General features: G+C 49.7%; 4 protein-coding genes across 10 annotated transcripts in view; 3 read left to right on the forward strand and 1 right to left on the reverse strand.

The window, feature by feature from the left end:
* ppp1r21 (protein phosphatase 1, regulatory subunit 21) overlaps nucleotides 1-3,269 on the forward strand; it is a 13,737-nt gene extending 10,468 nt beyond the window's left edge. For all 6 annotated transcript variants that reach the window (XM_066696685.1, XM_066696682.1, XM_066696686.1 and 3 more), the window contains 3 exons: nucleotides 99-197; nucleotides 1,299-1,427; nucleotides 1,758-3,269. In XM_066696685.1, coding sequence (XP_066552782.1) covers nucleotides 99-197; nucleotides 1,299-1,427; nucleotides 1,758-1,787 — 258 coding nt within the window. In that variant the 3' untranslated portion in view covers nucleotides 1,788-3,269. The remainder of the gene's footprint in view (nucleotides 1-98; nucleotides 198-1,298; nucleotides 1,428-1,757) is intronic.
* Nucleotides 3,270-7,093: 3,824 nt separating this feature from the next.
* On the forward strand, nucleotides 7,094-15,355 carry ston1 (stonin 1). Its single transcript, XM_066696550.1, has 4 exons — nucleotides 7,094-7,267; nucleotides 12,143-13,983; nucleotides 14,248-14,450; nucleotides 14,602-15,355. The coding sequence occupies exons 2-4, from the start codon at nucleotides 12,198-12,200 to the stop codon at nucleotides 14,674-14,676; spliced, it is 2,064 nt and encodes a 687-aa protein (XP_066552647.1). The 5' UTR covers nucleotides 7,094-7,267; nucleotides 12,143-12,197; the 3' UTR covers nucleotides 14,677-15,355.
* Nucleotides 15,356-24,393: 9,038 nt separating this feature from the next.
* gtf2a1l (general transcription factor IIA, 1-like) lies at nucleotides 24,394-44,898 on the forward strand. The gene is made up of 9 exons (XM_066696551.1): nucleotides 24,394-24,508; nucleotides 37,810-37,911; nucleotides 38,311-38,434; nucleotides 38,690-38,742; nucleotides 39,065-39,158; nucleotides 39,348-39,883; nucleotides 39,980-40,222; nucleotides 43,669-43,758; nucleotides 44,223-44,898. Exons 1-9 carry the CDS (start codon nucleotides 24,452-24,454, stop codon nucleotides 44,328-44,330), a joined length of 1,407 nt encoding a protein of 468 aa, XP_066552648.1. The 5' UTR covers nucleotides 24,394-24,451; the 3' UTR covers nucleotides 44,331-44,898.
* Nucleotides 44,899-44,955: 57 nt separating this feature from the next.
* Nucleotides 44,956-59,603, reverse strand: LOC136718804 (lutropin-choriogonadotropic hormone receptor). Of its 2 annotated transcripts, XM_066696548.1 has the most exons (11): nucleotides 58,406-59,602; nucleotides 54,374-54,445; nucleotides 52,080-52,154; nucleotides 51,783-51,857; nucleotides 51,524-51,598; nucleotides 51,286-51,363; nucleotides 50,722-50,790; nucleotides 49,474-49,548; nucleotides 48,817-49,005; nucleotides 47,810-47,881; nucleotides 44,956-47,028 (listed from the first exon to the last, which is right to left on the reverse strand). In XM_066696548.1, the coding sequence occupies exons 1-11, from the start codon at nucleotides 58,597-58,599 to the stop codon at nucleotides 45,837-45,839; spliced, it is 2,166 nt and encodes a 721-aa protein (XP_066552645.1). In that variant the 5' UTR covers nucleotides 58,600-59,602; the 3' UTR covers nucleotides 44,956-45,836. The 2 variants fall into 2 exon arrangements, with proteins under 2 accessions (XP_066552645.1, XP_066552646.1); XM_066696549.1 differs by lacking the exon at nucleotides 51,783-51,857 and having other exon boundaries at nucleotides 58,406-59,603.
* Nucleotides 59,604-66,481: the final 6,878 nt, after the last annotated feature.

Consider the following 66,481-nt stretch of genomic DNA (forward strand, 5'->3'; position numbering starts at 1 on the left):
GCTTTCGGCCCCGTTGCCGCGCAGAGCTGGCGGCCTGTTTGTGCGCCGGTGTCGCTTCCTGGTTGCGTGTGTTCTCACGGCGCGGTTCCCCCCCGCAGTGCCGAGCGCTGGCTAAACGACTGGCTCTGGCGGAGAAGTCCCGGGAGACGCTGACGGAGGAGCTGAAGGCGGCCGCCCAGAACATCAGCCGCCTGCAGGTATGTGCGGCTCGTTGTTGTTGTAGTAGTAGAGTAGTAATGTAACACTTCAGTCGTGGCACCAGTTCATAAGGAACGCGTGTCTGGACCCCACAGCAATGTCTGCACTCCTGCTGTTGCGTATGGAGCATCGTAATTCATACATTAATTCGTAAATTAATACATCAAATAAATCAATTAATTTATTTATTGCACTGTTTGCCAAGTGATCTTTCAATTTCAGTTGGTAAACAAACTTTTCTAATGCTTGTCAATTACCCGAGGGGGCGGGGTTTGCCCTTCATGAGGCACCAATCTCACGCAGGGGGCGGGGCGATCGCTGCTGCTGGGGAGGGACGGCTAGTTTTGAGAATATTTCACAGTCCATTTTGACCTGTGATAAGTGCTTTAAAAAAATCTTTACATACGTAATAATGCATCCACTGTGTGGAATCGAACCCACAACCTCTGGTTCATAGCAGTGTTTCTTAACCACTGCTCCAGCACATACACTGTACAGTGCCCTAATTAGGTGTAGTCCATATGACTGAATTATTGGAATTCATTTAAAATAATGTATAAATTGAGAAAAGGATGTGTGTATGGGGTTACAGCACTCTGTTACTTATGCTCATTGGACATTCATAATACAGCACTTAGGACACTTTTAAGTCCTTGTCACGGGTCAAAACGGACTGTGAAATATTGTCAACACTACTCGTCCCTCCCCAGCAGCACAGCAGCTCCACTACACAATCACACCGCCATCGATCGACCCCCCCCATAAATGAATAAATGATTTAAATGATTTTATGTATTAATTCATTTATGAATTGACAAATTAATTTATGAATTAAAGATTTAATTTTGACCCTTACAATGCTCCACAGTTGAGCACATGTTTTAGGCCTGACCCCCAACCTCCTTACACGTGCGATTGACAGCCGAACTGCTCCTGTGAGATTCGCGCGTCGCGTCATTAAGCATCATTGTGGAGCTCAGGCGTGGGGATCGGACCTCCATGGCTCCCTCCCTCAGGCTGTGTGGCTCAGGGCACCGAGACACGCCGGGGTGGGGCGGGGCGGGGCGGGGCATCCTGGTGACCTGCAATCTGACCCGCAGGACGAGCTGACCACCACCAAGCGGAGCTACGAGGACCAGCTGAGCATGATGAGCGACCACCTGTGCAGCATGAACGAGACGCTGAGCCGCCAGAGGGAGGAGATCGACACCCTAAAGATGGGCAGCAAGGTGGGCCGGGCGGGGGGGCGAGGCGCTGTACCCAGAATGCACCAGTAAGACGGCTGTATCGATGGGTGGGAACAATGATGGGATGTATTGTCGCCCTGGATGTGGAATATCACAATAAGGGCAGTGATGTTCGGCATGGCGGGGACTGGACCCGTTTCCAACCGAGCAGCTGTGTGGCTCGGAGGGGCAGGCTCTGTACGGGGGGGCTCTGGGCCGGGCCGGCGCTCTGTCCTCGGGTGGAGAGCGTTCCTTTCCTGGGGGTTGTTGTCCTGTGATTGTGCTGTGTGTGTCGATGGAGTCGTATTCTCTCACGCCCGGTTTCTGTCTCAGGGGAACGCCAAGAAGAACAAGAGTCGCTAGAGGCCGGCTGCCCGCCCCGTGTGCGGAGAGGAGAGGAGGGGGGGGGTGGCCAGGCTGCACGGGGGGCCGGGGGGCTGACTCCTCCGCTGCCCTCACCGCTGGACTGAGACGGGGCGGCCGGGGCACCGGGAGCCCCCAGCCCCCCAGCCTGCGACACTGCCCCTCGCCATCGCTGAGTGTGAAGAGCCTCCCGCCGCAGAAGAAGCCGCTGTCCTGTGTGCCGGGGGCGAGGGGGGGAGGGGCTTCAGTGGGAGACCTGGTCCGAGGAGGCGGGGGCTGAGCTGACGAGCTGAACTGAGCAGAGCCCCCCCGAGCTGAGGACGGGGAGGAGGCTGTAGCGTGTAAATAAATAAATAAATAAATAATCAGACTAAAAATGCAGCCCCTCACCAACGCACCGATTCACCGCCAGTCCTGCGCCTGTTTCAGTCCATGCGTCTACCAGGCCTCACCGCAGGAGGTTGTCGTTTGTTCCCGTGTGTTTCCCGGGTGGGGCCTCACGCCACTTTTTAGATTAGACTAGTATAACAATGATTTGCCGGGGACAACACTGACGGGATTATAAACTACATTTAAAAACATATTTACCGTAACTTTAACACGCGCGTCAATCGTGATTTTGCCGGCGACGATTTTCCCAGGACTCGGATCGCCCATGTTTAGTCCAGCCATGTCTTTCTAAGCCGTGATTGGCTGGCTGTGCCCTACGGTGTCAAACCCCCGGCAGCTTCCTGGTCCCGGCCGGACAAAACCCCAACACAGATCGGTCTGCCGTCTCCCGGATCTTATTCCGAGTCGGGTTCGCTCTTCGGTTCGGGAGCGGAAGGCAGCGGTCATTCACCCGTTTCTCTGTCAGCGCACACGCGTGTAAGAGAGAGCTGCTTCCGGCGTGTCGTCCCTGTCTCGCACGTCCTCTCCTGCGATTCCCCTTGTCCCGCCCCGGTCCGGTCCGGTCCGGTCCCATGTGCCCTGAGCGGAGACCGGATCAGAACTGCACTAGAGCCCACAATTCCTCTTCCCCATAGCCGTGTGTCCGTGTCTGTGATCCGTGTACCAACTGACCGACATGCTTCTCGTGGGGATCGGCGCCGGATTGACCGTGTTGTGAGAGACTCCACAGACGCAGGAGTGGTGTTTAATCGGACTGGGCACTTTTTTATTATTATTACACTTTTTAATTGCTAATGTGAAACTGAGGGGTGGGGGGGTGTCTGAATGTCCTGTTCTTCTCTTACTGACGTGGTGTTTAGTGTCGTCTGAATGTGTTTGTCAACAAACGGGACAAATGGAAGTGTATGTGAATATAACCTATAAACCCAGCGCTGTGAGTCGTGGAGATGGCCGTGTCTCCAGCGAGAGGCCGGACGTCCGATCCTGCAGTCATAGCGAGTCCCGAGTCTGTCTGGAGTGTCAGATTCACCGGATCAGAGTGCAGGCCTGAGACGTTTGCATTAATGGTATCAATAAAATGGTCAAAAACTGCTCCGTTGTTTGTGTGTCTCTTCAGCGCAGCGTTGTGGCGTTTGTGTTTCTGAACCATGTTCTTAAAGACAACGTTATTATGAACAGTGTCCAATCGAGAGGAGGCCATTGGCCCCATCGTGCTCGTTTGATGTCCATTAATAACTAAGTGATCAAGGATCCTATCCAGTGAAACAGTGCAGTAAAATGCATGAATCACATTTTATCACGCATGAAGTTTTAGGATTGTAATGCTAAAGTACATTTAAAACCCCCATTCAAATCACAACCCACCCCCAGTTCTCCATTGCCCTGCGTTACACACAAGAAGTAGAAGTTTGTTCATGTGGCTGCATTAACCCTTCATACTGTTTTGTGTTTTGTTTGCACTTGCACTCAATCATTGCCAATGCACATTTTGTCAACGTATATTTACTTAATATCTACTGCTTTTACATTTTGTAAAATAACTAAAATATACATTGTGTGGCACTGCAGTGGTATCAATCTACCGTGATTATGAGTGTGCACAAATGTACTCTATAATCAAAGGCATAATTTATTTATTTTGGAGAATTTACAGCTTTCTTTTGTCAACTTTATGAAGTTTTTAAAGTGTCAGTGTTAAATATGAATGCTTGCGGCCATTTCTCCATTTCATACAGGAGATACCGGTGAACAAAGTGCTTTCCCGTGTGCTGAACGGACACGTCCATTGCTGACACAGTGAATCACAGCAGGACAGACTCACAGTTTGTCATCTTCCTGCCGGTCCACAGTGCCACCGCAGCATAAAGTCATCATAACATTAACATCTCGTCCCTGAAGGGCAGATTATCGCAGTTGTGCGCGGATCTGCGCAGCTCCGCCAATGGGAGCGGAGGATTCTGCAGTTCTGCGCATAACGGCGATAATCTGCGCACAAGAACCCGACCTAAACCATGAACATTCAGACAATAACGTGGTGCTGCTCAGTGACTTGGGGGCGGCGCCGTCACTGACAAATACACTGACTGTTTTTCTAAAGTGCCAATCAGGTGAGACAACTGATGGGCTGCAAAAAAACGCACATAGCTGCTCACTTTGCGTGCCCAGCTATACAGCTCTGCGTGCCACAGGTTCACCATCCCTGACCTAGACCCGAATCTGTGCCAGCTTCACAGTGAACATCTTCTGCAAAATGAAGGTTTCCTAACGAGAGGAGGCCATTCGCCCCATCGTGCTCGTTTGGTGTCCATTAATAACTAAGTGATCAAGGATCCTATCCAGTCTGTTTTTGAATGTTCCCAAATTGTCTCTTCAGCCACATCGCTGGGGAGTTTGTTCAGATTGTGACGCCTCTCTGTGTGAAGAAGTGTCTCCTGTTTTCTGTCTCGAATGCCTTGAAGCCCAATTTCCATTTGTGTCCCCGGGTGCGTGTGTCCCTGCAGATCTGGAAATGCAGATAACAGAACTGTTTCCAGTGGTTGTGTTATAACTCCTGAGGTCGTCTCTCGCTCTCCACTGGAAAAACGTATTTTGGGACAAAGAACGGAAGCAGAAAAAACCCATGCTTCTCAGTTCTGCTTTTTTTTTTCTTTCTTGGTAACAGCTGGAAAAAGCTGTTCTGCTGCAGAGTATTAATAGACTCTGACCGGGTCTGGACACTGAATCAGCTGGTACTGAGAGAGCCCGGCAATGACTAACACATCGACGCAGCCGCTCAGCGTTGTGTTGCTGCAGCGGGAGGCCCTTCAGCCCGGGGGGGTGGTTCTCTTTAAAATAGTGCTGATGATGAGTTCGTATTTATTTATAGTGAATTACTGGCACAGGCGTTTTGGGTTGTTTTTTGTTATTTCGTCCCGGGGCAGTGTGGGGTCAGTCCGATCTCCCGGAGCCATTTATTATTGTTAGTGAGGGACAGCTGCAGCGTTGGCCTTCAGGGCCGGCTCTCCCCCACAGCTGGGAATCGGGGGGGGATCGCAGCTCCTACGCCGAGCTCGAAGGATATCCTTGGCAGGCAGCGCTGTTTTTTTTTTTAGGTTTCCTCCGCATGTGTCTTAAGTGGGGAGCCGTGGGTATCTCGAGAGGAAGCCCAGTAGCCCACGAGCAGAAGCACAGCAGGAGGGTATTTATGCAGGTTAGGGTCGGGCTTAATTAAAGCGGAGAGAAAAGGCCGAGAGTGATGGAGCCGTTCCTGTCCGCCTTTCAGAGTGACTCCCTTCTCTGGGAGGGCAGACGAGACGCTCACAAGACGAGTTTCTGTTTCGTTAGCTTGATCATCCTCGGCCCATTCCTCGAGAAGACGGGCCCCTCGATGTGGGTCTGCTGGTGACGGTCTCCGCTGGGGGGGCAGTTTGGGTCCTGTGGTCCGCGCTGGATGGGTTCCTATCTGGATCTGGGCAGCAGAGCACAACGGGCCGTTTTGTTTTACAGATCAACATCGACTCCCCCTGAAACCCCAAGAGCCGCCTGTGTGGCTCCTGATTGGCTCCCTGGTTAAACAATAGGCCCATAAATAACCCTGTCTTGTTTGCTTGCTAAGGTGCAATTAAGCAAAAACTCTTAAAGCTTTTGGAGGAGAGAAACGACAACAAGCTGCCCACCCCCATGAGCAGCGCCGTTCTGTGTCCGTCTGATTCATATTTGTGGTCTTACTTGGCCTTGTCTGTGCTCCTGGACTCCGATGGCACGGGTTTGGGTGGCATCTCCGTCCTCGCTCCCCTTCTGAGGTCTGTCCTGCGTCTCCGTCCCCGTAACCCCCACCCACCCCCCTCGAAGCGCCTCGTCTGCAGCGGCTGCGCTCCCTCCGGGGGTGTGACAGGCCGCGGCTCGGTGGCGTTTCGCTGCTCTCGCTCTCGGGTAATGACTGCTTCCCCCGCCGCGCTGCAATTACTGTGCACGTCTCCCTGCGAGGGAAGAGCAGAACAGCCTGCACAGACAACAGGCCACGACACAACAGCGCCCACGCCGCTCCGCCCGCCGGGGGAGAGCTGAGGGCTGCAGGAGAAGCGCCTCTGGGTTCGAAGCCCAGCAGAGTCACTGCTCCCTAACCCCTGAGTGAAGGTACCCCTTTGCACTAGTATGAAGATTCAGTTTAAGTGGGTTCCCATGTGCATCACTTTGGATTAGTTAAATAACATGCTAAGTTCAAGGCCACACACCAGTGACAGTGAGTGGGCTGAGTCTGGTAGCTGCTTATTAAGGGTTGTTTATTTGTTTATGGCTTTTCTTTTTGCTTTTGGACACAGATCTTTTTTATGGGGGGGAAAACAATAACCTTTTAATATAGCCTGAAAATATGATGCCTACAGAAGTTAGAGGTAGTTAAAGAATGATAATGTTTGATTATAGGGCTGTACACTTCATATATACCCCTCTCCCCTCCCCAACAAGACCACATCACTGCGCAGACCACAGCTGCCCGTCAAACACGTCTGATCTGTAGTGTGTAGTGTGTAGTGTGTAGTGTGTAGTGTGTAGTGTGTAGTGTGATCCTCTGGGTGGGACCCACATCACAGCTCAGGACACGGAGACCTTGGCGCACCAACCCAGACCCAGGAGGCGCCACAAGAAGACAGTGTTCAGTAAATAACTGATAAAATAGACGAACACATGTATTCTTGCTGGGCTGTATTGGATGGATGTATTTATGAATGTTAAATATGTATGTTTTGAATGATGCTGATCGCCTGCCTTTCCTTTTCTAACTAAGTGAATATATACAACTTTTTTAAACCCGAGTTTGACACAAATCAAATCAAGACGAGCAAAACACACACGAGTCTTTGAGACAGGCAGGAGGCAGGAGGCAGGCCGGGGGCGGGCCGGGGGGCTGCCGTGTCATCAGCGGGGAGGGAGGCTGTTCCGCTCAGTGCACTGCGCCCCGCCGCCTCCAGCACAGTCTCCTCTCCGGTGGCGCAGCTCGTCTCTTACCGCGGAGCCGCTTCTCTGCCATTTTGGCAGATTCGTCAGAGCAGCCGGGATGGCCGTGTCCGGCGTGTGCTGAGTCCACCGAGCCGGTCCGGCCCACAGACGCGGTAAGAGCGCCGTTATTCGTGTCCAAAGCTGCCCAGGCGCTGGTCTCGCGTCTCCGGTTACTTTGTCGCAACTTTTGTTTGGGGGGGGTCTCTCTTCTCTACCAGGCGCCGAAGAGACACTTTTTCTTTCTTCTTGGCGTCAGTAACAGTCTTTCCAGATGTTGCAGATGTTGACACAGCCCTGGTCGTGCCGGGGTGTCGCTCCGGTATGATCGGCATGTTGGCGCTCAGTAAAGAGGCTGGATGTTTTACAGTATTGCGAGCGGCAGGGATTGGATTTCAGCAGAAAACAAAAGCCAAAGATGAACCGGAGGAGGACTTTTTGCGTTAGTTTAGAGGTATGTTGGTCGCAGCCATTTAAATGAACTGGGCTATGAAAGGATGAAAAGAAGAGACTGGCCGCGGTAAACAGACAACAGAGACACCGCTGTGTCGGTTTATGGAAGGACCCGCATCCTGCCCGCATCCTGCCCGCATCCTGCCCGCATCCTGCCCGCTGCGAGTCCCTGTCAGTCGGGCTTCAGGCCAGCGCCGCCCCGGGGTCGTGACGATCCGCACCCCCAACCTCATTCAGCCCCCGTTTCTAGACAACATGCCACAACAAACCCCTGTGCCACTCCACACTGCGCCACTGCACCCGCCTTCACACATGCCATGCCAGCTTATGTAAAGGGGGCAGCTGGAAGTATTTGAATTTTTATGACTACAAATTACAGCCTAAATATAATATTTAACATCATACTTATAATTATCATAAAAACAGTCATTCTAAGCCATAACAAGCTATTTACCTTGAGACATAAACTGAGAATAAAAACCTGAGTGCTGTCTGTTCCCAAGAGGACCAGTGTGGCAAACAACTGGACACCGGAGAGGCAGACCGACCTGGGGGCACATTCTTGCTCCAGTCTGGCTCCTGCCTGAGTGTCCAGCCCTGTCCACTGCCCCCGCCTGCCTGCCCCTCCCCGGCCAGCCTCTCGCTCAGCCCGTGAGCCCAGGCTTCGTGTGCCACGGGCCGACTGGACGCTCTGGACACTGTCCTGTCCTGGAGCTGCTCAGACAGAGGTGCCAGGGTCATGATCTGCGTGCCATAGAGATCTGTTTCTCATCCAGGCAGGAGGGCACCTGTATGTTTTCCTGGTTAAACTCATTGAACCCCCCAAAGATTAAGGGGGTTTGTCTTTATTTCATTGTTTTAATGACCGTGTCTGTCTGCCCATACTGATTAATACAAGAACCGCTACACAGGGAAACTGTTTTTAGAAGAAGAAGGGGAACAAATGAGAGGAAATTGTGCTCGATCTATTTCTGAGTGAGCATCCCATGATGGAAAAGGATGGTGGTGACTGAATCTCTGCCCCCCTGGTGCTGTGCCACTGTGGGCAGCGACAGAGACGGACGCCAGCTCCTTCAGACCGCCCTCCGCGGACCAGAGCGCTCCGTCAGGGATCACACCAACGGTCTCCACCACTGCCCTCGTTAAAGGCTGGCAGTGTTGCCCTGAAGCCTTCACTAGGGTCAGTCTGGCAGCCATTGAGAAATGATCTGCTTGTTGATACAAACTTCAGGACTCGGGACAAACTGTTTCTGTTTGGTTTCTGAGTCACATGCAGGACATTGCCAGTAGTAATAGGTTGCCCCTTGTGGCGTCCGTGTTGAGATATATACACCATTTCTACACCTTTATAGGTAAAATAGGACGGGGATTTGCAAGCCTTTAAGACAACAGCATTACTGCTCAAATGCTGGCAATGATCTTTACTACAGTGCCGTCACCAGGGGCACGGTAACCCTCGTTTAATCATTGTGTTTATCTGCAAACGAGCACCTGAAGTATGAAATGAAGCCACTGCACTGACGATGCATATTAATAATACGCGTGGACCGCAGCATTACGCTAATTGGGAAGTTTTAGTGAAGCGGCCGCTCAGGAGAACGAGAGCCAGTTTCCTTCTGCGGGTTTCCAGAGGTGGTCGTGCAGCTTCGACACAATAACTCGGGTCAGGGCAGGGCTGGCGCTGAGTGGCTGTCATGTGGAGGCCGGACACAGCCTTGATTCGCTGGGATGAATATGCTTAATTTGATCAGGATAATTGGTTAGTGGCTGCATTATTCTCCACAAGGGACTTCGAATATTGGAGTGATGTTGCCGTTGAAAGCTGCCTTGTGTGCCGACTAATTGAAAGCTTTTCCTCTCAGGCCCGGTCAGGCTTCTGTTTCAATGTTTGAACACCCAGAATGGGGGCGACTTCCCTCAGGTGTTATTTTGACGTCGTGGTAGATGGTGGCGTCGGTGTTTGTTTGTTTCTGTATCGGCTCTGTTTTATGGGATCGAGCGAGTCATTTCTTGGGGGACAGATGTGCTTTAAAGCTAAGTTTCTCATCTGCATGCATGGATGACTTCTGATGCCAGATTCAGTTTTTCTTTTTGTTTTATTCCTGCCACAGTGGCAGATGGGGATGAACGACACACACACACACACAGATCAACAGATTAGGGTCGGTTCTGTCCCGGCACCATGGAGTGAGAGAAAGAGTTCTTCCATCCGCACACGCTTATGTCATTTCCTACCTCCTCGCTCATCTGGAAAGGCCACGATGATCGGATGGAGGCGTGAGGTCGCTGTCAGCTTCCCTGACTCGGAATTGTGATCTAGAACGAATGTCCCTCTTTGCCGAGACTGGAAGCAGCAACACCTCTCTGTGCGTCTCCCAGGCAGAGAGGTGGTGCTGCTTGCTGATGCAGCAGACCGGGCCGAGTGGGATTTCAGACCCCGCATTGTGTGCTTTCTCAGACCCTGCTTTCTCACAGCCCGGCTGCGTGTGGACCTGCGTTTCAATGCTGGTTCTTGGCACTCACACGCGCAGCATTATTAAAGGGGGATTAGGTCCCACAATGTGCCCGGACGCCACAATTATCATCACTTTGGCTCCAGTGATTGTCCTCCAGCATTCCAGCGTCAACGCAGTGCCCAGTTAGTGCCCAGAATTCTGGACGAGTCTGCTTTGTGTAACCCCAGCGCCCCTCTCCACCACAAGAAGCACATCCCTGAAAACGTCTGCTAAGAAAAGCGCCCGTGGATATGCCGGTTCGGGAGCGAGGCATTTCCCAGATGTCAAGCGGTGGTGTCTGATGACGGTGATTATAACCGTAGCGCTCTCACACGGCGCTGCGTTCGGCACACGGCTTAACGTCCCAAAGTATCTTTACACGGACCAGGATGTTAATTTGAACAGCGTTTCTGTGCAGAAGGCTGACCCGACCTCTGGCATGTTGTTGATGTCTGCGTTGCTTCGAACTCATCCTGCAGACGTGGGCTTTCCACAGCAGCAGCGTGGAAGGGAGCCATTTAGTTAATTGATTACAGAGTCCTGTCCCCTCCCCCTTTGTCTGCACTGGAACTGTTTCCCAAATTTCGTGGATCAAATATGTTGTTCTGACTGCAAACGTGCCATTAACAATCTGATTGCCTTCCCATGGTTCTGCTTGTTTAAGCATATTTTAGTTAAAGCGTTCGAAATCACCGTGCCATATAAAAGAGCCCCACAGGGTAGCGGAGCCGCGGCTCTGGCAGGCTGTGGGAATCGCGGCCTCTTACGCAATATGTTCCCTGTTTCACTTAATCCCTATTGATGGCTTTTGATAACAAAAAGAGCTAAACAAAGACACAACCAAGCCAGGGATATGTGCTCAGTTTATATTAAAGCGGATATTACTCTCAGAAGGAGCGGTTTTTAAGAGGGTTGAGAGAGGGAGGAAGGGAGGGAGGGAGAAGGATTTTGCACCCGTCTCCTGTTCGGTTCTCCTGATGCTGTTCCTGAGCCGTTACTCAGCAGTCGTTACTCAAGTCTGAGTCTATTTTTAAAAGCCTTTTCAGCTCGGAAGTAGGTTAGAATTCTTTTAAAATGCAATAGGCTAGACCTGCGATGCAATGTTTCTGCGTGCGTGTGTGTGAGCGGGGGCGGGGGGCAGGGCTCACATAAAGTAACTTTCTATGTTTCTCCAGCTGTTTCTACTTGAAGGATTTGGAAGCTGCTGCTCAGAATCCACAGTTTCATAATTAAAACCCTGTCATTTAAAACCCACAGCCAAGCAGACGTATTCTGTCATTAAGAGCCCGCGAGGAGCTGTTTCTGAGGGCTGGGCTGGGAGGCAGAGGGTTAAATCGGGGTTTAAATCACACACGTGAGGGTAGAAGACACCGGCACGCTGATGTTTTAAAACCCCAGTCGAATAAACGGGGGATGGCTTCCTTTAAAGATAGCGTGTCACAGGCGCGTGTGATCACTGTGTAGAAGAGCAGGCCTGGGGGGCCGTGTTGTCCTGTGTTCAATTCAGTGTTATTGCTCCAACTGAACTAAACTTCAGGGTGATTGATTGATGTGCATCAGTGCTGACAGCGCGGTGCTGTCACTATTGAATGCTCTGTGCTCTTCACACAGCATGAGCCCAGTGCGTCTTCCTCACTACACTGTCTTCTGCAGCGCTCACCGAACGTAACGCACTTCATTGACATGGCACCTTCACAATAGAAAAAAAGGTTGTGTAGTCTGTACAATGTCTGTGTCTGTGTATATGTATCAATGTGATTTTATAGATACAGTATATATTAGTTACTGCTTTACTTAATTGATTTGGCCAGAGAAAATGTTTGCACTTTCACAATAATTCAGAATATGCAGAATGAGGTTTTGTCCTCATGAAGGAACCTGTAGCAGTGTCTTTGCTCAGGGATGTTGTACAAGTCACATTTTAACCCTACCTACCATAAAAACACACGCCTAGAAGCACACGCTACGCCGTGCACAATGAAACAGTGTTTGTGTAGCCGGGCGCTCTTGTAGATAATGATGTGTGTTTTGCTTCCTCCGCAGTATTCCCCCCAGCAGAGCCTGCAGCGCAGAGCCAGCGAGACGCCCCACGGGCTCCATGGACCACCCCGACTGGGTGACGTTTGAGGACGACAGCGCTGCCTGCCGGCCGCCCGATGCCACCGCCAGCGCCGGCGTCCCCAAACCCAACGTGCTGAAGCTGACGCTGCCGGCCATGCACGACCTCCCCGGCAGCTCCCTGCTGTGCGGCAGCCCCCTCACCTCGCCCCTGCTGTTCTCCAACGGGGGCCCGTGTGTCCCCAGCAACACCCCGCTGTGCACGCCGGTCCGGGAGCCCCCCGGCTTCTTCTGGAGCTTCTCCTCGTCCTCTGGCACCCCCCTGCCCTCCCCGGCGCAGGATGGCAGCCGGCCAGGACTCCAGACCCCGCAGCCCACCGGTCCCCAGTGCCTGTTCTCCTCCGTCGGACCCAGTCCGTTCCCTGCCTTCCAGGACAACAGCGGCCACTCCAACCCCTTCTGGAGCGACGGCCGCAGGTCGGGCAGCTCCTCCTCTGACTCCGATTCCGGCGTGCCGCGCTTCTCCATCAGGAAGGATGGGCCCGAGCCGCCCGGAGACCCGATCCAGCGCTCCTACACCTACCTCTGCCAGAAGCTGGAGAGCCTGCGGGCCGAGGAGGACGAGGAGCCGGGCGGCACTGCCCCCGTGCAGCGGAGCCAGGAGAGCGGGGGGCCGTCCTTCATCCCCAGGGGGCTGTTCCGCAGCCAGAGTAGGGACGGCTGGCACCTGATGCTCCGGATCCCTGAGAAGAAGAACCGCATGTCGTCCCGCCAGTGGGGCCCCATCTACCTGCGTCTGCGGCCGGGCGGGGTGCTGCAGATGTTCTACGAGAGAGGCCTGGAGTCGCCCTTCAAAGAGCTGCAGCTGCACCCGTACTGCCGCCTGTCGCCGCCCAAGCTGGAGAGCTGCAGTGAGCTCGGCAAGATCCACACGGTGAAGATCGAGCATGCGGCGTACGCCGAGCGGAGGCGCTACCACCCCAAGGCGGAGGTGGTCCACGAGGTGCAGGAGCTGGAGCAGCTGCTGAAGTTCGGCACCACGGACCACGCCGACTTCTCGGACCTGCTGGCCACGGTGGAGGAGGAGCTGCTGCGGCTGCCCCCCCACTCACAACAGAGGAGGCACTACGAGGAGCAGGAGCTGCAGCTGCACATCCAGGACAGCTTCTGGGCCCGGCTGGGCACGGACGGGACGCTGCTGGAGCGGGCCGCCCTGACCCAGGTCTACTGCCTGGCCTTCGTCAACAGCCCGGCCGAGTGCTTCCTCGCCCTGAACGACCTGCAGCTGCTCCGCCGGGACCCCAGCTACGGCCCGGAGGAGGGAGAGGCCTGGATGGAGATCGGCGACTGCTTCTTCCACAAGAGCGTCAACGAGGACGAGTTCCGGCGGTCGCGGCTCGTCCGGTTCACTCCGCCCGACGCCTGCAGAGTGGAGCTCATGCGCTTCAAGACTCTGTCCGTCGCGGCGGAGCTGCCCTTCTCGGTGAAGGCGGTGGTGACGGTGCAGGGGGCCTACGTCGAGCTGCAGGTCTTCCTCAGCATGTCACCCGCCTTCGCAGTCTGCGGCCCCCCGGACCCGGGGCAGGTGTGCGACAACGTCGTCCTGCAGGTGTCGGTTCCGGGAGACTGGGTCAAGGTGTCGCGCACCGTGGCTCTGCTCAGGCAGAAGTCCCTGAAGGCCCGGATGAACAGGAACGCGTGCCTGGGCTCCGTCGGCGCGGCGGACACCGAGCCGGTGATGCAGGTGACCGTGGGCGCCGTCAAGTACGAGAGCGCCTTCGGGGCCATCGTGTGGAGAGTGGAGCGGCTGCCGACCAAAAACACAGGTAGGATAGACTTTTTATAAGCACTGTGTGTGTGTGTGTATATAATATAATATGATATTATTGATCTTCAGGGGATCATTTAGTTCTCAACCCTGCTGATCGATCGAGCCGTGATCAATGCTTCCTATGTCTGCTGTTATCTTGAGATTGATTCCGGCGCTGTGTTCACAGTGCGCCTCTTGGGGGATGGACACTGCAGGCGGGGGTGTCTGACCAGTGTCTCTCGTGGGGGACTGTCGCTCAGCGTGTCTCCTCTCCCCACAGCCCCAGACCAGCCGCACTGCCTGTCCTGTAAGCTGGAGCTGGGCTCAGACCAGGAGATCCCGGACGACTGGCGCCCCTTCGTGACTGTGGAGTTCGACGTGGCCGAGGCGGCCGTCTCCGGGACCCGGGTGAAGTCTCTGGGAACCGAGAGCGATATTCAGCCCCAGAAGCACATCGTCTCCAAGGCACACTACCACTGCCAGGTAAGGCACGAATCACAGACCCAGCGAGTCGGCGCAGAGAGCCGCACTGGCGCTTGTGTGATCGAAGTTGTAGACTCGAGTCCTTAGTCGCTACCTCGTTCATTAACCCCCCGCCCTGTGCACTAACCCGTCTGCCCTGAACGTCCCGCAGGTGCAGATCGAGAAGAAGTGGATCCAGAGTTACGAGGGCGACTCGAGGAGACGGGCCGACTGTCTGACCCAGTGATGCTCTGGGAGGGAGGAGTTTTCTTTACTGGATGACAAGTAAATCTACCTGCTTTACCAGCCGACTCCTTTAGCCGTTCCGCCCATCAATATGCACAGCCTTCTCATCTGAAACACCGAGTAAAGGCGGTGACCCCGCGCTTGTTGCAAACCGCAGCGCTGCATTTCCAGACCGGACAAATGAAAGGACGACGATCGCGCCGGTGCGAGGGCCGCAGCCCCCGTGTCTCGCTCTAACTGTGCCGTACCACTGTTTTCTGTGTTGTACAGAATTGCAAAGACTCAGCCCTGGTGTTCCCCGGAAGAAGCCAGGATGTCTGCTTCAGTCACCACGGACGCTGTGGCTGCTGGGGCACCTAAACTGTTTCGTGTTTTTGGCAGCTTCTGACACAGCTGCAGCTTAATACCCCGGCATCTGGCCTCGTCCCTCATCGAGTCTTTTCATCAAATGTGATGTAGACTGGCCAGCCTCTGAAAATGGACATCTGGACACTTGCTGCCCGTCGTCGTGTCCGCCTGCCACACAACGCAGCACTGCGCAGAAACAGGACAAATGAGACACAACAGCCATTGTAACCGGTGTAGAAAGATGCTTTCTGTAACAGGGCTGTTAAGATAGTGATGCAGAATAAGTGCTTTTTTGTTTTTTAAAGTCAATCAATAAACTAAACAAAAATCCACATACTATCAAGACTGGTAATGGTTTTCCAGGAATAAGACGACTGGAACGATATTCCAACACTGGCTTTGAATTGCAGCGTTATACTCATCATCTGTTTCTCCAGTCACAGTTTCATAGTTTAAATAGTACATTTAAATTTGAGATTTTGTTCATCAGTTGCTGCTCTTCGTACACTGATTACTGATGTGCAGAGCGAATAGTGTGATCCCACCTGAAGTACGCAATAAAACCCAACACCTGGAGGCAATAGACACATTCTGCCCTCGGTGTCGGCTCTACAAAGATTGCCAGATGAAGGAAACCATTTGCATCTGGAAATGAATTAAAATAAAACTTGCTTTGTTTCATTATCTGCAAACTTGCTAAGTCCCTGTTGAAATGCCTTTCTCGTGGCTCAAATCTGTCAGTGACATCAAAAGAGTAATGTGCTTCAGATGACTTTCAGACTCTTGCAGCTCATGTCTACCCCAGCAGCGGCTCTTGGGCAGTCTGTGGGTGGCTGGGAGGGGAATAGGTTGAATCGGGTTAGAAGAACTGTTTCAAAGTTTCATTTTGAAAAGCGAGTGAGTGTTGTAAGTCTAGAGCTCACACTGCTCGGTCTGTGATTGGCCGTTACTCAATTGGCGCTGTCTGGCCCAGGAGCGGCGTCTCGGAGCCGGGCCAGGTGACTGTCCGGACCCCACGGCAGCCAAGCTCGGAGGAACCGTTGCGGTGAGCAGAGCAGAACCCATCCTCTCTGCGCCTGGACCCACAGGGCTGCCTCCTCTCTGTGCTCCTGATCCTGCAGTGTGCTGAACAGTGATGATTCAAAGATTATCTATAATAATAATAAACTAGACTTTAAAGGATCTGAAGATGCTTTGCATGTGTCCTTGTTTTTTGCATGCTATATAGAGATATATATTATAGTTAGGGTCGTGTTCAGGTTAATCTCAGAGGTAGTTTGCAACTGAAGCAGCAGTAGCAGAGTTTAGGTGAGGCAGCAGTTTGCGAGAGGAATATGCAAATATGAGCCCGACGAGGAAAAGACAAAGGGCTGCTTTCACGGACACAGATTAGTAACTAGACTGTTATTTTACATAGAAAGTGCGGTAGATGCGGCTTACAAATGTCATAAGGGATTGTGTGATAAATATGAGGCTGTGACACATTTGTCCCCTACAAGAGTAGATTCTAATGTGTAATGTGGTAAAAATAAAGCAAGGTGTTGTTTACCATGGTAAGAATATGGTTAGAAATTGTAAAGTGTGGTGTGGTGTACCATGGTAAACATTTGGTAAAAGCATGGTAAAATCATGCTAACAACATGGTTAAAGCTGGTTAAAATTATGGCTAAAACGTGGTAAAAACATGGTAGCATTGTAAACAAATAAATAATAAAAAATGGTGACAGTATGGTACAAAACTATGGATTAGATTGATAATAATAATACTGTTGTCTGAGTGAGCGGTGTGTTGTGTGTTGTGTTGTGTTGGCAGTGTGTAAGTGTGTCTGAGTGAGCGGTGTGTTGTGTTGTGTTGGCAGTGTGTAAGTGTGTCTGAGTGAGCGGTGTGTTGTGTTGTGTTGGGAGTGTGTACGTGTGTCTGAGTGAGCGGTGTGTTGTGTTGTGTTGTGTTGGGAGTGTGTAAGTGTGTCTGAGTGAGCGGTGTGTTGTGTGGTGTGTTGGGAGTTTGTACATGTCTGAGTGAGCGGTGTGTGGTGTGCTGTGGTGTGTTGTGTTGGGAGTGTGTACGTGTGTGTGTGAGTTAGTGGTGTGTGGTGTGTTGTGTTGGGAGTGTGTACGTGTGTGTGTGAGTTAGTGGTGTGTGGTGTGTTGTGTTGGGAGTGTGTAAGTGTGTCTGAGTGAGCGGTGTGGTGTGTTGTGTTGTGTTGTGTTGGCAGTGTGTGTGTCTGAGTGAGTGGTGTGTGGTGTGGTGTGTGTTGGGAGTGTGTACGTGTGAGTGGTGTGTGGTGTGTTGTGTTGTGTTGTGTTGGGAGTGTGTACGTGTGAGTGGTGTGTGGTGTGGTGTGGTGTGTGTTGGGAGTGTGTACGTGTGAGTGGTGTGTGGTGTGGTGTGTGTTGGGAGTGTGTACGTGTGTGTGTGTGTGAGCGGTGTGTGGTGTGGTGTTGTGTGTTGGGAGTGTGTACGTGTGAGTGGTGTGTGGTGTGGTGTGGTGTGTGTTGGGAGTGTGTACGTGTGAGTGGTGTGTGGTGTGGTGTGGTGTGTGTTGGGAGTGTGTACGTGTGAGTGGTGTGTGGTGTGGTGTGGTGTGTGTTGGGAGTGTGTACGTGTGAGTGGTGTGTGGTGTGGTGTGTTGTGTTGTGTTGGGAGTGTGTACGTGTGAGTGGTGTGTGGTGTGGTGTGGTGTGTGTTGGGAGTGTGTACGTGTGAGTGGTGTGTGGTGTGTTGTGTTGTGTTGTGTTGGGAGTGTGTACGTGCACACGTGTGTGAAGCGCCTCTCGCTGCTCTCGCCCGCTCAGCCCAAGCTGTACCGCTCCATCATCGAGGATGTGATCGAGGGGGTGAGGGAGCTGTTTGTGGATGAAGGTGTGGAGGAGCAGGTGCTGCAGGAGCTGAAGCAGGTGAGCGGCGGACCTGCGGTGTCTTCACAGCACGGCCGCACCGTCCCCGTCCCCGTGATCGTTGCAGTTGTTTCAGAATGGATGCCATCTGTTCAGAGTTGAATCCTATAAAAAAGACTGGAGAATGATGCGTGTCAGTCAGTCCTGCTTTAATCCTGCAACACTATCAGCCACAATCAATGTCAGGATGACACTTGAGGCCCTCTGTACACTGGACTGATACACGCGTGTCTCGGGCTTCTGTGGCCGGCAGGGTGCTCCAGCGCGCTGTGTGTACAGGGAGTATATTCTCTCTCCTGCTTGTATGGTGGCAGTAATAGTAAATAATCACTATAATTGACAATATGCTGTTAACACGCTGCCACGGATGCCGAGCCCAACGCCCTGTGTTTCTCGTAGATGTGGGAGTCCAAGGTCATGCAGTCCAAAGCCGTGGAGGGTTTTGCCAAAGACGCCGTAAACCCGTCCAACTTTGTGTTGCAGCTCCCGGCCAGCTACGCCCAGAACCTGCAGAAACCCACCGGTGCGGCTCTGTTGCTCAGGTTGTTGTCTGTCTCGTGTCCCTGCTGGAGAACACGCCCCGAGACGTGCTCTGTTGGCACAACTCGCCACTATTGCTAAAACACAATTCTCACAATTAGTGTGAGAGCTGGAGTGATGTCGCTAAACCCTCAGCTGGCGGGATTGTGTGCGTGTGTGTATGCGCGCACCGTTTAATTGTCCTGCTCACCTCTCAGGGGTGCAGAAGTGTCCAATCAAAGGAAGCGTGTCCTTTGGTTGTTTCCCATGAGCCATTTGTTCACATTTGTTAGGTCTTCAATTAGTTACTACTAATTCTGAGTTCTTTGTGTGCGTTTATTCATCAGAACAGCTCCGGATCGGCGGCCACTCTGTCCCTCCCCCCCGGCATGTCCTACCCCGTGCAGATCCCGGCCGGAGTCACGCTGCAGACGTCCTCGGGTGAGAGAGGCCGCGTGTGTCGGCTCTGTGCTCCTCGGAGAACTCGCTCCTTTCTGGTAGTGTAAGAACGTCTCTTGGGTCCAGAGCTTTGATTCCCAGGTTGATTCACCCCCACGATGGCACGAGACACCTGCGTCTGCCTGTCTGCCAAAGAGTCCTGTCTCACCCGTGGTTCTCTCCGGTCTACAGGGCACCTGTACAAGGTCAACGTCCCGGTCATGGTGACTCGGGCTCCGGGCGGGGCCAGCAGGCCATCCAACGGCTGATCGAGCAGCGGGAGGCAGCGTTGCTGGGGGCCGGACCCAGGGGGCCTCGTGCTGCAGCCCCTGATGCCGCAGAGGAAGCAAAGTTAAAACACATACTTATCCATGAAAAAAAACTAAAAAAAAACGTATACGTCTTTACCGTAACTTTACAAAAGTCCAGTATTGCTACAGTCAGATGAAATGTGTTAAAGGTTTCACAGTCAGTTCAGGGGGAATGGCTGTGTTCTGTACATTAATACATATATGTTGTTTTTTATAGTAAATGTCCAGGTTATTCTGTGTATTTTAACCATATATTAAAATACACAGCACAGATGAGTTTCTAAAATGGATTTATCAAGGTTTTTACAGCAATTCGTTATTTCTGTCACTTATTTTCTCACACAAACAAAAGTACAAATAAGCTGCAAAATGAACAAAAGTGTCTCGCTCTTCAGATCAGATTGTACCTCTATCTGTGCATGTCAACTGTTCTTGTATTTTATTCCTTTTAAGAAACAAATGACAGAAATGACTTGGTGTAACTCTTGATGAATATACCCGATATTGTGTTCAGATGACTGTTACATTAACAGTAACTGTCTGCATATCCATCAGTGCATCTGTGCAAATATGTCAGCCTTGTTGAAGTTTCATTATTTTCACTACTCCGTGGACATTGATCAATATTTTGTTTTAATTTAAATTAGAAATATTGAAGTGTGTATATGTATGTGTGTGTATATTAATAATAATGTCTTGGTTGTATTTTTATGTCGTTTCTACACGGGTAAAGGGAATTGTGCGTCTGTGAACGGAGCGGCAAAACATGATTGGGGCGGAGAGGAGGTTTTTAGCTACTCAGAAAAGTCATGGAGGCGAGCGGAACAAAATTGAGCACGTATGTCTTTCTGCAGGGATTATTGTTACTGAGTGTGTATCTGTTCTTTCGTGATTTATGTTTCTCCAAGCCCAGTACGCAGGAATGACCGACCCCAGGACTTCCGGGGGCTTAAGGCATCCCCTACCAGCGCTATGGGTCCAGCAACAGAGAAGGGAATGGACCAGGCAGCCCGACCCGTTTCTGCACTCTCAAGAGACAGAGGGCCAGGAGCGACGCTCTCGAGGCGCACTGACCCCTTCAGCGAGGGCGGACCAGTGTCTACGCCCCTAGGGCGCCCTGGAGTCGGCCCGGGCCATGAGGAGCCCTGTACTGACAGCGAGGGCATGGGGACAGGCCCTTTAGGAATGAAGGAATCAATAAAATAATTGAACATTATATTGGTGGTGGACTTCTTGCCTCAGTGTTTTCTCTCCAGACCTCACTGGGAGATTAAAGGTGGGGCAGCGACGCGCTTCTCAACCTAGACGGCCCTCTGTAGTCGGAGTGGAGCGACACACCGGCTCCCCTCAGCCACGGGCCGCCCTGACCTCAGCTCTGCATGGATCCCCGGCTGTCTGAGCCCTTTTGGACGACGGACCCCCTGTGGAAGCGACCCGGACTGGCTGACTCTTCTCCAACCGGACTCTTCCTCATTGAATAACAGTCTCTCGTGAAAGTGAAGATGAAGAGTTTGGTTTTATTTTTATACATTTTATACATATTTTGTCTCTCATTTCAAAATGTGATTGAAAAATTACTGTTTGACTAAAAGATTGTTTGACTTTTATTAGTTTGGAAAAACATTTGGGAGAATTTAATATGCATTCCACTGCCACACACAGAGGTTTTATTTTCTAGTGTACTGTATTTGTGGAATAGGGAACTTTGAAATAATACGTCTGTGTGGACTAAGTGTGGACAGTCAATGTACCTTTTACAGTGTGTTGCTCTGTTAACTATTAAATAACATGCAACCTTAAATTAACGAAAATAGAAATCAGACCACAGGTGCCAATGTTGTTTAATGGGACTTAAAATGTACTTTATTCAACATTGAAAGCCCATCTGAGGAAGGTTTGGACCAAAATATATTTACAGCACATGAATGGATCATACACTAAAACAAATCACTGTTAATTTACAGTAAAAAGACTGGCAGCCGAGCTGACAGACATTTCACTGTAAAATTAGGTGCAGTACCTTAATCTTTTCTATAGTCTCATTAGGTGTATTTACAGCAATTCACATTCAAAGTTTACTGGGTTTTACTGTAAAATAACGGTGTTATTCAATACTTTCCACTGTTTTCTACTGTGATTCTACAAAGTAGTACCTTTAATTTAAAGTGAAATCCATGTACAATAGTTGTATTCATGCTAAATGCATGTTTAACACTTATTTTACAGCACAAACACAGTCAAGTTTGAAATAAAACCATCCATCCAATCCACATAACATTCAGTTTGTCATTTGTTATTCCACATGCTTTTGTTTTTGGTTTGCTTTTTTCAGTTATTGGTAATGTCTGTCCAATGTTCAATGCTTTAAACAAATAGAGAAAACCGATTTACCCCTTATACATACATTTCAATTAATATATCTCTGCTTAACAGCAACCCAGATTAAAACTACCTGTGATTACTAACATTTGTAGGGACCAATCCGATCCAGTATGTATATTGCTTATATAATATGCAGCATGTACTTTAACAATCCATCCATCCATCCACACATAAAATATGAACACACAACTAACACCAATTAATATGGAACCAAAACGGTTTATTTTTCTTGAGAAAGGGAAACTCACTGAAGAGCCTTCTTTTAAAGCCATGCTTTACACAACAATATCACACGTTTGGTCAGATGCAAGGGACTGCAACACAAGCTTCTGATCAAAAACCATTCATCCACATTTGGGACAATATATTTAAACTTGTATAAAATAAATACAGTTTTTGAAAAAGATGAGCACATGACAGTTTGTCGCTCTCCACTAGCCAGCACTGAAACAGCAGCTGTGTAGAAATACAACTCAGAGCGGGACTGGTTGACTTCTGCAGTTTCAATTCTGAAAGGTCACCACTGCCAACACAGTCCTTACACGGCCCCTGAGCCGCTGTGACTCTTCCTGACTGGGCTTGTGCGTTGTCTTCCTCTCTCCACTCACAGTCTGCAGGGCTCTTGGGCTCACAGCACACTGCTCCTTTGACTTCAGTCTACAAGTCTGATTACTGCAGGCAAAACCAGTTTAGTCCTCCCTGTAATAACTTCACAAAACTCACCAACTCTAGATGTTAACCGGACTTCAAATGGAAGTATTTTAAGAATTTACACTGTCATAACTAACACAGACAATTATTTCTGATCAAAACACAGTTTATTGGTTTCTAGAAGATCACTTCTCATCCTCAAATGAAATCAAGACATTTTTAGTGTTAACAGTATAAAACTATTACAATTAAAATGCCAACAAATGGCGAAATATATGTTAAATAGCTGTTTTGGACACTTAGCTCTGTATGACGAGCAGTGCTGATGCCAGCTGTGCAGGGTACTGGATGTTGCAGATGTAGTAGGATCAATGAGTGAGATCTTCCTGGAATGTACTAATGGCTTCCTTCACAACAATCTTGTCAACGTTGAGCATGAAGCGTGTCGCTGTCAACAGAGAGGCTCCTGAGATGATGAGAGTAAGAATAATGAATATTCTCAATGAACAGGCATGCTAATTTCTAAAGGAACATCTTGAACAGCAGAAGTATGTATATGACACCTCAGATAATCCAGCATTTTAAATAACTCTCCACAAAACGTGGTGCAAGGTGAGACTGGACTGGCAGGTATTTCATCTCATACACAAGTGTTACTGGCCTCAAGAAACATCAGCCCATCATCTTCGTGGAAGTATGCAAGGATAGGTAAGATTGTCCCTGGAACTTCTGGCAACTTGCTTTTCACTGCTCTTTCAGCATTTTCCAGTAGTGCATTGACTTCAATTACCTTTTTATTGTCTCCATCACCAATACTTCTCATGCAGGCAAAGAGCTCTCTTCCCTTCAGACGACAACGTCTCTGTCAGAGTGTCTTCCAAATGTATCCCCGCAAGTGCCTCGAAATGAGTGAGCACACCCGTCGTCTCCAATAGAAAGGGCCATTCTCTCTTAAGGGTGTCAGCTGGCATGCATGGGAAGACATCCCTTCTCTGGGAATAATGGGCACAACAGTCCCTCATAGCGCTTGAACAGGAGGAGCTTCATGAGTCTCTTTCTGTCAGTGAGATGAGTGAACACCAGGAGTCAAAGCCTCACCTTTAAAATGTAAGAAATAGGCCAAATATCAATACACAAAATATACATATCTGTGCATATGGAGGATTACTACAATTTACAGGGGGATACATGAATAATTATCTTGGCTATAAACCACAACAAAAAACACTGTGACTGACTGATTAATGGGTCAATTTAGACATCACACAACCCAACATGCAAAACAGACAGGGAAAGGGTTCGGCAAGGGCAGGTTGTCTTACAAGCATACTGTACTTATTCTTTCCCTTCAATGTAGGTCAAATCACCTGTAGGATGAATGCTGAAATATAAAATTCCACTTAGAAAGCACCAAACTAAATTGTCAAATTACAGGAGACTAAAGGGGGCAGACTTACATGGCACAGTAAAGCACAGTTTTCTTGCCTGAACTGGTTTACGAACCGTCACATCTTCAGCAGTATCTACACCCGAGGTCATGCTGGTGTTCACAACTGAATTTAATTCTGCATTTCTCAGGTTTGGCAACACTGTCTGGATACAACTCGGCAGCGCATGAGTGTCTTCCCTGACATTGTCCATGCCTCTTCACAGAAGAAAGAAAACGCCCAGATTGAGAAGTTGTTCACAGCTAATTATGAAACTACTATGGCTTAATCTATTCAATGTAACCACTTAACCAGGCTGTCAACCTGGGGGGCTTAAACTGAAACTGTGGAGGATGGCACCACATATTGTGCTTGCAATGTCATATAGAACAGACAGATGTCTTAAGCACAATTGTGGCACATTTTCTGGCAACACAGCTAATTGTCTTTCCAATGCGCTTCACTGGAGTGTCTCCACTGTCAGAGGACCAGCCGGTTCTGAGGACGGGTCCAATACTGTTTTAGAACTGGTTCTGTGGTTTCTAGGAATCAGACAATGGCAGCACTGTAGAAATATCAGTAATAAAAAAGACCAGTCTCTGAGTTCTCCGTGCAGACTCATCATGGCATATAAAACAGACACGATGGCGGTGACCCGGCAGGTGAGGGTCACCGGGGTCAGGTTCTCCGCGGCTGTAAAGCGCCGGGGTCACTGGGGGTCAGGGGTCAGGTTCTCCGCGGCTGTAAAGCGCCGGGGTCACTGGGTGTCAGGGGTCAGGGGTCAGGGTCTCCGCGGCTGTAAATGTGGGACAGGAAGCGCGCCGCGGCTCTCGCCATGCTGTCCAACGCCAACCCGGTGGTAAGAGAAGGGCTTCCTGTGCTGGCAGCGGCTCTGCAGCAGTATTGCGTGTTTGTGTGCTGTTGTTATTATTATTATTATTATTATTATGCCATGCCAGTCACGCAGGGCACTTCCTATATATAGTGCCCCGCACTGAGGCGTGACGTCACCGGGATGAAGGCGCATTGCGCACGTCTTTAATGAGCGCATCCGGGTACAACCGGAACTGCACGACTGTAGCATGACTGTCATGACATAGATCACACACACGCGTGTCTTCACTGTGTGTACATGTCTGAGTGAGCTGTGGGTTGTGAGTGTGTACATGTGCGTGAGTGAACGGTGTGTTGTGTTGGGAGTGTGTACGTGTGTGTGTTGGGAGTGTGTACGTGTGTGTGAGTGAGTGGTGTGTTCTGTTGGGAGTGTGTACGTGTGTGTGAGTGAGTGGTGTGTTGTGTTGGGAGTGTGTACGTGTGTGTGTTGGGAGTGTGTACGTGTGTGTGAGTGAGTGGTGTGTTCTGTTGGGAGTGTGTACGTGTGTGTGTTGGGAGTGTGTACGTGTGTGTGAGTGAGTGGTGTGTTCTGTTGGGAGTGTGTACGTGTGTGTGTTGGGAGTGTGTACGTGTGTGTGAGTGAGTGGTGTGTTGTGTTGGGAGTGTGTACGTGTGTGTGAGTGAGTGGTGTGTTCTGTTGGGAGTGTGTATGTGTGTGTGTTGGGAGTGTGTACGTGTGTGTGTTGGGAGTGTGTACGTGTGTGTGAGTGAGTGGTGTGTTCTGTTGGGAGTGTGTACGTGTGTGTGTTGGGAGTGTGTACGTGTGTGTGAGTGAGTGGTGTGTTCTGTTGGGAGTGTGTACGTGTGTGTGAGTGAGTGGTGTGTTCTGTTGGGAGTGTGTACGTGTGTGTGTTGGGAGTGTGTACGTGTGTGTGAGTGAGTGGTGTGTTCTGTTGGGAGTGTGTACGTGTGTGTGAGTGAGTGGTGTGTTGTGTTGGGAGTGTGTACGTGTGTGTGAGTGAGTGGTGTGTTCTGTTGGGAGTGTGTATGTGTGTGTGTTGGGAGTGTGTACGTGTGTGTGTTGGGAGTGTGTACGTGTGTGTGAGTGAGTGGTGTGTTCTGTTGGGAGTGTGTACGTGTGTGTGTTGGGAGTGTGTACGTGTGTGTGAGTGAGTGGTGTGTTCTGTTGGGAGTGTGTACGTGTGTGTGAGTGAGTGGTGTGTTCTGTTGGGAGTGTGTACGTGTGTGTGTTGGGAGTGTGTACGTGTGTGTGAGTGAGTGGTGTGTTCTGTTGGGAGTGTGTACGTGTGTGTGAGTGAGTGGTGTGTTCTGTTGGGAGTGTACGTGTGTGTGTTGGGAGTGTGTACGTGTGTGTGAGTGAGTGGTGTGTTCTGTTGGGAGTGTGTACGTGTGTGTGAGTGAGTGGTGTGTTCTGTTGGGAGTGTGTACGTGTGTGTGAGTGAGTGGTGTGTTCTGTTGGGAGTGTGTACGTGTGTGTGTTGGGAGTGTGTACGTGTGTGTGAGTGAGTGGTGTGTTCTGTTGGGAGTGTGTACGTGTGTGTGTTGGGAGTGTGTACGTGTGTGTGAGTGAGTGGTGTGTTCTGTTGGGAGTGTGTACGTGTGTGTGAGTGAGTGAGTAAGTAAGTGAGTGAGTGAGTGGTGTGTTGTGTTGGGAGTGTGTACATGTGCGTGAGTGAACGGTGTGTTGTGTTGGGAGTGTGTACGTGTGTGTGTGAGTGAGTGGTGTGTTGTGTTGGGAGTGTGTACGTGTGTGTGTTGGGAGTGTGTACGTGTGTGTGAGTGAGTGGTGTGTTCTGTTGGGAGTGTGTACGTGTGTGTGTTGGGAGTGTGTACGTGTGTGTGAGTGAGTGGTGTGTTCTGTTGGGAGTGTGTACGTGTGTGTGAGTGAGTGAGTAAGTAAGTGAGTGAGTGAGTGGTGTGTTGTGTTGGGAGTGTGTACATGTGCGTGAGTGAACGGTGTGTTGTGTTGGGAGTGTGTACGTGTGTGTGTGAGTGAGTGGTGTGTTGTGTTGGGAGTGTGTACGTGTGTGTGTTGGGAGTGTGTACGTGTGTGTGAGTGAGTGGTGTGTTCTGTTGGGAGTGTGTACGTGTGTGTGTTGGGAGTGTGTACGTGTGTGTGAGTGAGTGGTGTGTTCTGTTGGGAGTGTGTACGTGTGTGTGTTGGGAGTGTGTACGTGTGTGTGAGTGAGTGGTGTGTTCTGTTGGGAGTGTGTACGTGTGTGTGTTGGGAGTGTGTACGTGTGTGTGAGTGAGTGAGTAAGTGAGTGAGTGTGTACGTGTGTTGTGTTGGGAGTGTGTACGTGTGTGTGTTGGGAGTGTGTACGTGTGTGTGAGTGAGTGGTGTGTTCTGTTGGGAGTGTGTACGTGTGTGTGAGTGAGTGGTGTGTTCTGTTGGGAGTGTGTACGTGTGTGTGTTGGGAGTGTGTACGTGTGTGTGAGTGAGTGGTGTGTTCTGTTGGGAGTGTGTACGTGTGTGTGAGTGGTGTGTTCTGTTGGGAGTGTGTACGTGTGTGTGTTGGGAGTGTGTACGTGTGTGTGAGTGAGTGGTGTGTTCTGTTGGGAGTGTGTACGTGTGTGTGTTGGGAGTGTGTATGTGTGTGTGAGTGAGTGGTGTGTTCTTTTGGGAGTGTGTACGTGTGTGTGTTGGGAGTGTGTACGTGTGTGTGAGTGAGTGAGTGAGTAAGTAAGTGAGTGAGTGAGTGGTGTGTTGTGTTGGGAGTGTGTACGTGTGTGTGTTGGGAGTGTGTACGTGTGTGTGAGTGAGTGGTGTGTTCTGTTGGGAGTGTGTACATGTGTGTGAGTGAGTGGTGTGTTCTGTTGGGAGTGTGTACGTGTGTGTGTTGGGAGTGTGTACGTGTGTGTGAGTGAGTGGTGTGTTCTGTTGGGAGTGTGTACGTGTGTGTGTTGGGAGTGTGTACGTGTGTGTGAGTGAGTGGTGTGTTCTGTTGGGAGTGTGTACGTGTGTGTGAGTGAGTGAGTAAGTAAGTGAGTGAGTGAGTGGTGTGTTGTGTTGGGAGTGTGTACATGTGCGTGAGTGAACGGTGTGTTGTGTTGGGAGTGTGTACGTGTGTGTGTGAGTGAGTGGTGTGTTGTGTTGGGAGTGTGTACGTGTGTGTGTTGGGAGTGTGTACGTGTGTGTGTTGGGAGTGTGTACGTGTGAGTGAGTGGTGTGTTCTGTTGGGAGTGTGTACGTGTGTGTGTTGGGAGTGTGTACGTGTGTGTGAGTGAGTGGTGTGTTCTGTTGGGAGTGTGTACGTGTGTGTGTTGGGAGTGTGTACGTGTGTGTGAGTGAGTGGTGTGTTCTGTTGGGAGTGTGTACGTGTGTGTGTTGGGAGTGTGTACGTGTGTGTGAGTGAGTGGTGTGTTCTGTTGGGAGTGTGTACGTGTGTGTGTTGGGAGTGTGTACGTGTGTGTGAGTGAGTGGTGTGTTCTGTTGGGAGTGTGTACGTGTGTGTGTTGGGAGTGTGTACGTGTGTGTGAGTGAGTGGTGTGTTCTGTTGGGAGTGTGTACGTGTGTGTGTTGGGAGTGTGTACGTGTGTGTGTTGGGAGTGTGTACGTGTGTGTGAGTGAGTGGTGTGTTCTGTTGGGAGTGTGTACGTGTGTGTGTTGGGAGTGTGTACGTGTGTGTGAGTGAGTGGTGTGTTCTGTTGGGAGTGTGTACGTGTGTGTGTTGGGAGTGTGTACGTGTGTGTGTTGGGAGTGTGTACGTGTGTGTGAGTGAGTGAGTGGTGTGTTGTGTTGGGAGTGTGTACGTGTGTGTGTGAGTGAGTGGTGTGTTGTGTTGGGAGTGTGTACGTGTGTGTGTGAGTGAGTGGTGTGTTGTGTTGGGAGTGTGTACATGTGTGTGAGTGAGTGGTGTGTTCTGTTGGGAGTGTGTACGTGTGTGTGTTGGGAGTGTGTACGTGTGTGTGAGTGAGTGAGTGGTGTGTTGTGTTGGGAGTGTGTACGTGTGTGTGTGAGTGAGTGGTGTGTTGTGTTGGGAGTGTGTACGTGTGTGTGTGAGTGAGTGGTGTGTTGTGTTGGGAGTGTGTACATGTGTGTGAGTGAGTGGTGTGTTCTGTTGGGAGTGTGTACGTGTGTGTGTTGGGAGTGTGTACGTGTGTGTGAGTGAGTGAGTGAGTAAGTGAGTGAGTGGTGTGTTGTGTTGTGTTGGGAGTGTGTACATGTGTGTGAGTGAGTGTTGTGTTCTGTTGGGAGTGTGTACGTGTGTGTGTTGGGAGTGTGTACGTGTGTGTGAGTGAGTGGTGTGTTCTGTTGGGAGTATGTACGTGTGTGTGTTGGGAGTGTGTACGTGTGTGTGAGTGAGTGGTGTGTTCTGTTGGGAGTGTGTACGTGTGTGTGTTGGGAGTGTGTACGTGTGTGTGAGTGAGTGGTGTGTTCTGTTGGGAGTGTGTACGTGTGTGTGTTGGGAGTGTGTACGTGTGTGTGAGTGAGTGAGTGGTGTGTTGTGTTGGGAGTGTGTACGTGTGTGTGAGTGAGTGGTGTGTTGTGTTATGAGTGTGTACGTGTGTGTGTGAGTGAGTGGTGTGTTGTGTTGGGAGTGTGTACGTGTGTGTGTTGGGAGTGTGTACGTGTGTGTGAGTGAGTGGTGTGTTCTGTTGGGAGTGTGTACGTGTGTGTGAGTGAGTGGTGTGTTCTGTTGGGAGTGTGTACGTGTGTGTGTTGGGAGTGTGTACGTGTGTGTGAGTGAGTGGTGTGTTGTGTTGGGAGTGTGTACGTGTGTGTGAGTGAGTGGTGTGTTCTGTTGGGAGTGTGTATGTGTGTGTGTTGGGAGTGTGTACGTGTGTGTGTTGGGAGTGTGTACGTGTGTGTGAGTGAGTGGTGTGTTCTGTTGGGAGTGTGTACGTGTGTGTGTTGGGAGTGTGTACGTGTGTGTGAGTGAGTGGTGTGTTCTGTTGGGAGTGTGTACGTGTGTGTGAGTGAGTGGTGTGTTCTGTTGGGAGTGTGTACGTGTGTGTGTTGGGAGTGTGTACGTGTGTGTGAGTGAGTGGTGTGTTCTGTTGGGAGTGTGTACGTGTGTGTGAGTGAGTGGTGTGTTCTGTTGGGAGTGTACGTGTGTGTGTTGGGAGTGTGTACGTGTGTGTGAGTGAGTGGTGTGTTCTGTTGGGAGTGTGTACGTGTGTGTGTTGGGAGTGTGTACGTGTGTGTGAGTGAGTGGTGTGTTCTGTTGGGAGTGTGTACGTGTGTGTGAGTGAGTGGTGTGTTCTGTTGGGAGTGTGTACGTGTGTGTGAGTGAGTGGTGTGTTCTGTTGGGAGTGTGTACGTGTGTGTGTTGGGAGTGTGTACGTGTGTGTGAGTGAGTGGTGTGTTCTGTTGGGAGTGTGTACGTGTGTGTGTTGGGAGTGTGTACGTGTGTGTGAGTGAGTGGTGTGTTCTGTTGGGAGTGTGTACGTGTGTGTGTTGGGAGTGTGTACGTGTGTGTGAGTGAGTGGTGTGTTCTGTTGGGAGTGTGTACGTGTGTGTGTTGGGAGTGTGTACGTGTGTGTGAGTGAGTGGTGTGTTCTGTTGGGAGTGTGTACGTGTGTGTGAGTGAGTGAGTAAGTAAGTGAGTGAGTGAGTGGTGTGTTGTGTTGGGAGTGTGTACATGTGCGTGAGTGAACGGTGTGTTGTGTTGGGAGTGTGTACGTGTGTGTGTGAGTGAGTGGTGTGTTGTGTTGGGAGTGTGTACGTGTGTGTGTTGGGAGTGTGTACGTGTGTGTGAGTGAGTGGTGTGTTCTGTTGGGAGTGTGTACGTGTGTGTGTTGGGAGTGTGTACGTGTGTGTGAGTGAGTGGTGTGTTCTGTTGGGAGTGTGTACGTGTGTGTGTTGGGAGTGTGTACGTGTGTGTGAGTGAGTGGTGTGTTCTGTTGGGAGTGTGTACGTGTGTGTGTTGGGAGTGTGTACGTGTGTGTGAGTGAGTGGTGTGTTCTGTTGGGAGTGTGTACGTGTGTGTGTTGGGAGTGTGTACGTGTGTGTGAGTGAGTGGTGTGTTCTGTTGGGAGTGTGTACGTGTGTGTGTTGGGAGTGTGTACGTGTGTGTGAGTGAGTGAGTAAGTGAGTGAGTGTGTACGTGTGTTGTGTTGGGAGTGTGTACGTGTGTGTGAGTGAGTGGTGTGTTCTGTTGGGAGTGTGTACGTGTGTGTGAGTGAGTGGTGTGTTCTGTTGGGAGTGTGTACGTGTGTGTGTTGGGAGTGTGTACGTGTGTGTGAGTGAGTGGTGTGTTCTGTTGGGAGTGTGTACGTGTGTGTGTTGGGAGTGTGTATGTGTGTGTGTTGGGAGTGTGTACGTGTGTGTGAGTGAGTGGTGTGTTCTGTTGGGAGTGTGTACGTGTGTGTGTTGGGAGTGTGTACGTGTGTGTGAGTGAGTGGTGTGTTCTGTTGGGAGTGTGTACGTGTGTGTGTTGGGAGTGTGTACGTGTGTGTGAGTGAGTGGTGTGTTCTGTTGGGAGTGTGTACGTGTGTGTGAGTGAGTGAGTAAGTAAGTGAGTGAGTGAGTGGTGTGTTGTGTTGGGAGTGTGTACATGTGCGTGAGTGAACGGTGTGTTGTGTTGGGAGTGTGTACGTGTGTGTGTGAGTGAGTGGTGTGTTGTGTTGGGAGTGTGTACGTGTGTGTGTTGGGAGTGTGTACGTGTGTGTGTTGGGAGTGTGTACGTGTGAGTGAGTGGTGTGTTCTGTTGGGAGTGTGTACGTGTGTGTGTTGGGAGTGTGTACGTGTGTGTGAGTGAGTGGTGTGTTCTGTTGGGAGTGTGTACGTGTGTGTGTTGGGAGTGTGTACGTGTGTGTGAGTGAGTGGTGTGTTCTGTTGGGAGTGTGTACGTGTGTGTGTTGGGAGTGTGTACGTGTGTGTGAGTGAGTGGTGTGTTCTGTTGGGAGTGTGTACGTGTGTGTGTTGGGAGTGTGTACGTGTGTGTGAGTGAGTGGTGTGTTCTGTTGGGAGTGTGTACGTGTGTGTGTTGGGAGTGTGTACGTGTGTGTGAGTGAGTGGTGTGTTCTGTTGGGAGTGTGTACGTGTGTGTGTTGGGAGTGTGTACGTGTGTGTGTTGGGAGTGTGTACGTGTGTGTGAGTGAGTGAGTGGTGTGTTGTGTTGGGAGTGTGTACGTGTGTGTGTGAGTGAGTGGTGTGTTGTGTTGGGAGTGTGTACATGTGTGTGAGTGAGTGGTGTGTTCTGTTGGGAGTGTGTACGTGTGTGTGTTGGGAGTGTGTACGTGTGTGTGAGTGAGTGAGTGGTGTGTTGTGTTGGGAGTGTGTACGTGTGTGTGTGAGTGAGTGGTGTGTTGTGTTGGGAGTGTGTACGTGTGTGTGTGAGTGAGTGGTGTGTTGTGTTGGGAGTGTGTACATGTGTGTGAGTGAGTGGTGTGTTCTGTTGGGAGTGTGTACGTGTGTGTGTTGGGAGTGTGTACGTGTGTGTGAGTGAGTGTTGTGTTCTGTTGGGAGTGTGTACGTGTGTGTGTTGGGAGTGTGTACGTGTGTGTGAGTGAGTGGTGTGTTCTGTTGGGAGTGTGTACGTGTGTGTGTTGGGAGTGTGTACGTGTGTGTGAGTGAGTGGTGTGTTCTGTTGGGAGTGTGTACGTGTGTGTGTTGGGAGTGTGTACGTGTGTGTGAGTGAGTGGTGTGTTCTGTTGGGAGTGTGTACGTGTGTGTGTTGGGAGTGTGTACGTGTGTGTGAGTGAGTGGTGTGTTCTGTTGGGAGTGTGTACGTGTGTGTGTTGGGAGTGTGTACGTGTGTGTGAGTGAGTGGTGTGTTCTGTTGGGAGTGTGTACGTGTGTGTGTTGGGAGTGTGTACGTGTGTGTGTTGGGAGTGTGTACGTGTGTGTGAGTGAGTGAGTGGTGTGTTGTGTTGGGAGTGTGTACGTGTGTGTGTGAGTGAGTGGTGTGTTGTGTTGGGAGTGTGTACGTGTGTGTGTGAGTGAGTGGTGTGTTCTGTTGGGAGTGTGTACGTGTGTGTGTTGGGAGTGTGTACGTGTGTGTGAGTGAGTGGTGTGTTCTGTTGGGAGTGTGTACGTGTGTGTGTTGGGAGTGTGTACGTGTGTGTGAGTGAGTGGTGTGTTCTGTTGGGAGTGTGTACGTGTGTGTGTTGGGAGTGTGTACGTGTGTGTGAGTGAGTGAGTGGTGTGTTGTGTTGGGAGTGTGTACGTGTGTGTGTGAGTGAGTGGTGTGTTGTGTTGGGAGTGTGTACGTGTGTGTGTGAGTGAGTGGTGTGTTGTGTTGGGAGTGTGTACGTGTGTGTGTGTGTGAGTGAGTGAGTGAGTGTTGTGTTGTGTTGGGAGTGTGTACGTGTGCGTGAGTGAACGGTGTTGTGTTGTGAGTGTGTACGTGTGTGTGTGAGTGAGTGGTGTGTTGTGTTGGGAGTGTGTACATGTGCGTGAGTGAACGGTGTGTTGTGTTGGGAGTGTGTACGTGTGTGTGAGTGAGTGAGTGAGTGAGTAAGTAAGTGAGTGAGTGGTGTGTTGTGTTGTGTTGGGAGTGTGTACATGTGTGTGAGTGAGTGGTGTGTTCTGTTGGGAGTGTGTACGTGTGTGTGTTGGGAGTGTGTACGTGTGTGTGAGTGAGTGGTGTGTTCTGTTGGGAGTGTGTACGTGTGTGTGTTGGGAGTGTGTACGTGTGTGTGTTGGGAGTGTGTACGTGTGTGTGAGTGAGTGGTGTGTTCTGTTGGGAGTGTGTACGTGTGTGTGAGTGAGTGGTGTGTTCTGTTGGGAGTGTGTACGTGTGTGTGTTGGGAGTGTGTACGTGTGTGTGAGTGAGTGGTGTGTTCTGTTGGGAGTGTGTACGTGTGTGTGTTGGGAGTGTGTACGTGTGTGTGAGTGAGTGGTGTGTTCTGTTGGGAGTGTGTACGTGTGTGTGAGTGAGTGAGTGGTGTGTTGTGTTGGGAGTGTGTACGTGTGTGTGTGAGTGAGTGGTGTGTTGTGTTGGGAGTGTGTACGTGTGTGTGTGTGAGAGTGAGTGAGTGTTGTGTTGTGTTGGGAGTGTGTACGTGTGCGTGAGTGAACGGTGTTGTGTTGTGAGTGTGTACGTGTGTGAGTGAGTGAACGGTGTGTTGTGTTGGGAGTGTGTACGTGTGTGTGAGTGAGTGAGTAAGTAAGTGAGTGAGTGAGTGGTGTGTTGTGTTGGGAGTGTGTACGTGTGTGTGTGAGTGAGTGGTGTGTTGTGTTGGGAGTGTGTACGTGTGTGTGTGAGTGAGTGGTGTGTTGTGTTGGGAGTGTGTACGTGTGTCTGTGTGTGAGTGAGTGAGTGTTGTGTTGTGTTGGGAGTGTGTACGTGTGCGTGAGTGAACGGTGTTGTGTTGTGAGTGAGTAAGTAAGTGAGTGAGTGGTGTGTTGTGTTGTGTTGGGAGTGTGTACATGTGTGTGAGTGAGTGGTGTGTTCTGTTGGGAGTGTGTACGTGTGTGTGAGTGAGTGGTGTGTTCTGTTGGGAGTGTGTACGTGTGTGTGTTGGGAGTGTGTACGTGTGTGTGAGTGAGTGGTGTGTTCTGTTGGGAGTGTGTACGTGTGTGTGTTGGGAGTGTGTACGTGTGTGTGAGTGAGTGGTGTGTTCTGTTGGGAGTGTGTACGTGTGTGTGAGTGAGTGGTGTGTTGTGTTGGGAGTGTGTACGTGTGTGTGTTGGGAGTGTGTACGTGTGTGTGAGTGAGTGGTGTGTTCTGTTGGGAGTGTGTACGTGTGTGTGTTGGGAGTGTGTACGTGTGTGTGAGTGAGTGGTGTGTTCTGTTGGGAGTGTGTACGTGTGTGTGTTGGGAGTGTGTACGTGTGTGTGAGTGAGTGGTGTGTTCTGTTGGGAGTGTGTACGTGTGTGTGAGTGAGTGGTGTGTTCTGTTGGGAGTGTGTATGTGTGTGTGTTGGGAGTGTGTACGTGTGTGTGAGTGAGTGAGTGAGTGGTGTGTTGTGTTGTTGGGAGTGTGTACGTGTGTGTGTGAGTGGTGTGTTCTGTTGGGAGTGTGTACGTGTGTGTGTTGGGAGTGTGTGCGAGTGAGTGGTGTGTTCTGTTGGGAGTGTGTACGTGTGTGTGAGTGAGTGGTGTGTTCTGCTGGGAGTGTGTACGTGTGTGTGTGTGAGTGGTGTGTTCTGTTGGGAGTGTGTACGTGTGTGTGTTGGGAGTGTGTGCGAGTGAGTGGTGTGTTCTGTTGGGAGTGTGTACGTGTGTGTGAGTGAGTGGTGTGTTCTGCTGGGAGTGTGTACGTGTGTGTGAGTGAGTGGTGTGTTCTGTTGGGAGTGTGTACGTGTGTGTGTTGGGAGTGTGTACGTGTGTGTGAGTGAGTGAGTGGTGTGTTGTGTTGGGAGTGTGTACGTGTGTGAGTGAGTGAGTGGTGTGTTGTGTTGGGAGTGTGTACGTGTGTGTGTGAGTGAGTGGTGTGTTGTGTTGGGAGTGTGTACGTGTGTGTGTGAGTGAGTGGTGTGTTGTGTTGGGAGTGTGTACGTGTGTGTGTGTGTGAGTGAGTGAGTGTTGTGTTGTGTTGGGAGTGTGTACGTGTGCGTGAGTGAACGGTGTTGTGTTGTGAGTGAGTAAGTAAGTGAGTGAGTGGTGTGTTGTGTTGTGTTGGGAGTGTGTACGTGTGCGTGAGTGAACGGTGTTGTGTTGTGAGTGTGTACGTGTGTGAGTGAGTGAACGGTGTGTTGTGTTGGGAGTGTGTACGTGTGTGTGAGTGAGTGAGTGAGTGGTGTGTTGTGTTGGGAGTGTGTACGTGTGTGTGTGAGTGAACGGTGTGTTGTGTTGGGAGTGTGTACATGTGCGTGAGTGAGTGGTGTGTTCTGTTGGGAGTGTGTACGTGTGTGTGTTGGGAGTGTGTACGTGTGTGTGAGTGAGTGGTGTGTTCTGTTGGGAGTGTGTACGTGTGTGTGTTGGGAGTGTGTACGTGTGTGTGAGTGAGTGGTGTGTTCTGTTGTGAGTGTGTACGTGTGTGTGTTGGGAGTGTGTACGTGTGTGTGAGTGAGTGGTGTGTTCTGTTGGGAGTGTGTATGTGTGTGTGAGTGAGTGAGTGGTGTGTTGTGTTGGGAGTGTGTATGTGTGTGTGAGTGAGTGAGTGGTGTGTTGTGTTGGGAGTGTACGTGTGTGTGTGAGTGAACGGTGTGTTGTGTTTGGAGTGTGTACATGTGTGTGAGTGAGTGAGTGAGTGGTGTGTTGTGTTGGGAGTGTGTACATGTGTGTGAGTGAGTGAGTGAGTGGTGTGTTGTGTTGGGAGTGTGTACATGAGTGAGTGAGTGGTGTGTTGTGTTGTTGGGAGTGTGTACGTGTGTGTGAGTGAGTGGTGTGTTCTGCTGGGAGTGTGTACGTGTGTGTGAGTGAGTGGTGTGTTCTGTTGGGAGTGTGTACGTGTGTGTGTTGGGAGTGTGTACGTGTGTGTGAGTGAGTGGTGTGTTGTGTTGGGAGTCTGTACGTGTGTGAGTGAGTGAGTGGTGTGTTGTGTTGGGAGTGTACGTGTGTGTGTGAGTGAACGGTGTGTTGTGTTGGGAGTGTGTACATGTGTGTGAGTGAGTGGTGTGTTGTGTTGGGAGTGTGTACGTGTGTGTGTGAGTGAGTGGTGTGTTGTTTTGGGAGTGTGTACATGTGTGTGAGTGAATGGTGTGTTGTGTTGGGAGTGTGTACATGTGTGTGAGTGAGTGGTGTGTTGTGTTGGGAGTGTGTACGTGTGTGTGTGAGTGAGTAGTGTGTGGTGTGTTGTGTTGGGAGTGTGTACATGTGTGTGAGTGAGTGGTGTGTGGTGTGTTGTGTTGGGAGTGTGTACGTGTGTGTGTTGGGAGTGTGTGTGTGAGTGAGTGGTGTGTGGTGTGGTGTGTGTTGGGAGTGTGTACGTGTGAGTGGTGTGTGGTGTGTTGTTTTGTGTTGGGAGTGTGTACGTGTGAGTGGTGTGTGGTGTGGTGTGTTGTGTTGGGAGTGTGTACGTGTGTGTGTGTGTGAGTGGTGTGTGGTGTTGTGTGTTGGGAGTGTGTACGTGTGTGTGTGTGTGAGTGGTGTCTGGTGTGTTGTGTTGTGTTGGGAGTGTGTACGTTTGAGTGGTGTGTGGTGTGGTGTGTTGTGTTGGGAGTGTGTACGTGTGTGTGTGTGTGAGTGGTGTGTGGTGTTGTGTGTTGGGAGTGTGTACGTGTGTGTGTGTGTGAGTGGTGTGTGGTGTGGTGTGTGTTGGGAGTGTGTACGTGTGAGTGGTGTTTGGTGTGGTGTGGTGTGTGTTGGGAGTGTGTACGTGTGAGTGGTGTGTGGTGTGGTGTGTTGTGTTGTGTTGGGAGTGTGTACGTGTGAGTGGTGTGTGGTGTGGTGTGGTGTGTGTTGGGAGTGTGTACGTGTGAGTGGTGTGTGGTGTGTTGTGTTGTGTTGTGTTGGGAGTGTGTACGTGTGTGTGAGTGAGTGGTGTGTTGTGTTGGGAGTCTGTACGTGTGTGAGTGAGTGAGTGGTGTGTTGTGTTGGGAGTCTGTACGTGTGTGAGTGAGTGAGTGGTGTGTTGTGTTGGGAGTCTGTACGTGTGTGAGTGAGTGAGTGGTGTGTTGTGTTGGGAGTGTACGTGTGTGTGTGAGTGAACGGTGTGTTGTGTTGGGAGTGTGTACGTGTGTGTGTGAGTGGTGTGTTGTGTTGGGAGTGTGTACGTGTGTGTGTGAGTGAGTGGTGTGTTGTTTTGGGAGTGTGTACATGTGTGTGAGTGAATGGTGTGTTGTGTTGTGAGTGTGTACATGTGTGTGAGTGAGTGGTGTGTGGTATGTTGTGTTGGGAGTGTGTACATGTGTGTGAGTGAGTGGTGTGTTGTGTTGGGAGTGTGTACGTGTGTGTGTGAGTGAGTAGTGTGTGGTGTGTTGTGTTGGGAGTGTGTACATGTGTGTGAGTGAGTAGTGTGTGGTGTGTTGTGTTGGGAGTGTGTACATGTGTGTGAGTGAGTGGTGTGTGGTGTGGTGTGTGTTGGGAGTGTGTACGTGTGAGTGGTGTGTGGTGTGTTTTGTGTTGGGAGTGTGTACGTGTGAGTGGTGTGTGGTGTGGTGTGTTGTGTTGGGAGTGTACGTGTGAGTGGTGTCTGGTGTGTTGTGTTGTGTTGGGAGTGTGTACGTGTGAGTGGTGTGTGGTGTGGTGTGTTGTGTTGGGAGTGTGTACGTGTGTGTGTGAGGGTTTGTGTTGTGTTGTGTTGTGTTGGGAGTGTGTACGTGTGAGTGGTGTGTGGTGTGGTGTGTGTTGGGAGTGTGTACGTGTGTGTGTGTGTGAGTGGTGTGTGGTGTGAGTGGTGTGTGGTGTGGTGTGGTGTGTGTTGGGAGTGTGTACGTGTGAGTGGTGTGTGGTGTGTTGTGTTGTGTTGTGTTGGGAGTGTGTACGTGCACACGTGTGTGAAGCGCCTCTCGCTGCTCTCGCCCGCTCAGCCCAAGCTGTACCGCTCCATCATCGAGGATGTGATCGAGGGGGTGAGGGAGCTGTTTGTGGATGAAGGTGTGGAGGAGCAGGTGCTGCAGGAGCTGAAGCAGGTGAGCGGCGGACCTGCGGTGTCTTCACAGCACGGCCGCACCGTCCCCGTCCCCGTGATCGTTGCAGTTGTTTCAGAATGGATGCCATCTGTTCAGAGTTGAATCCTATAAAAAAGACAGGAGAATGATGCGTGTCAGTCAGTCCTGCTTTAATCCTGCAACACTATCAGCCACAATCAATGTCAGGATGACACTTGAGGCCCTCTGTACACTGGACTGATACACGCGTGTCTCGGGCTTCTGTGGCCGGCAGGGTGCTCCAGCGCGCTGTGTGTACAGGGAGTATATTCTCTCTCCTGCTTGTATGGTGGCAGTAATAGTAAATAATCACTATAATTGACAATATGCTGTTAACACGCTGCCACGGATGCCGAGCCCAACGCCCTGTGTTTCTCGTAGATGTGGGAGTCCAAGGTCATGCAGTCCAAAGCCGTGGAGGGTTTTGCCAAAGACGCCGTAAACCCGTCCAACTTTGTGTTGCAGCTCCCGGCCAGCTACGCCCAGAACCTGCAGAAACCCACCGGTGCGGCTCTGTTGCTCAGGTTGTTGTCTGTCTCGTGTCCCTGCTGGAGAACACGCCCCGAGACGTGCTCTGTTGGCACAACTCGCCACTATTGCTAAAACACAATTCTCACAATTAGTGTGAGAGCTGGAGTGATGTCGCTAAACCCTCAGCTGGCGGGATTGTGTGCGTGTCTGTTGTGGTGCTGACACAAACGAGCCAATTGGCAAAGATGACAGTACAACACAATTGACCGAAATGTCGCTCCTCTTTCAGCCTCGATGGTCATTCCGGCCGGACAGAGCGTTCAGAGTTTCACCACCGACATGGTAAGTGACGCGCCCTCACGCCTCTGCCGGGCCGATGTCATTAACGGGCGTCCCTCGCTGTGGAAGTGCGTCGGTGTTCGATGAATGTACGCTGTCCTTGAAAACGGGACACGCGGCTGCTCACTGCTCCATCCCTGAAGTGTCGGCTGAGCGGCGCACTCTGCAGGATGCTCTTCAGCACAGAAATTATTTTATTTTATAGTAAACCTATATTCGGACCCGGTTATGAAAATGAAAGTGTTCGGTTTTAGGTTTGTTGTTTTGTTGGGTCTTCAGTTAGTTACTACTAATTCTGAGTTCTTTGTGTGCGTTTATTCATCAGAACAGCTCCGGATCGGCGGCCACTCTGTCCCTCCCCCCCGGCATGTCCTACCCCGTGCAGATCCCGGCCGGAGTCACGCTGCAGACGTCCTCGGGTGAGAGAGGCCGGGTGTGTCGGCTCTGTGCTCCTCGGAGAACTCGCTCTTTTCTGGTAGTGTAAGAACGTCTCTTGGGTCCAGAGCTTTGATTCCCAGGTTGATTCACCCCCACGATGGCACGAGACACCTGCGTCTGCCTGTCTGCCGAAGAGTCCCGTCTCACCCGTGGTTCTCTCCGGTCCGCAGGGCACCTGTACAAGGTCAACGTCCCGGTCATGGTGACTCGGGCTCCGGGCGGGGCCAGCATCCTGCAGCAGCCCGTTCAGCGCCTGATCGAGCAGCGGGAGGCAGCAGTGCTGGGGGCCGGACCCAGGGGGCCCCAGGTGTCCGGTGTGTCCGTGCCGCGCGGCGTGCTGCAGCCCCTGACCCCGCAGAGGAAGGACCTGTTCCAGCCAGGGACCGCCGTCGGCCAACTCCTCCAGCAGCAGCAGCTGGTCCTGGTGCCCCCCCGAGCGCCTCCCGTCCCCCAGCCTGTTGGCCAGCCCTCGCTCCAGCACACCACCCTGCTTGGTGACGGTCAGGTTGGGGCGGTGGCGCCTGAGTTCGGCCAGCCCGAGCCAAACCAAGCCCCGGCGGCGCAGAGCCAGACCTTCCCCGCCCAGCCGCCTCCCGGGCCCCCGGTAACCCCGACCCAGACCCTCGGCTCCGATCTGGTGCTCGGCGGCCTCACCCCCGATTTGGTGGCTGAGTTGGCATCAATATCCCCGGAGACGCCGGGACCGGTAAGAGAGCGCCAATCCGGCCAGAGCCCGTCAGGTGAATCTCAGATCAGTAACCGTATTTTCTATCATTCCCTTCCCGGCCACCTCCGTCCGAAGCTCGGGCCGGACCAGACGCCGGATTTGGACTTCGGTGACCTGGCTGACATCGTCCAGGTGGACGGCGCGTGCGACAGCTCCTCGGACGAGGACGGTGCCCTGAGGGAGGTGGCGGAGGCCGACTTCCTGGGCATCATCGACCCGGAGGACCTCAGGGTGCTGGAGGAGGGCGGCGGCAGCAGTGACTCCGACGGGTCCAGCAGCGCAAGCGACACGGAGCCTCTCCTGGAAGAGGTGGAGGACGTGAGTACCGGAAAAAAATTGGCCGTGGAAGCCGAAAGGTGCCAGGACCCAGAACCCAGTGCGTTCTGGGGTCCTGGCACCTTTTGGCTTCCGCAGTCAATTTTTTTGGTTCACAGTAGTCTTAGCGCTTTTAGAGCTGGTGCTTAATTCCGTGCTTTTCCACCGCATAAATTGTTCCCAGCCGGCACGGAACCGCTTTCTCGGGCATCAAAACCCTGCTGCTCTGGAACCAAGGAAACCGTGACATAAGGGGCTGGGAGGCGGGTTAAAGCTGTCTCCACAAAAAGTTATTTGCTAGATTTAAGGTTTAAGATGCCAGAAGAAACACGAGCAGTGAGGAGAGTTTTGATTAAAAATGAGTGAAATCAGCAGCGAACAGCGGTCTGTCAGAGACGCTACAGTAACTATATGTCTCACCAGGTCAATGACTAGTTAGTTGTCAAATGGCAGCAATGAGAGACTGAGCGCAGCTTCCGTGACAGGAAAGACGTGTTACAGCGATTATTATGATGATGTGAGATTATATATAGATTATAGTTATAGATTGGACAGAAATTGAATATTGTTTGTTAATGAACTGGTCATTAACTGGTCCTTACGGGCAGTTTCTTCCGTCACTGGCAGAAATGCGGTGTTACTCCGAATTCAGTGCCCCTACGAATCATGCGCAAACCAACCAGGGACACATGATTCATACATTCATTTTCTTAGCACAGCTCGAATTACACAAAGCGTACATATTTTACAGTAGAGAAGATCAGATGCACAATAACTTCTGTGGTAATGAGTGCAACTTTAGCTACGTATGTATATATAGATTGATAACACTATGTACATGGAATACTTATGTCGTAAAAGTGTAATTAATATAAACGCATGAAGAAACAATTTACATTGTTGCTGCTGTATTTCGGCAATTTGCACAAAGTCACTGCCGTGCAGAAGCACTGAACTCGCAGCGAGCGAGTGATCACCCACCAGCAGTGCTGACAATGGATGATTATTATTATTGTGTATTTGTTAGCAGACGCTCTTATCCAGGGCGACTTTCAGCACATAAGCGCATTGCTGCATATCTGGCAACAGGGACAATGCAACAGTGATTTGGACCATCATCCCAGACTTCATCAATAATCACAATTTCCCATCAAACCATTAACATCACCTGATATCATCCGACAGTTTATTGATCTGCCCACGACTGCGCCGCAAACACCCCCAAAACAGCCGCATCCATAATCGATAGGATAGCCTATTGTTTTTTAAACAAGAATAAAAGTAAAAATACACCACAAAATGAATGAAAATGTATCCACTCACACAAAGTATATTCATAATGAACTGTGTGCGCGGTGACGAATGCATGTTAACTCTCTTGTATTTTATTCAATATAGTAAAAGTGTCTGAAATAGAGAGTCGGTGTAAATCCCTTAATGCATAAACCTCAGTGTTTCCACCTGTGGACAATTTCCTATGAACAACGGAAGGACAAATAGTGTTCAAATTAATGTCTTATATAGGCTGTATTTTATGATTGTGATCATGACTGTGAAATTAATGTAGCATTTGAATTCCATGTAGCATCTTAACATCCTTGTAATGAAGGAATGAGGGGAAAACACGTATTATTGTTTATAAGTTGACACAAATAAAAGTCTGAGTTATCTTTGCATATTCGTATAGTTGTATTTTCGTTTCTGCTTGTCTACATGTGATCTCGCGTTGTTTTGTTTTTTACAGTGTATCTGTGCTGTGTAGACGCTGAATGAGTTTGATTGTGATGTTAAATAGGGTTTAAAGACGCAGTCGCCTCGGTGCTGATTATTTCTGCTGTGTGTTTCTCTTCTCCATGCTTGGGAACACCCACATCCAGTGATGTCAGCGTTCGGTTCCCAGACTGGTGGAAATGCAGGCTGGTTCACAAAAAGTTCAGCTGGTTCCCAGGCTGAGCACCCGCTCCGGCTCCAGCACCGGCTCCAGCACCGGCTCCAGCACCGGCTCCAGCACCGGCTCCAGCACCAGCGCGATCCCAAGTTCCCAAGCACCCTCACACTCTGGCATCTAGTTGTGGTTCTGGTTGCGGTCACCGGGTGGCGCTGTTGGACTGCGTAAAAAAAACACCACCACAGCATTTCAAGTTTGGACAGAAGAAGCAGCTGCAGTTGATTCCTCCAGTTGAGACCCGAATGATTCTGAATTATATCTCTAATGTGTAACTGGACCCAGTCGGTGCATTTACACTCCTGCCATTTCCGGTCCGGATCAAGTGCAACGGTACATTTGATCCAGATTCGGAAATGGCAGCAGTGCGTCCCTCGCCCCCAATCTCTCCCTCTCTCCATCCCCCGCCACCTGCTAATTGGTGGAGAATCGACACATTAGTCCCTGAAACGCATTGTTCGGCTGCGGAGAGGAAGAGAATTGGATGTTCTGGAACGCAGTGACATTTTCCCTCGCCCTGGCGGAGAGTAATTGACTCTATTTGAAGCTGCAATCAGGCTGAGATTGACATCGGCTCCTCGGCGCTGCTGACAGACGTGTGCGTGTGTGGGGGGCGGGGGGGGACCCTGATGGCAGGAATTAATGAAAACGTTATCTTGGTTTGCCGAAATGCGTTTTGTCTGGTGGGTCTGTGAAGCTGCTTTGTGAGGAGAGGTAATGTGTGATTTTACCAGACTAGAGCTCGTCCTCGTGGGGGGGTGAAAATCGGCACTATTGTTGGTGGGTAATGTAATGTGCCGATGTCTAAATCAATCATGGGCATGTTATGGCTCGATCTGTTCATTACTGTGACCTTGAACTCTCGCTCGTATTTTTCTTGGCTTCTTGCGCTGGGACCTTGTGCGAAGCCGCCGCGCTCTTGACCCCACATTCCCACTTTCATCTGGGAATTCGGTAACAAAGTAGAGGCCCCGGCCCGGCCAGCTGCGGGCCGAGGCCAGAGCTGGGATCGCTGCGGTGGAGAGGCTGGGGGGGTACCGGTTCAGATTGCTGAAGGAAAACAAGCGCAGGGACGCAGGTTGATGTGAGTCTCTGTACGAGCCTCTCTGTGGGTCAGAGATTAGTCTGTTTATAGCGACTTAACCTCCTCTCGCTGTGGTTTATAATAATAATCAGTGTGAGTTATAATTAGAAGTACGAGTTTTAGCAATAGTGGTTATAGTGGTTAGCATTATCAGGCGCAAACAACATGTTTCAGCTGCCTGTTTGAACGATAGGAGCCCGTGACTATCGCCAGAGGTTTGGGTATTTACAGATCTTTGTATCGCCGTTGAGATTTGACTCCTGCAGCCTGTGTAAACACTGCTGCTCTCGCTGGACCCTGCAGGACAGCGTCGTGATGTTGAGTCGCTCTCTCTCGGAGTCGGGTGCCCTTGCATCAGAGAAATGTATTAATTCATTATTCATTGTTCATTGTATCAGCCCTCTCTCTCTCTGGTCGCAGGATCCTTTAAACTCGGGGGACGATGTGAGTGAGCAGGACGTGCCCGACCTCTTCGACACGGACAATGTGATCGTATGTCAGTATGATAAGGTATGTAAGTGTTTGTTGCCCTCTTAGGCTGCGGCCTGTTTTACCCGAGAACATCGTCTCTCTGGTGATCTGGGAACTGAGGGATGCTGTTAAAAACGAGAGAAGAGAGAGAGAAGCTCAAACCTCAGAAATTAAGACAGTGTCCAATCGAGAGGAGCCCATTGGCCCCATCGTGCTCGTTTGGTGTCCATTAATAACTAAGTGATCAAGGATCCTATCCAGTCTGTTTTTGAATGTTCCCAAATTGTCTCTTCAGCCACATCGCTGGGGAGTTTGTTCAGATTGTGACGCCTCTCTGTGTGAAGAAGTGTCTCCTGTTTTCTGTCTCGAATGCCTTGAAGCCCAATTTCCATTTGTGTCCCGGGTGCGTGTGTCCCTGCTGATCTGGAAAAGCTCCTCTGGTTTGATGTGGTCGAAGATTTTTCACCACCGTAACGATGTTGCCGTTTTAAATCCGATTTCAGATCCACCGCAGCAAGAACCGGTGGAAGTTCTACCTGAAGGACGGGGTGATGAGCTTCGGGGGGAAGGACTACGCTTTCTCCAAGGCCATCGGGGAGGCCGAGTGGTAGGGGACGGGCGGGTTGGCTGGACGGGATCCGCCGAGCCGCCGAGGATCAGAAGACGTTGGTTTATGTAGAAAAAAAAATCTAAGTTGCGGAGGGGGTTTTTCTTTTATTTTTAATGATCTGCGAATTGAGCTGTTGCACTGGAATCATTCCTAATAGGCAATTTTTTTTATATATAATGTGTGTGTGTGTATATATATATATATATATATATATATATATATATATATGAGCGCCATTAAATTAGTTTGCTTCGTTTGCAGAGCTTTGTCCGAGCTTCGCAATCACAACGGATCTCCACAGCGTCGCTAATAACAGTCATGTACTTTAATAATGTATGTTTGATCTATGAACGCCGCTCTGTCGGTACGATTACTCAGCGACTCGGAAAGCTGACTCAACCCGACTTCATTTTGTTGTTTTTTGTTGTTGTACAGTCCGACAATCTTGTTCTCGCAGGATTTATTTAATGAATTTCAGTTATTTTTATGTTTTTTATCTGGGTTTGGACTTGGCTTTTGTGTTTGTTTAACTAAGGGGAGAAAATAAATGTTACAAAGTGAAATGTAAATATTGTGTATCATTCTACATAAATCTGTGAATAAGTACACTTGTGTTTTATTTCTTTAGAAGCACACCTTATATCTGAATCAGAGTTTCATATAAATGTATAGTCTCAAAATACAAAACCCTGTAGTTGCCCAACGAGCAGCTGTCCAGTTTATGTCCTGTCGAGGGAGGAGGTTCACTGAGGGTGTTAATAAAACGCAGAGATGCCACGCTGGGCAGAAATGTTTTTGTGACGAGAAAGATGCAGTCTCGGCTGTCAGCGTGGGCGTCTCCTTCCCAGCATCACCGCTAACCCGGCCCCCCTCACCAGCAGTGAAACCGATTAGTTTAAAAGTGTGTATTTTAATGAAGCCGTTTTCAAGAAGCCGAGTCAAGATGTTCTCATGCGGCGCTGATGACACGCGTTCGAGTAGTTCTGTGTTCAGTTTCACGAGCCCGGCCTGTTCAGGGTCCATGTCTGGAGGATAATTTATCGCGGGTTAAGATGATCTGTTCATTGACATGATATCATGTAAACCTGGACAGATAGGATCAAAAAAGCACCGACCCGAGCAACCTGCAGCGCGGGTGCGAAGTCGTTTAGCTGGAAATGAAATTGGGCGCCTTGTTGAACGATAGTCCTCGAGTCTGAACGGAATGATGTGGAGGAAAACGCATTAACACCCATCAGCTGGTGAGGAAATGATGTACAGGGGAAGATTGTTTATCTTTAGTTTGACTTTATTACAAAAATACAGAACAAAATGTGATCGTGTTTATTAAACCAGCACCCGGGGTATCTCCTATTCATTCCACTGCCAATATTTTCTTCATAAACTTGTTTTTAAAAAGCAAAATGTCTGTGTGTTTGTTTTGCATATGAAAAGAATCTCCATATGTTTAAATTCCCTGATATCCGAGGGGCTCAGCGACCGTCGGTTCTCCGGCACGATCCCCGGCTCAGATGGTCCGTAAGGGCGGTTTGCAGTAGTGCCCGTCCGGGTTCTTCTCGGGGGGGCAGGGGTGGGCGAAGGGCGTCAGGCTGAGGATGGGCTGGGAGCTCTTGTTGGCACTTGTCTGGGAGCTGGCGTTCGGCACCTTCCGCACCGAGAGGCAGCGCGTGCGGTAGAGGTCGGCGCGCGCCCGGCAGCAGCCTAACCGGCTCAGCACGTCCCGGCGGAAGGCCCGGGTGAACAAGGCGTACAGGAAGGGGTTGGCGCAGGAGTTGATGGGGTAGAAGAGCACCAGCAGGATCTTGGAGTGGCTGACGGTGATGAGGGGCAGCTTCAGCGCAGCCGAGATGGCGAAGAAGGAGATGGGCGCCATGCACAGGAAGTCGGTGAAGATGAGCACGGCCATGCGCTTGGCGATGGTGGCGTCGCTGTGCTTGGTGCAGAGCGCGGGGTTGCGCACGGTCAGGTAGATGCGCACGTAGCAGGTGCAGACGACCGTGAAGGCCACCACGTTGAGGAGCAGCAGGGCGATGACGTAGCCCTGCGCCGGCGCCGAGTCGATGTCCATGGGCAGGCACATGCTCACCTTGGCGTAGCTGCTCACGCCGCAGAGGGGCAGCACAGCCAGCAGCAGCGCCGAGGCCCAGCCCCCCACCATGACGGCGGCGGCGTGGCGCAGGCGCAGCTTGCGGTCCAGCTGCATGGCGTAGGTGATGGTGTGCCAGCGCTCCAGCGTGACGGCGGTGAGTGTGTAGACCGACAGCTCGCTGGCGAACACGGTGAGGAAGCCCGCCGCGCCACAGCCGGCGCCCGTCTGCCAGTCGATGGCGTGGTTGTAGTACTGGTGCTGAGAGCGGTAGTCGATGCAGGCGATCAGCAGCAGGTAGACGCCCATGCACAGGTCGGCGAAGGCCAGGTGGCACATGAGGAAGCGCTGCACCGTGAGCTTGTAGCGGCTGGTCAGCAGCACCAGCAGCACCAATGCGTTCCCGGCCACGGCGAACAGGGCGATGATCCAGATGGCGGCTCTCAGGAAGCCGAAGCCCAGGATATCCTCGCAGGGGTTGAAGGCGTCCGGCTCCGGGGTGCAGCGGATGAGCACGTTGGTGACGCACAGGTCCAGGTCAGGGTAGTGGAAATCGATGTCGTATACATCGCTGCTGTCCTCGGGATACATCAGGCCGCTGTCAGAAGGGTACCTGAGGGCAGATAGAGTACAGTGATGGGGAGAGAGGGCAGGCCAGGAGGACAGGGCATTCATGTGTTTAGTGTCCAGAGACACTAAGGGGACTGAGCCTTTCACCCTGGAACAGAGGAGACTACGTGGGGACTTGATTCAAATCTTCAAAATCATGAAAGGCATCGACCACATCAAACCAGAGGAGCTTTTCCAGATCAGCAGGGACACACGCACCCGGGGACACAAATGGAAATTGGGCTTCAAGGCATTCAAGACAGAAAACAGGAGACACTTCTTCACACAGAGAGGCGTCACAATCTGAACAAACTCCCAGCGATGTGGCTGAAGAGACAATTTGGGAACATTCAAAAACAGACTGGATAGGATCCTTGATCACTTAGTTATTAATGGACACCAAACGAGCACGATGGGGCGAATGGGCTCCTCTAAATAACCCGTGTGAAAAGTTCTGGTACTACAGAATAATACTAGTGTCTGTCCAGTGTAAAACCATAATCTGTTCCTAGAGCAATAAAGCAAAAGCCTCCCTCTGTGTTGAACTAATTTGTGGACCACACACAGCCCTGACTGGTTCTTCTCAGAGATGCCAATGTTTCTCTCCCACAGGCAGCGGGCGGTGGGGGCGGCCGCTGCAGGTCTGAGGAATGCTGTGTTGATTGCACGAAAGAACATCTTGGAAACTCTTTACAGTAATGAGCTGTCCCCCTCTCCCCCTCACGTTTATTTTATTGTATTGTCGACTGGTGGCACTATGTACACAAGACGTGCAAATGACTTACGCGTCCTCCTGCCTCTTGTCGCTCGGGCACGGCCTGGTGAGGTTCACAAACGCCCCCAGGAAGGAGCTGTCTCTGGGGACGTCCAGGAAGAGAAACGTTAGAAAGATAATACAACATGAATCTCAGTCTGTAAATATATTTAAATAAAGTCTCCCCTCCTTTGTCTCTCACACAGATAATCAGTACACTAGTGCTTATCTGGGTTCAGGTATCTTTTTCTATTTTTAAACCATACAGAATCCTTTCCTCCCCACAAGGGTGGAGAGAAGCGCATATTTCTCATTATAAGTGTGAAAATGAATTGTCTTCTTCCTAACCACATTCTACCATCGTTTCAGGTCTGGGGGTAGTGAGGCTGTTATGAGAGGAAATTAAAGCTTTCTCAGTCTTTTTCCCCCCCTTTTATTTTCCTCCTGATGAAGCCACTCCAGAGAGACAACACAGAACATCAGAGGAGGAATAATTTAGCAATGCTATTAAAACTACACCTCCTTTAGCAGCGGCTTAAGTTAATCGCACATGGACCTACATTAAAGCACAGACGGGTTTCCTCAGACGGTGGATCTAAAAATAACTCGACTGATAAACCCATAAAGTGTCTTGAGGAGGGAAACAAAGGAAAGATATACGGGGACAACTGGAAACGAGTTTATCAACTCCATTCGCTCTGGATCTCCAGCGCAGTGTGTTTTAGCATCTGAAGTGGAGTTGGGCACTGTAATGTTTAGAAAACGCAACGCAGACACCATCCAGTCTTAAATCTTCATTGTGTGTGATTCACCGAACTCCCCAGAGCAGAGTATGTTGTGTGTATTTCTCAGGAGTAAAATAAGGTTTTCTAAGGTGGTAAATATGGCGCACTGAACTTGCAGCTCTCTGAACCTCTTCCTGGGTCCCAACACAAATTAGAAGTGACTCTGCCTGCACAACAATGGACAGACGGACGGGGTGGGATGGGGACAGGGGCCCGTCTCCGCTGCCCGGACGCGTGCGCCGGTCCCACTTACTCCCGGTGTGCGTGCCAGTTGGTGAAGGCGCAGCAGTGGCTGGGGTAGGTGAGCTGCGCCTCCTGCAGGGACAGGAAGCTGTCGAGGGGAGGGAGCGTCTTCAGGGCGTGGGCGGAGCGCGCCGTCAGCACCCGCACCCCCTGCAGCCCCCGGGCCGGGAGCGAGTGCAGCGCCGTGGAGGAGACGTCCCTGCAAGACAGGCGGAAGGGTGAGAGCGGACTACTACACACACACACACAGACACTGCCCAACACTGACAGAAAAATAGGAGTCCGGTAATATTTACAGAGTAACCAGTACTGCTGATAAGACAGAGACGTATTCACTGGGGTGGAATGAATTGTCGAGGGGTGACAGATGGGGCTGTGTTTGTGGGGCAGGTTCTGGAGGGACAGTTTTACGTCTTCATTTCTGGAGTGAAAGGACAGAAGGACAGTGACTCCGAATACTTTTGAGAGGCATCTTGTTTTTATTTCCCCAAACTGTCACCACAAAGCATGTCCAGTATGTATGAATGTATTTAATGTATTAATGTAATGAAGCTGGTGCTCTCAATATCCACTTGTCCGAAACCTCTGTCGTGTCTGTGGTTAGGGATGGGGAGAGTGTGACGTGTGTTCGGTGGTCCACAGCTGGTCCACAGCATCTCTAACTCACAGCATGCTGGGTCCCTCGGCTCCACTGAAGGCATCGCTGTGGATCCTGCGCAGGTATCTGTTATCTTTCAGAACTCTATAAAAGAAAAACAGATATAGATGTTTACATTTTGGAATTGTAATTTCGGAGTTCCTTCTAAAAGCAGTTCAATTTCTGATAGTAAGACAATCTGTCAAATGCATACATCAGTACCTGTATCTATAATAGCAACACAGGGGCCAAGCGAGGCAAGATTGTATATCAGTGTGGACAGGAAACGTAGGCCAACTACGCTGGGAAATATCCAGATTGGGGCAACTTTTCACTGTTTTTCCAGTCAAGATCACAGCATTTTAACTGTACTGTAAAAACAGCCGAGTGTCCGTTTACAGGGAGCTCTTCCTCTCTTTAAGAGTTATTTGTAAACAAAGCCAGGCTCAGCCAATCGCGTCGCAGCGAGTGTGCGGCAGAGAGGAGAACGAGAATAAAAGCACCGGCCTCACAATCAGTGTTTAGTCTCAGGGGCTGTATTTACTAGTACATAATGTGCCATTGATTACTGGTGGCTGCCGTCCCCGGAGATACAGGCGGTAAGAGTCTGGGCCGCAGATCGATGTGTGAGCTGAAATGAAACCCACGCAGCCAGACTGACAGCACTCTCTGGGTTATTGCTTTATCAGTCAGGGGGCGGTTAGTTCCCCCTGCTGGAGCCCGAGTCCAAGATCTTTTAAAGATTTTATGGATGATTGTTTTTAAAAAAAGATTTTAAAAATGAATCTTAATTGTTTTTAAAGATTTAGTTGTTTTTAAATCACACTGTTTAGGGTTTTTTGGTTTAAGTTTTGTTATATTCTTTTGTCAAATACATTGACCATTTTGGATTTAATTTTAAATGCATTGGACTTTTTTTGTTTGTTTTTTATTTTTACTTTTTTAATTGTTTCTTTATTTTGTTCAATGCATTTTCAGTTACTTTCAATGTATTTGACCTTTATGTTGGTGAGCAGTTTTTTGCTTTTATCACGTTTGTTTTGTTTTTTTGGGCACGTTTATTTTGAAGTTAATTGTTTTGTTCTTTGTTAAAATCACAGATTTTAAAAATTTTAAGTGATTTTAAGGATTGATATTTTAACGATTTTAATCATGAGCATTAAAAACTGAATTGTTTTTATTTACGAAAAATGGAAAATACTAAATTCAATAAAATAGTATTTATCAGTCAGGGTAAGTTCTGAAGAGAAAGAGGGAGAGAAAACGAGACACACTTACAGTTTATCCACCTTAGTCCCATTGAACGCGTGGCTCTGGATGTCTTCAAATCCGTTTTTAAAGAGGTTCCTGTGAAACACATTTTCAAAATGAAGCAGACAATGAAACTTCAGTCATTTTCAATTTGTAGATATATGTGTTCATGTTCAGGTTATTATTTTTTTTTGGTGTATTTGTCTGCTGTAAAGATCCGATTCCGTTGACAGTTGCCCCCATTGACACTCAGAGAGGCGTCACAATCTGAATAAACTCCCCAGCGATGTGACTGAAGAGACAATTTGGGAACATTCAAAAACACTGGATAGGATCCTTGATCACTCAGTTATTAATGGACACCAAACGAGCAGGATGGGGCGAATGGCCTCCTCTCGACTGGACACTCTCTGATGTTCGTATGTTCTTACTGACGGCAGAGCTGCACTAATCGTTTCAGCTCTGGTGATTTTTCGATGCCAGCCTCATAATTTAAAATCTGAAGATCTCCATTCCTCACGCCATCTGCGCTGCACTGCTGGTGAAACGTTGCAGCGTTTTTCCCGCTTCCCTCCCCACCGTGTCACTCACATGAGAGAATACTCCTGCGTCATCCCCAGGAAGGCGTTGGCCGGCACCGTGGAGATGTGCATGTTGTCCCCTAGCTCCCTGGAGAGAGAGAGGCTTGTGAGCTGGACAGAGGGGCCCCCGTGGGGGTCGACTGCACTGAAGGTGGAGGGCCGAGGAGTTATCACCTCTCCAGAGACCCTGCTCCATCCCGCCCCATTCCCTGCCTCCTGGTGGGGAGACGTGTCCCCTGTATACTCACAGGAAGAAGTAGGACTCCAGCGAGGCGATCGTGGTCAGGTCGGGGAACACGCGGATCCCCGTGTTACAGATGCTCCTGGCGAGAGTGAAACAACAGCACACGTCTCAGTGCCGCGTGTAGGACTCCCTGATCACAGAGACCGACCAAATATCAGCCACAGAAATGAGCCAACAAATGAGCAAACACTGACATCTTAGTTTGGGATGAAAACGTTGAAAAAGATGGACCCTTTTCACACACGACTCACAGTGACTCTTACAGGTATCGTAACTTGGTGAGGTTGGTGAACGCCCCCTTCTCCACAGCCACCAGGTTTTTTGTGTTCTGTATCATGCTACAAGCACAAGGAAGGACAAAGAAGAAGACAGAAACATGAACACAAACAGATCAGACAGGAGACCCAAGTAGACCCCGGCAGAGCATTGTGTTCCACAAGAAATGAAAAGTCTGTGCTTTCATTTCTATATATATTTATCTGTCTGTTACACACTCGCACATATATAAATATTATTGATTAGTCAGTGATACATCTGTGTCAATTCAAGCCCAAACTCACATCTCAGAAAGGCTGGGCAGGGAAATGAACGCCTGTCCTTGGATCGTTTTGATCGAGTCACTCTGTGTGATTTCACTGTGAGAGAGAGAGAGAGAGAGAGAGAGAGATCATATTAATTGATCAGACACCATCCTGGCACAGGGTTAGAGTCTATATTTATTTTACAGAAGCTTACATTCTAAACCAATTTGTTCTATTACCGGAATTTTAATTAACCAAGTATTCACTTAAAGCAAGAGTCCTGTTACAAGTGAAAAATAAACACAAAAAAGGATTTAAACCCAGAACTGGAGCTCTAGCTGAAATTATACTGACAGAAACAAAAGGGGAAAAAGACTGAACTGTTCAGAGAATAATGTTTTGATTTCAAGGGGTCTTACGTAAACACAACACACAGTATGCGTCACTATTGTCAATTGTAGGACCATAAATATACAAGCATACAATACTGTGACACGCAACAAACCTCTGCTCGACGTACCCTACCCTTCGACAAAGACTTATGTTTTCCTCAATAGACGACAACTCGCAGAATGAATAGACCCTCAGGAACATATTCCAGACTGGAAGTCCCTCGACCCTGACCTGCTGCCCTGTTCTCCGCAGGGCACGCGTCTCCCAGAGGAGAGGCGACTCGGAGGTCAACAGGCTGAGTGAGAGGACTGACCCGACCTCGGCTGTAATAGTCATACACTGCTGACGTCAGCGGCCCCCGAGACGGTGGCCCTTCCTTTCACAAACCTCATTTCACATTTCCCCCCGCAGCCTGCCTTCATTACCAGTCTTTAAGATGTGCGCTTTCTCTCTAATTACACAACCTTTCATTCTGTGTTTGCGAAATGCAAATGCTATTTAAGGGACGGGAGGAAATTGGATTTTCATATTTCCGTCCAGACGGGCTTTGATTCGCAGCTGTCGCGATAATGAGATTCCACAGGGCTGGCGGGGTGATTACGGCCGACCGTCTGAGCCTCACTTTGCCTTTAACTTTCACAGCGAGTTACAGAAGTTTCTCTCTGCGGTGCCGACGGCACAGCCAGCGTCTAAGGGCTGTGATTCTCTCCTCCTTTCACGACGGAGATGTAAAATGTGGCCCCGATGTGTTAGAGCTAAGCCAGAGAAGAGGCACTCCCATTATCCTCAGATATACAGCTGTGTGCCACTTTATTCTCCGGGAGCTCTTGCCCGTCTTGGCAATATTCGAGAAGGGCTGAGGTGCAAATTACCCGCGTGGTATTTATAGCTATTCTTCACAGGTGCCAGTACCTTGTCCTCCAGATCTTTAGATGACCCTCAAACACACAAACAGCTGAGTTGGTTTTATCTGCACAACTAAACTAACTGACCGTCCAAAAGCAACATGAGAAAATGAACGACTCGGTAGCTAGACAAGAGGGCTGTTCCTAACTGTTGTGGTAGTGTTGGTACGTCTCTTTGATCGACGGGTGGCGTTTCCTTCGGGAAGCACAACTTCGGTTTCGAGGTAAAAGGCAGTCCGAGACACTGGCGCAGACAACCGAGTCATTTCCTAACCGAGGCCCATCGACTTTCTAGTAACACACAATAAAGAAGACACACACTGCCAGCCTTAATAAATGGCTTCTTAATAATTGCTTTTGTTCTCGTGCGCATATTAACAATTTGCTGTTCTTGTACAATTGTTTGCCTTTTGTTTCTGTGAATGGATAAGGACATTTTCTAATTTAAATGAAAAATGCACTTCGCCGACTTCCCCGAGACAATGTGTCTTTTGATGCCTTTATTCGGGATTGTCACCAGAGGCGAAAACGGCTCCGACGTGTTTGTGCTGTTCTTGTCAAAACTGCATAATGAGTTCATTTGTGCGATGAATTATACAAGAGCTGCCTCCATATAGACGATATTTAACTTGGTCTTTCTCGAGTGGCACGGAGCCTGTGTTTGTTTTATTAGGCCCCACCGGAGTATTAAAACCTCAGCTACACATATTGGTTTTGAGACCCTTGTTTCCTGCCAAGATCACACAAGGAAGAGGCAAATACACAACCGGTGGTGCCAACGTGTATTTCTCTAGCTAGCCTCAATAAGGAGCGGTGCGAGAGCGCTTTATATCGGCCCCCTCTGTGTGTTTAACTTTACAAACATTTTCACAGCCTTTCCACACCACCCGGAGACATGCGGGTATTTTACACTATAAAAGGAGAAGGGTGCATGAAAAACACAAAGTGTCGGGATGAGGGTGCAGAGGCAGAGAGAGCCCCGCACACCTCTAAAGAGAACTGGAGCGGGGGGGATTGGGTGACAGTAACACTCACATCCGGGAGATGTTGATCAGCTCACTGAAGGCCCTGCCAGGGATCTCTTGCAGCGGAAGATGGGTTAGTCTTCTAGAAGAGCACCGAAACAAGAAGGAAAACAGAGAGAGTGAAAAGAGAAAATGGACTGACTGCCACTCCATTGGTTTCTACTGGACTCTTCTCTGGTTTGTCAAATAAAGAAATAAATCATCGATAGAGAAATTTAATGAACAATTCTTATTACACTAAATTAACCTCCATATCCAGAAAAACGTTTAACACCAAACTTTAAATATTAGGGATTGATAGTCTTGTTAATTAAAATGAAGAAACGGGGGTGTGTCACATAGGACAGTCACATGTCACAACTCTTTAATCACTGACTTCAGTGACAGACTGAGAAGTGATGAGAGTATTCTTTTACTACAGAACTAATCATAAAGTGGATGATTACAGTCGTCAGGGCTAATTAAGCAGTTTTAAAATAATAATTACTTAAATGTGTAAACTATCAAGGTAAAGAAAAGCCAAGTGTTGTACAGCATGCATGTGAATGTCAATTAGCCTCTAATTGGCTAATATAGGCTAATTTATATCAATTTAATTGTGTGTGTGTGTGTGTGTGTGTGGGTGGGTGTGTGGAAGACAAACACAAAGACCACGACAGCGACTCCTGCTCTTTCTAGGTTTAATATCATCAACGGATTATTTTTAAAGAAAATACTAATTTATGACCGTCTTTAACACATTTGGTAGATGTTGAGTGTCGATTCATGTCATTCCAGGCAGTATTGGGGTCTCTAACAGCCCCAGTGTGGGGGTCTTTAACAGCCCCAGTGTGGGGGTCTTTAACAGCCCCAGTCTGGGGTTCTCTAACACAGCCCCAGTGTGGGGGTCTCTAACACAGCCCCAGTGTGGGGGTCTTTAACAGCCCCAGTCTGGGGTTCTCTAACACAGCCCCAGTGTGGGGGTCTCTAACACAGCCCCAGTGTGGGGGTCTCTAACACAGCCCCAGTGTGGGGGTCTTTAACAGCCCCAGTCTGGGGTTCTCTAACACAGCCCCAGTGTGGGGGTCTCTAACACAGCCCCAGTGTGGGGGTCTTTAACAGCCCCAGTCTGGGGTTCTCTAACACAGCCCCAGTGTGGGGGTCTCTAACACAGCCCCAGTGTGGGGGTCTCTAACACAGCCCCAGTGTGGGGGTCTTTAACAGCCCCAGTCTGGGGTTCTCTAACACAGCCCCAGTGTGGGGGTCTCTAACACAGCCCCAGTGTGGGGGTCTTTAACAGCCCCAGTCTGGGGTTCTCTAACACAGCCCCAGTGTGGGGGTCTCTAACACAGCCCCAGTGTGGGGGTCTTTAACACAGCCCCAGTCTGGGGGTCTCTAACAGCCCCAGTGTGGGGGTCTTTAACACAGCCCCAGTCTGGGGGTCTCTAACACAGCCCCAGTGTGGGGGTCTCTAACACAGCCCCAGTCTGGGGGTCTCTAACACAGCCCCAGTGTGGGGGTCTTTAACAGCCCCAGTCTGGGGTTCTCTAACACAGCCCCAGTCTGGGGGTCTCTAACAGCCCCAGTGTGGGGGTCTCTAACAGCCCCAGTCTGGGGTTCTCTAACACAGCCCCAGTCTGGGGGTCTCTAACAGCCCCAGTGTGGGGGTCTCTAACACAGCCCCAGTGTGGGGGTCTTTAACAGCCCCAGTGTGGGGGTCTCTAACACAGCCCCAGTGTGGGGGTCTCTAACACAGCCCCAGTGTGGGGGTCTCTAACAGCCCCAGTCTGGGGGTCTTTAACACAGCCCCTGTGTGGGGGTCTTTAACAGCCCCAGTGTGGGGGTCTCTAACACAGCCCCAGTCTGGGGGTCTCTAACAGCCCCAGTGTGGGGGTCTCTAACACAGCCCCAGTGTGGGGGTCTCTAACAGCCCCAGTCTGGGGGTCTCTAACACAGCCCCAGTGTGGGGGTCTCTAACACAGCCCCAGTGTGGGGGTCTCTAACAGCCCCAGTGTGGGGGTCTTTAACACAGCCCCAGTGTGAGGGTCTCTAACAGCCCCAGTCTGGGGGTCTCTAACAGCCCCAGTGTGGGGGTCTCTAACAGCCCCAGTCTGGGGGTCTTTAACACAGCCCCAGTCTGGGGGTCTCTAACACAGCCCCAGTGTGGGGGTCTTTAACACAGCCCCAGTGTGGGGGTCTCTAACAACCCCAGTCTGGGGGTCTCTAACAACCCCAGTCTGGGGGTCTTTAACACAGCCCCAGTGTGGGGGTCTCTAACACAGCCCCAGTGTGGGGGTCTCTAACAGCCCCAGTGTGGGGGTCTTTAACACAGCCCCAGTGTGGGGGTCTCTAACACAGCCCCAGTCTGGGGGTCTCTAACACAGCCCCAGTGTGGGGGTCTTTAACACAGCCCCAGTGTGGGGGTCTTTAACAGCCCCAGTGTGGGGGTCTCTAACACAGCCCCAGTGTGGGGGTCTCTAACAGCCCCAGTCTGGGGGTCTCTAACACAGCCCCAGTCTGGGGGTCTATAACAGCCCCAGTGTGGGGGTCTCTAACAGCCCCAGTCTGGGGGTCTTTAACACAGCCCCAGTCTGGGGGTCTCTAACACAGCCCCAGTGTGGGGGTCTTTAACACAGCCCCAGTCTGGGGGTCTCTAACAACCCCAGTCTGGGGGTCTCTAACAGCCCCAGTGTGAGGGTCTCTAACAGCCCCAGTGTGGGGGTCTCTAACAGCCCCAGTGTGGGGGTCTTTAACACAGCCCCAGTCTGGGGGTCTCTAACAACCCCAGTGTGGGGGTCTCTAACAGCCCCAGTCTGGGGGTTTCTAACACAGCCCCAGTGTGAGGGTCTCTAACAGCCCCAGTGTGGGGGTCTCTAACAGCCCCAGTGTGGGGGTCTTTAACACAGCCCCAGTGTGGGGGTCTCTAACAACCCCAGTGTGGGGGTCTCTAACAGCCCCAGTCTGGGGGTTTCTAACACAGCCCCAGTGTGAGGGTCTCTAACAGCCCCAGTGTGGGGGTCTCTAACAGCCCCAGTGTGGGGGTCTTTAACACAGCCCCAGTGTGGGGGTCTCTAACACAGCCCCAGTGTGAGGGTCTCTAACAGCCCCAGTGTGGGGGTCTCTAACACATCCCCAGTGTGGGGGTCTCTAACAGCCCCAGTGTGGGGGTCTTTAACACAGCCCCAGTGTGGGGGTCTCTAACAACCCCAGTCTGGGGGTCTCTAACAGCCCCAGTGTGGGGGTCTCTAACACAGCCCCAGTGTGAGGGTCTCTAACAGCCCCAGTGTGGGGGTCTCTAACAGCCCCAGTGTGGGGGTCTCTAACACAGCCCCAGTGTGGGGGTCTTTAACACAGCCCCAGTGTGGGGGTCTCTAACACAGCCCCAGTCTGGGGGTCTCTAACACAGCCCCAGTGTGGGGGTCTCTAACACATCCCCAGTGTGGGGGTCTCTAACAGCCCCAGTGTGGGGGTCTCTAACACATCCCCAGTGTGGGGGTCTCTAACACATCCCCAGTGTGGGGGTCTAGAACACATTTTGACAAAATGAAACAAAAACAAAGTAACACACACACACACACACACACACACACACACACACACACAAACTAAACAACTGCAAATTACTTAATGCATTTTAACGGACAAACTGACAGTGAACTGCTCTGAAGATGAGCAATTATTAGCCCAACAAAAAAAAAAAAAACAAGCATCACTACACCACCATGATCGTATTAACAAATTGAACAAATTAACTAAAGATTATCCATCATAATTGCCAAGATATAGTTTTAAATATATAAAAACAAATATATATATATATATATCCTGAAAACAGAACCCTAAACATATATCATGTAATTAAAAAGTAGGACACTATATAACCGCGCTATCTGTAATGCTCTGTCTAGGAAGTACACACACACAGATGACAGTTGTGTCACAATTAGGCTATCGGTTCAGGCAGCCTTGCAGTGTCGATAACTTCATTTTTAGGGTGAATTTGAGTACAACAATCTCTCTCCCTCTCTCTCTGCTGTAGTTTGACCATCCCCAGGGCACTTACAGGCTGGCGGTGTGGGAGAAGTCCCCGGTGGAGGCGAGCTGGGTGGCCCGGGTGCAGCTCAGCGAGTCCCGGCCGCAGCGGCAGATGCCCGGGCAGGTGAAGGGCAGCGCGGAGACGCACACCTGCAGGGCGGCGCACAGGGCGGCGCACAGGGCGAGCACAGCCACGCCGGCGGCCGGTCCTGGCCGGAGCATCTCCTGCGGGATGAGAGCGCAAGAGCAGCTGCGGGAGCCCCCCGGAGAGAGAGCAGCTGCGCGGCCAGTGGGTTTCTGCTCCGTCACTGTAGCATCTCCAGCTGGGCAGCGTGTTTCGGGTGCAGCAGAGCTGTCTGTCTGCTCGCTGCCAAACAGTGCAGATACACCCTCTTCTGCGCCTTATGCGATAACGAGTGGTGATTCAGCTGCAGCCACAAACGAAAAGAAACGACAGCAGCAACACAAAGTTACACAATTTCCGGATAGACATTAAAATAAACCGTTTGGCAGCCCCCCCCGGGCACTGAGATGAGTGTCACTGCAGAACCCAGTGTGCTCCAGCTCCTGACCCAGGGCTTGTGATTACTTTATAAAAGAAAGTTGTGCTCATCCTCCCTCTCTCCGTCTCTCTCTCTCTCTCTCTCTCTCTCTCTCTCTCTCTCTCTCTCTCTGTCTCTCCCTCAAGGGCACACGAACGAGTGAGACTGAGAGAGATTGCGATTGTGAGTGGAGCGAACCCAAACCACAAACACAGGCTGGAGGAAAGGAAAGGAAAGGAAGCTGAAATGAAATACTGGATCTAAAAGGATCTGCATTGCGCTGACAGAGGGAACACACACAACCCAGGTGGGAACCCAGGTGAACACGCCTGCTGTGTCCGAGCACAACCCCTGGGACACCATCCCAGTCTGCCACATCGACAGTATAAGCTCCCCTCCAGCCTCCTGTTGCCCTGTAGAGACCTCGCTTGCATGCTTTGTCCTGGGCTTTTAACGATGCCCTCTTGCCCGAGGCTTGTCCCGTTGGCCGGTGCGGTGTAGAGCCGAATGGTGCCCCGTGGCATCTCATCCGCAGGCACAAAGCAGCAGCCAGTCAGTCTGATTCTGAATGCCTTTACTTTGCAAGATAACCTTGATTTAAAAAATGCTGTTACAGAAACCTACATACAAGTTTTTCAAGTTTGAATACTAGTTTTCATGGCTTGTTTTGCAGAATTAGCCTCAGCAGATCACAGATACGTGACAACCAAAAATGAGAAAGCAAAACATCACAATATCTACATATACATTTATTTTTAACTAAAAAAAAAAGACTTTGAGATGAGTTTTGCCTGAGTGTGCATTAGGACCAGAAGAGGATAATTCACAAGCCTATTCCCTGGCCATGTGAAGGATCTTTAAAATGAGCAGAGACAGGAATGGGAATGTTTTCCGCCTCCAGTGGAGGATATTTTATTAATTGCTTTCCTCCTGCCAGGTCTGTTTTAACGGCTCTGTCATCAAAGGGAAAATACTGAATCTCCAAATGAAGCTCTGAATGAAGACTCGGGAAAAGCCCTTGTAGTGCTGGCCAACCCGGTAATTACATTTCTAATTTATTTGCACAAACTGTTCTTTGTTTGTCCGCTCCAGACCTTTCTGTTTTCAGAAACATACACATGCGTTGATTTCTCAGATATCATGCATCATATTTATGACAGGGAGCTCGGCTGCAGAGTGTGCAGGTCGCTGAAGAAAAGCATTCTTCCTTTCAGCAGGATTAATATTAATTTAAATGTGAAATACCTGTGCCAGGGCTGGGGTGGAACGTGCTCAGCCTGCCTGGGGATGAACAGGGATTTAGTCACTACAGGAAACCCCCAGGATGACTGGAGAAAGGCTAAAAATGTGTTAATAGATGTTTGTGGAGCAGTGATTTTAGAAATGTGTGCCGAGGTCACAGACACTGATCTCTCCCAGCCTCGGCGCAAAAGTGTTTCCCAGGTCATCGTTGTAAATGAGATATCTGCTCTACACGGTCTTTGCCCACTGGTTAAATAGAGTCTATCAAAGGCTGAATACATAAAATGAAGCTCAGTGAAACTGTTGCCATTTTAAAGATGCCTTGGTGAGATTCCTCTGTGATGAACTCAGTGGCTGCTGAGTAAGCTGGGCATCCATTACAGAGGGATGAGAGAGAGAGAGTAATGGTGTAGCTATTTACAATGGGCTTTGTGCTTTGGATGGCGGCGGCACATCCCTCACTCCAAAGAGCCAGAGAGGATGGAGAGCAGGAAGTCGTTCATCTGCGTCCGCTCCGAGTGGATCGGTCACGCTGGGAGACGGCTGGAGTGGAGCTCAGTCCCAGCGGAGGAGATGAGCTGGCGAAGGGCACCGCACTCATTACCAGTGCGCTCGCTGTAATGGGAAGAAAATGAGCCGCCAGGCCCTGCGCTGATGGTCCGTGAGAAACAGCCTGGCACTGAAACTGATGGCCAGAGATACAAGCTTAATGTATTAACATGCCAAAGACAAGACCAAGACCCTTTTTATTTGTATTTTCATTTGAAAAAGCATACAGTTAACTGTCAGAAGGTATAAACCTCGGGATACCTTTCCTGATGGGGTTCAGCGCAGAGACAGTGGGAGAGATGTCTTTGTGTTTCGGGGCTTGCTCTGGAATTGACCAAGCCACAAAAAATACACGTTCAAATAACTGCCGGACTCCATAAACCTTGGCGAATTGACTGCTCCTCCAGTGTGCAGAGACGCCGGCGTGGCTGCCAGCTGCCATTAGACCTATTACTTTGATCTTCATTAGCGCTCACTACTTGTGAAGATAAAGAAAATATATAGCGCACAAAGCATTGCGAATAAATGATCTGATAAAAAGCTTTTCATTTTCCAAACTGAAGTGGGTTATTACTTGTCAACGGGGCACCCTAACATGATTGCCAGCGCCGGCGTTTAAATTAACTTGGCAGATCAAACAATTGAGTGCTGAATATCTCCTCGACCCCAGAGACTGTTTACTCCGCTCTAAAAATAGCAGCTCTGTTCTCTGGCGAATAGACACACCGAAACCGCGCTCAGTGTTGCTCATTACAGGCGGATGGAGGGACTGCAATCTTCCTCCTGCGTCTCTCTCTCCAGACTCTCGACATAATGATCCGAGCCTGGGGACGCAGCCCTGGCCACGGTGAAGGAGACTCTCTGAAGGTTAGACGACTCCCAGGTCTTTGATTTCCCAGTGTCTCCCACACCGCATGTACCATCACACCCCAATCCTATAAGAACATCTGCGATTCACAGAGCAAATATTAAGGGATCAGGGACTCCATCCTTGCTGATTGTACATGAAACCAGAGGCTCCAATTCATTGATACGGGGCGCTCTCCCCCCTTCATCATCACCGGGGGTCGAGAGCTTCCCCGCCAAATGAAGATTTATGGTTGTTTATGTTGTTATGATGCAGTCCAGCTAAATTGGCTGCTACAGCTGACGTGATCCCAGATAAACCTGTCCGGGGAGACATCCTCATTCCCTGCGCGTTGCCATATTCTCGGAGATGTCAGGCGGATTTGCCAGCCAGTCATCCAGAGCCCCTCTGTTGCTGAAATATAAACACATTGTGCTGTCTTCAGATCTGTCATCCTCTCCCCACCCTCACTCAGCCAACACACAAACACCTGCCTATACAAATTACACGTCTGCAGTCCTTGTCAGTTTAGCATGCAGATGAAGTGACCTGGTCAATATGACACAATGTTAGGGTATATTGTCAAAAGTGTAGAGTTGAGAACAAGGGCAGTGATGCTCAGACTGTACAATGCACTAGTTAGAGCTCATCTGGATACTGTGGACAGTTCTGGGCTCCACACTTCAAGAAAGATATCGCTGCTCTAGAGGCAGTTCAGAGGAGCAACCAGACTTATTCCAGGTCTGAAGGGAATGTCCTACTGAGAGACTGAGGACCTGAACCTTTTCACCCTGGAACAGAGGAGACTACGTGGGGACTTGACCCAAGTCTTCAAAATCATGAAAGGCATCGACCACATCAAACCAGAGGAGCTTTTCCAGATCAGCAGGGACACGCGCACCCGGGGACACAAATGGAAATTGGGATTCAAGGCATTCAAGACAGAAAACAGGAGACACTTCTTCACACAGAGAGGCGTCACAATCTGAACAAACTCCCCAGCGATGTGGCTGAAGAGACAATTTGGGAACATTCAGAAACAGACTGGATAGGATCCTTGATCACTTAGTTATTAATGGACACCAAACGAGCATGATGGGGCGAATGGCCTCCTCTCGATTGGACACTTTTTTATGTTCCTAATATATCACAGATAATTCAGTATATCGGACTTTGAGGGGGCTGCTCAGCACCCCACTAATGATGAGAAGGAAAAATACTTGTTTGTTGTTGTTGAGGTTGTGAGGTCAAAGCTGAATGTGTTTCAACAAGCTGTTTAATGTAGTGCTTTATCATATCTGGACACTGCAGTTGTGTCCATGCTGTAAAATAGATATACAGGCAGACAGACAGATAGATAAATAGATAGACAGATAAAGGTTAAAAAAATAACAATTTGGAAACAAAATAGCCCGGGCAGGGAAGGAGTGATTTAAGAATGGAAAACAGGGAGTTTGTATCACTGACTTTACAGTACAAAACTCTACAGTAATCTGAGCTTTTGTTCATTAGCAGTACAAACGATTTTACTGGCATTAATTTAAATAAATCATCCAAAGATGTGGGGCGGTGTTTATTTCATAACTGCAATCTGTTGAGCAAACTGATGTGATGAGAGAGCTCTGAGGAAACTGCTGGGGGAGTAATAGGCAATTAAGTCACTAACGACAACCAAACAGCCCCTTCGTTAAGGATTTGTAATGGAACCTCGCTTGACCTGCGCTAACGAAGAGGCCCTGCTGCCCCCCGTGAATACAACCTGGACTCAGGAAGCTCGGTGGACTGTTATCCTCGTCTTCAGCTCATTATCCGTGTCTGTAATGATAACTTGGGCTGCTACTCAGTGTGGATTTAAACCACAGTGATTAATCGATTCCTACCTGGTATCAATAGTTCCTTATTCCCCTGTATGAACTCAAAACATTTCTGTCACATTATCGGTGTATATTTAGCAGGACAGCAGTGAAGGACGTTAGAAATAAAACGATTGTCAGTGAAAGTCAGGGATCTTCTGTTCACAGTCATGTCTGGGCAGTAATGCTTCGAAGACCGGCCCTGGGTGGTCAGAACAGGAAGTGTTTACACTTTTTACATGGACAGGAATACAAAGTATGTATTCATAACTCCTGGACAGAGTGCCAGTCTTCAGGAGGGCTGTTTCTGATTGGCCAGCAGCTGTGCAGGAGCTGTAGATGATACTGCAGAGCAATAACAAGGACCCTGGCGCGTGGGCAGTTTGGAGGCAATAAGAGAGGAAGTGGGTAGAGTAGAGTCAACAGAAACTCAATTCCAGCTGTTTCATACCATGCACATTAAAATGATTGTGAATCCCTTTTCTTTTTTGTCGTCACATGCAATAACTATGCAGGTTATTTATAGTATAAACCAGCTGTGGAAGTATTTGCCTGACAAATGGGATACAAACTGAAGTCACTGAGTGATAGATATAGATAGTATACCCCATCTATACAACCTCATGGCCATTTGACTTAAAAACGGAAATCTAATATGTAAATTAATAATTTACATGCTATTTTTAATGGCTTCCATAAACAATGCACGGATCACACCTCCCAGTCTACATACATGCACCCACCAACATGATTTCTACTGTCCTCCCATCCACTCAGATGCTCCTGATCTCTTGTGCTCTGTGTATCGGGTCCAGCAGCTCGTTTTAGTGTTAATGTGACTGCAGTAACTTCAGGAGCTGCTCTAGAAACCCTGTCACCTCCCGATACATTAATTTAATTTGCAAAAACAGTGCGTCTCCATTCAGACACGCATTTATCTCTCTGTAATAACCTTGACACGCAGTGCACACCATGCGTCCACCAATAGCTGCGGCCAAAAGCAGGATAATGTCAATACTGCGAGCTTTATCTCTGAGGAATGCATGCATCCTTGGGAAAACAGCAATAACAATATGGATACATTATGATGGGTGGGGGGGGGGGGTGGAGATTGGATATCTGCAAACTAGGTTCAAGGTTCCAGTGTCAATCATTGATCAAGTCTGAATGCTGCATTACATGGCAGTGAGTTTAAATTCATTTTTTTCTCTTCTCTAAGTGGAAGTTATTTTTTGGTAATCTCAGTACGTTTAGGCAAGTCATATCTGGACTTAAAAAAGCTGCTTCATATCTGAACGGTTGTGTTGAGACAAAATTCAGAAGTGATGACAGCAGCTCTGCGTGTTTTACATTACACTGCTGTAGTATTAATAACAATGCTTATTGTAGCGTGTAATAGCCACCGGGACACTGCCACTCTCACTCACATTCCCACAGTACAGTGTGACTCTCAGCCTGCTGTAATAATGTATCACATGGATCTGAGGAGAACATGTTCAGCGAAACCAGAATCAAAATGGTTATTTTTGAATATTCAAGTTTTTACATGTTATGACATCTACACGATATCAGCCGTGGTGCTGCTGCTGCACCATTTCTATCCTCCTGCCAGCAGAGGGCAGAATTCACCCTGAAATGTAAGCTAAACTAAATGTGTATTCCTTTTCACACTGATATTGAACACACATCTGTGTTACTCTATTGACAGCTGTGCACACTGAACCATAAGAATGAATACACAAATGTATCGATATCAATAAAAAAGTAAATAAACAAATAACAAAAAAATACAACTATCAATTTTTAAGAATAGTAAAATAATATAAATGTATGTATATGATGTATTTGTAAACTTATATATTTACACTAATTGTGTATGTGTGTGTGTATACACCAATAGTGAATGAAGGTCTTTTTGTCACATCTTGACAGAAAAGCTTTATATTTCTCTCTTTCTCTCTCTCTCTCTCTGGACAGTGACACAATTGTCACCTTTTTGTCTCTGTATGCCACCACAATGGATTTAAAATGAAACAATCAAGATGTGCTTTAAGTGCAGACTTTCATCTTTAATGTGAGGGTAGTTCATCCACATTGGGTGAACGGTGTATTAATTACACCCATTTTTATATGTGCTCCCCCAATTTTAGGGGCTCAAAAGTATTTGGACAAACTAACATAATTATTAATTAAATTTTGAGTTTCAATACTTGTTTGCAAATCCTTTGCAGTCAATGACTGCCTGAAGTCTGAACCCATAGACATCAGCAGATGCTGGGTTTCTTCCCTGGTGCTGCTCTGCCAGGCCTGCACTGCAGTGTCTTTAGCTCCTGCTTGTTCTTGGGGTGTTTTGCCTTCAGTTTTGCCTTCAGCAAGTGAAATGCTGCTCAATTGGATTCAGGTCAGGTGATTGACTTGGCCATTGCAGAACATTCCACTTCTTCACCTTAAAGTCTTGGGTTGATGTCAGTTTGAGCCAAAATGATGACAATTGTGTCACTGTCCAAATATGTATGGACCCAACTGTAGGTATAATTAAATGTTTTATATTGGTGTTTATATTGGTATATAGGCATATATATATATACACTCACCTAAAGGATTATTAGGAACACCTGTTCAATTTCTCATTAATGCAATTATCTAACCAACCAATCACATGGCAGTTGCTTCAATGCATTTAGGGGTGTGGTCCTGGTCAAGACAATCTCCTGAACTCCAAACTGAATGTCTGAATGGGAAAGAAAGGTGATTTAAGCAATTTTGAGCGTGGCATGGTTGTTGGTGCCAGACGGGCCGGTCTGAGTATTTCACAATCTGCTCAGTTACTGGGATTTTCACGCACAACCATTTCTAGGGTTTACAAAGAATGGTGTGAAAAGGGAAAAACATCCATTATGCGGCAGTCCTGTGGGCGAAAATGCCTTGTTGATGCTAGAGGTCAGAGGAGAATGGGCCGACTGATTCAAGCTGATAGAAGAGCAACTTTGACTGAAATAAGCACTCGTTACAACCGAGGTATGCAGCAAAGCATTTGTGAAGCCACAACACGTACAACCTTGAGGCGGATG

Source organism: Amia ocellicauda, chromosome 23, assembly GCF_036373705.1.
Source record: "Amia ocellicauda isolate fAmiCal2 chromosome 23, fAmiCal2.hap1, whole genome shotgun sequence".
Taxonomy (NCBI): domain Eukaryota; kingdom Metazoa; phylum Chordata; class Actinopteri; order Amiiformes; family Amiidae; genus Amia; species Amia ocellicauda.

Excerpts from the sequence above, each read along its gene's own strand:
- ston1 (XM_066696550.1), top strand. The coding sequence starts at position 12,198 with ATGGACCACCCCGACTGGGTGACGTTTGAGGACGACAGCGCTGCCTGC. Across the intron at positions 13,984-14,247 it reads GCTGCCGACCAAAAACACAG|CCCCAGACCAGCCGCACTGC; the intron begins GTAGGATAGACT and ends CTCTCCCCACAG. Across the intron at positions 14,451-14,601 it reads AGGCACACTACCACTGCCAG|GTGCAGATCGAGAAGAAGTG; the intron begins GTAAGGCACGAA and ends AACGTCCCGCAG.
- gtf2a1l (XM_066696551.1), top strand. The coding sequence starts at position 24,452 with ATGTGGGACAGGAAGCGCGCCGCGGCTCTCGCCATGCTGTCCAACGCC. Across the intron at positions 24,509-37,809 it reads TGTCCAACGCCAACCCGGTG|CCCAAGCTGTACCGCTCCAT; the intron begins GTAAGAGAAGGG and ends TCGCCCGCTCAG. Across the intron at positions 38,743-39,064 it reads AGAGTTTCACCACCGACATG|AACAGCTCCGGATCGGCGGC; the intron begins GTAAGTGACGCG and ends TTTATTCATCAG.
- LOC136718804 (XM_066696548.1), bottom strand. The coding sequence starts at position 58,599 with ATGCTCCGGCCAGGACCGGCCGCCGGCGTGGCTGTGCTCGCCCTGTGC. Across the intron at positions 52,155-54,373 it reads CTGATCAACATCTCCCGGAT|TGAAATCACACAGAGTGACT; the intron begins GTGAGTGTTACT and ends TCTCTCTCACAG. Across the intron at positions 51,364-51,523 it reads CTGGAGTCCTACTTCTTCCT|GGAGCTAGGGGACAACATGC; the intron begins GTGAGTATACAG and ends CTCTCTCTCCAG.